Here is a 72089-nt window from a genome sequence, read left to right as displayed (position 1 = left end):
TTAAATTAGACAAAACTAGGATAGACCATAGACAAGACTAGATACTGTTAGATTAAACTAGACAAGAGTATGCTAGATTAGATTAGACTAGATTAAATCGTTGTGGGTGTGCGTGAGTGTGTTTGTGTGATTGTGATTGGTCGGTCCCGGGTTCCTCACGTTGACGGGGTAGAGGGCCATGAGCACGGCGAAGCTGCTGAGATGGGTGCAGCTGCAGACGGTGTGGGAGGCGTTGGAGGAGACCTGGGTGCAGCCGCGGGTGGACCAGGCCCCGCCCTCCTCCTCCTCCTTCCCCTGCAGCCCGCCTCCCGCAGCCTTCCAGTAGGCACAGGTGTAGCTCACCTCAGCGGACTGCTTCATCTCCTGACAATGGCACACACACACACACACACATACACAAACTAACACATACACTAATTTGCCTCTGAACTTTTAAAAACCGGCCTTTGAATAAATACATGCATTTGAGGAGATGTCTTGGTTGGTGCCTACCTCCAGATGTCGTAGGGTGAGAATGACGGGCTGGTCTAGGTGCTGTGTGTCAGGGTTGGAGACCAACGCCGACACCACCTTGGAGAACAGCTGGTAGCTGGGCTTCCTGTCGTTCTTTTCGGGTAAGGTTATCTGCTCAAAGGAATGGTTCAGCATAGTCTCCAGGTTCTTATAACTCACCAGAGCAGCGAGGGCAAAACCTGCGGACGCAGGGTGAAGAGATATGAACTCAAGTCACAGCAGGAGTGGAGGCTTTTGGCTGAGATGAGAGACTGAACAGAGGAGAGAGGAAGGGAGAGGAGAGGAAGAGAGGAGGAGAGAAAAGAGACAGAACAGAGTGTTAGCCGAGTCGTTTTTGTCTACCAGGGTAGTTTCTGTTCCCGATGGCCGTGCTCCAGTCCGCCTCCAGGCTGGCGTTGGTGTTGGTCAGGCGCACCGGCCCGCTCGGGGGAGTCGTCTTCTTCCACACCGTGATCTTCGTCTCTACAAACAAACAAATAGGACTCGTTGCTAAAGGACATACGCAGTGGCATGGCTCTGCACATCACATTGATTGAGTTTATTGTGAAGTGTCTCTCATTGAAGGGGAAGAGGATTAGGGGTTGTAAGCAATGATGAGGAGTACATAATCGTGGTGTCTGTGTGTGCGTGCAGTCACCTGTCTGGCTTGTGTTCAAGCTGGTTTGGTTCTCAGTGAGTTGGGGGCCGATGAGTTTGATGGAGTCCTCCACTGTGCTGAGCAGGCTGCTCACGGCCGCCACACTGTCGCCCGTATTGTTGCTGGACAGGACGTCCGCTGTCAGGTCGAAGAGGCTCTGCCATGTCGCAGCAGGACAGAGGGGACACGGGATTCAGGAGAGCAGCACCACTGTGTGTGTGTGTTCGTGTGTATGTGCGTATATGTTTATGTGTGTGTGCCTACCCATGCACTGCCTCTCTGTAGTTCTTACATTGAGGAGCACCGTGGGTCCAGTGGTCTTGTTCCCATACGGGTCCGGTCGGGCCAGCGCTAAACAGCTACTCTTCATTTGGGCCAAGATTTCTGCCAGACCTCCTTGGGGCTGGAGAGAACGAGAGACCCCCAGAGAGAAGGCTTTAGAAATACCCGCTTTAAAAATACTTCTAAAAATACTGTGCCAACAGAGTAATGACATAGTGATGCAGCTCTGGGTTGTGGCAAGACAACACTGAAAATGCACCCATACCACTTCAGTTAGCATGCAAATGCATTATGAGCACCCTCATAAAGCAAGCACGTTATAATCACCTGCGATGACGCTGCTACGGGACCCTCGAACTGGTCACATTTCAGCTCTAGAACAGAAAACACACGTGTCTAAAAGCAGAACATCCGGGACATGGCACCCACCTAAACACATGCCTGTGATCATGTGAGAGTGAGGTCATGAATTTATTTTAAAAATAAATGACCGACCTGACAACCCTGTTTCAACCGAGTTTTGTTATGAAACCGCAAAAAACAAAACTCAATAGAGTCTAAACAGAAGTCTTAACTTAAGTTTCCAACCGCAAGATTCAAGAGGTGTGTCTGGTGTGGAGTGTTTGGGCCCTATTTTAATGGTCTGAAACGCAAGTGATAAGCGCCAAGCGCAAGTAGCTTTGTGGGCGGTTCTATGGCGATGTCGCTAGTTTACCGGCGCAAAAATGACAAAAGAGTGAAAAAGAGTGAAAACTCTGAAAAGAGTTGGTCTGAAGTAGCCTAATTACCCGTAGGTGTGGTTTGGGCGTAACATGCAATAAACCAATGAGAGTGCCAGCTCCCATCCCCTTTAAGAGCGATGAGCGCATTTGAATCTGACGAGTTGATATTTTGACAGCGCGTCTGCAGTCTCCGATGAGACAGATGCACATGAATTTCAAACTTCAAATGGCTCAGTTTATGGTCAAATAATATGGCCTAATTCACACATGGAATAAGGTTTTCTTCCACAGCTTCAGAAATACTGTGTCCTCAAATAAATGTAATGATATACGCAATACATTGTAAACATTGTTTCTTATCAGTATTGTATGCATTATCGTTATTGACTTGTGTTCCTAATATGCATGTGTCCCCCCGTTGATTTACATTGCCATGGACTGTATTATGCGTTACGTGTTTAGTTTGCGTGTGTTTAAACAGATGGACGCACACACGCCGCCCGCATTCATTAATTATTTTACACATACACACACGCACACCCGCATTCATTCATTCTTTTTAACACTCACTCGCGGTAAAACAATGTTTTCTCAAGATCAAACTCTTCAATCCTAAAAGTTATGGGCATGTATACGATGTCTGTGTCAAGAAAATATGTGTTTGCTGTACGGTGTTTGCAGATGCATTGATTTAAAAGTACAACTTATTAACGCTGTATCAGCTGTTCTTTCCCAAATAATTTACCAAGAATGTGTGGCTAGGTAGATGAGAGAAGCAAAGTGTATGCGCGAGGTGCACAAGCAACATTTTGCATGCACCCTTAAAATAGCATCTGAACAACGCGCCACTGACTTTAAACCAGGTATTTCCTGGTTTGTGCCGCAAGTGGTTTCTGAAACTGCAAAATAGCACCAGGGAACGTTTGCGCCAGAACACGCCTCCTCCTTTCGCCGAACCGCCCCTTGGGGCGCAAGATCATTCCCTAATATACCGACGCGTGGCGCAGGAGGGAAAAGAACGCTCTGCGCCAGTTGCAAACTAGCAACGACACATGCGCCAGTGATTAAGTCAATTGCGCCGGATGTAAGATAGGGCCCTTTGCGCGCGTGTGTGTGTGTGTGTGTGTGTGTGTGTGTGTGTGTGTCCGTGTGTGTCCGTGTGTCCGTGTGTCCATTTCATCAAGCCAGCTTCTTTGTTAAGAAGAACTAATAACCAGGGAGATATCAGTGTGCAGATGGTAGTTCTGGGACTAAGAGACCGAAGAAACACCTCCTCAAACATTCACTTCAAACACTTCGAAACAAGTATACTGTCTTGATCTGATATCCATCTGAGCTATTGGTCAAAACACACACTCCATGAACAGTGTATTATGCACACATCATTACAACTATGTCTATAGCGACACTAAATGTTGTTGCACGAGACATATCAGCAAAGCTCTCAGCCCCAACTTTTTCTAAAAAAAATAATAAACCAAACATGTGGTTAATGTAGGTATTGCAACGTTTTCTACTGCAGCTATTTACTCCATGAAAATCATTCTGAACTAGAAAATTCCTCAAATATAATAATAATAAAACAAAAAAATCGCTTTAGTCTGGCCCACCTTCTCCCGCCACAGGCAACAATAGATGTTGCTATTGATAGCTAGAATTACAACTCAAGACAGAAGAGGCTGATAATGATATAATGTTCATACTGCTACTCTGTACAAAATGGTTTAAGGGCATTACCCGAACATGGAGTCCTTTCGTTGCCATAGTTAGTGAAGCCGGTTGGACACTCACACAAGAAGCTCCCTTTGGAATTTATACAAGTGCCGTTAATGCCACAAACGCCTTCATTTGGCTTTGCACCATCCTCACATTCGTCAATGTCTGGTAGGAAGAGGGTTGAAACACAGTGGAGAAAGACTAATTTTACTGGATATGGTTGAGAAACAGTTACAGTTGACAACAACATCCACACAAACAAATGTCTCACCAATGCACGTTTGACTCGTAGCATCCTGCTTCATATACCCTGAGTGACAGGTACAGGTGTAGTTTCCAATGGTGTTGTTGCAGTTGGCATTGAGACCACAGATGTTATTAGTGTCCAAGCACTCGTTGATGTCTGTCACACCATGGGGAGGGACCACACAAAAGGACATATAGGAATGTTATTGGCCCACACAAGATGGCAGTATATGCAAAACACACATAGGCAGACCTCCAGAGACTCTGGCTTGTAAGCACAGGGTCCTCAAGTTGGTCATTATTTGTCCTCACAAGATGCGAAAAAACACATCCTGCAACAAAGTGAACAGGAACGTACCCAAACACTGCCCGTCGTAGGTGAACTCGGGCCTATTTTTCGACTCCTTGTACCCGGGCATACACTTGCAGCAGAAACTCCCCAGAGTGTTGATGCACATGGCGTGGTTTCCACATATACCGACATTCTGTTCACACTCGTCTTCTTCTGTCACTGTGCACACATATTGAGTCATTAGGTTGGAGGTACTTTTCAAAATCATGACATCAATGGGCAGGTATCTTTCTAATGGATGCCTTCAGGGATATTGGGGATCAAACCCAGAGAATTGACATTACATTTTACATTTAGCAGACATTTATTTCCAAAGCAACTTACAACCATTCATACACACAGTCACACACCGATGGAGGAGTCATCCACACAAGGCGAGCTGTTAGGGTTAGGTGTAGACACATGTGTCTAAAAGCAGAACATCTTGGACATGATACCAACCTAAACACATGCCTGTGATCATGTGAGAGTGAGGTAAACCGCAAGATTCAAGAGCGCGAGTGTGTGGTCAAATCTTTGAGTAATCCAGTGAATACCAGTGAGCAGATGGATCCACCGAATGCCCAGCTGGCGCAATTTCGCAACCAAAAACAGTGGTTCCCATCGATATATTACTCATAGACAACTGTTCGATTTAAACGGCAAAGATAGAGACATGTTAGAAGTCAACAACAACATAATTTATTGCAGCAATTTAAAATTCTAAAAATACATGCGCAGCCGAAATGTACCGATCAAACGCCACGTCACAAGGCATATAATAAAATCAAATGATTCCATTGCTCTTGTGTGGGAGGTCGCTTTCGAGCTGCACTTGCTGTCTCCCTCTGATTTTAATTTAACCATCGTGGTTAAAATGTCCTCATATTGGCGTTTTTTGTTGCAATTGTTTGCATTAAGCACTGTAGGCGCTTCGGTGAGGCTGTGATGTAGTTCACTATTTATTGGACCGTGTATAGACAGTGACGAACATCCCTGACCATAGTTAATCGCGTTTGTAGTCTACACTCAGACGTGAACTCATTATTGCATGCGGGTGTCTTCATTCATAAAAAAATTAAAACATTCGGGAGTTTGCAATAATACAAATTATTCTAAAGAGGTCTAGACTCCGTGCGCAGCCCCGCCTTCTCCAGTGAACCAAAAAAAGCCATGACCACGGGCCCTGGACACAAACCAGCCATGGACCCCTACCAACACGCAAATACACGCTCTACCACACCGAATTTGGTCGCATATTATAACTCATGCAATCCACAATCACACACATTATAGTGCAGCGCGCAGCCAGGAGAGAGAGAGAGAGAGAGAGAGAGAGAGAGAGAGAGAGAGAGAGAGAGAGAGAGAGAGAGAGAGAGAGAGAGAGAGAGAGAGAGAGAGAGAGAGAGAGAGAGAGAGAGAGAGAGAGAGAGAGAGAGAGAGAGAGAATAGTGCCAGCTGCTCATCTTAACGGCAGAACATGGAATCTGTCAGGTTAATTTCATGACTTTAAAAGCACATACTGACTTCCTTTAACAAATTAACGAGTCAAAATGTTGAGATGGACGGTATTTGTTGTACCAGGGCAGTACTTTAGTGTCTTTTTCTTTCTTTTACGCTATGCCAACCCGCTTAGCTCACGTTTCTCCATTTTCACTGTGAAATCGACCGTTGACCAAGCACTACGACATTAACTTTCCGTCACGTAATTCTTTTTTTTTATAAATGTGATGTATTTATTTTGCAAATCAAAAACATTTAAATCCTTTTATGACCAAAGAATGAATTTTGAATTTCTTTAAATAAAAAAATAATACATATATATATATATCAAGGGCCCCCCCATTGGCCAGGGCCCTGGACATGTGCCCACTTTGCCCATGCGGTAATCCGTCATTGGCTATAACCTACATCATCCTGCCCAACAATATGGGCAGGATCTAGACCAAGCTCTCCTAATCGGGTCAGCAATAGCCGTGTGTCAATGCCTAGACTCTGCGTTTCAATGATAATGAATGAATGGAACGTTGCATTTTTAATGTTTACAAATATTCTAGACTAGAGAGTGCACGCCAATCAATGAAATCGGAATCTGATACAGTCGGCTCTCTTTGCTGCGCAAAGCATGTTTCAGAAATCAGCACATTAAGATAAATGTAGTCACACAAGATATTTTTGATTTTTGTATTATGGAATTATTTCAGGGGGGAAAATGCCGTGAAAAATGTACACACAGGGCATTCAGGATTAGGACTGATATCGGCCTAGGCCTAATCAATTGCGTTTTAATATCTTTAGCATTCATATTATTGCAGTCTATTCTTTTCATAGGCTATTCTGCTGTTGACCTTGATGGGGAGATATTTTAACTCTTTTCAACCCCATTTTCTGGCGACATTTCTGCATCTCCCTCTCCTACGGAGCCCATTTCAGCACCGTGTCAGTAGACAGTTACAATCCTACAAACGTTCTGAGTGCAGTGAACGCGTGTTCATGTTAAGAGGAGTTTCCCTAACCCTAACCCTTTACAACACTATTTACATGGTTTGGAGTCAACATATAAGATCGATCGGGCGGCGAATTGCATTGCGTATCCGACATGCCGACGGAGAACTTCGAATGCTCGAGGGGTCTACATAGTTACGGAGTCGGATTATGGATTAGGGAGTAGGGGTAGTATACTTTGGCCTTAAATGTTGTTGTACGAGACCAGATACCAGCAAAACTCTCAGCCCCAACTCAAGCCCCAAGTCAATGTAGTCAATTGCATTGTTTTCTACTGCAGCTATTTACTCCATGAAATATTTCTGAACTAGAAAATTCCTCAAGAACAAAACGACTCAATCCATCCAGGAAGTTTTCCACTATAAATCACTTTAGTCTGGTCCACTTTCTCCCTGCCACTGTGGAAAGATCTCAGGCAACAATAGCTTTTGCTATTGATAGCTAGAACTACAACTCAAGACAGAAGAGGCTGTTATTGATAAATGTTCATACTGCTACTTTTCACAAAATGGTGTAGGTGCATTACCCGAACATGGAGTCCTTTCGTTGCCATAGTTAGTGAAGCCGGTTGGACACTCACACCAGAAGCTCCCGTTGGTATTTCTACAAGTGCCGTTAATGCCACAAACACCTTCATTTGGCTTTGCACCATCCTCACATTCGTCAATGTCTAGTGGGAAGTTGAGAGGTTGAAACGCAGTGGAGGAAGACTCATTATACTGGATATGGTTGAGAAACATTTACAGTTGTGACAGAAAAAAACAGAAACAACTTCCACACAAACAAATGTCTCACCAATGCAGGTGCGACTTATAGAATTCTGCTTCGTATACCCTGAGCGACAGGTACAGGTGTAGCTTCCAATGGTGTTGTTGCAGTAGGCATTGGAACCGCAGATGTTGTCCCTGGAGCACTCATTGTTGTCTTTCACACCATGGGGAGGGACCACACACAAGGACATAGAGGAATGTTATTGGCCCACACAAGATGGCAGTATAGAGTGACTTAGTCATGCCCTTTCCGGTAGAGCCCATGGGACCTATGAGATCGTAAAATATGAATGGGTTTCAATGGAGAGAAAGTTTTCTGGTCCCAGTCTTGATATGCCCCGGATTACACATATGTTGTTTGTGGATTTAAATGATCATTTTTAATTTCAAGAATTTGACCATTTATTGGGTAATTGTTCAATTAAAGGCTGTAGAGAAAATACAATGAAAAAGACTACATGTCTCGTATGTGACGTCACGCTCCCTGCGACTGGCGTGGACAAGGCCGACAATCTCCCCATCGGCGTTGGGGAGTTCCAAGTGTGGGTGGTGACGTCTATCTTTCGCGTCAAGAGAAGCTACGAGCTGTAGTTCACAAAGCGGCCTCACACTAAACCTGACATTATCAAACTTCTTCGCGAAATTTTTTAGTTTTCTTTGCATGAAAAATGTTTTTCAATCATTTAAATCCACAAACAACATATGTGTAATCCAAGGCATATTAAGAAAAATGTATTATTAATTCAATGGAGAGTAAGTAATTATTTTCCGGTCCCAGTCTTAATATGCCCTGTATTAAACATGTTGTTTGTGGATTTACATGATAAATTTTCACGTCAAGAGTTTGACCATTTAGCTGTAGAGAAAACATAATAGGCGTGTTTCCGATCAAGCATGCGTTGCGTTGCCTCGCATAACATAATGCATTCTGGGATAAAATCGTCGGAAATGTGATAACTTCCCTATGCGACATGTCACATCAGCCCGCGGCATTGGCCGGTGTTGTGCCAATTTCTGCGGTGCCATGCCGTAAATTTCAACACGTCATTGTTCCGACATTTCAATGTTCCAAAATATTTCCCATTAGATCGACATACCACTATGCCGACGGTTCTATGTTACACAAACGGAACGCATTGGTCCGAAGTGATTCGACAGACTCTGATACTGTATTATAACTTCTTTTTTGGAGATTACAGGGGTACATTATGTGTATTTTAAACCAATACTACATTGCGGATCAATAGTGTTGTCATGAACATGCGCAGAATCACTAGCGAACAAGGAGATGTGATGTGAGTTGATTTGGCTGTTTCTATGTTGGCCACTAGAGAGCTCTACAGCCTCTCGTATGTGTAGTTCAAAGGTTTTGGACCTTTAGAGTCACGTGTTATGTCGTGCAGTACGTTGAGATGCAATGTCCACGTATGACTTTGAGCCGAATATTAAACAGTCAACTCAGTAGCATGATTCCGTGACTTAATGAACAACTAGTAAGGATTCATGACAGATACATTATAACTTACAATTATAAACATCAACTGATCAATTCTCGCTCATGTTCAGTCATCGCAAGCAGTTCTAATAACTGCTTCATCTGATTCAGAAAAAAAGCGCAAAGAGGTCCCCCCCGGCATCCATACTTGTAGTTGTTATCAAGTCTAGTCTCAAACTGTTTTTCCGGTTTTACGTCATAGCCTCCGAACTCCTTAACGCTCTTATTTCAGAAGAAGGGAAGGTTTACGTGAAAACATGTAAGAGCTTCCGAACCTCAGAGCGTTTTGAAGGCGGCAGGGAGCCAGTCGCTCCCTGCGACTGGCGTAATATATCCCCATCGGCATAACTGAAACTCTCCACATGCCCCGACTTATAATGGTTTTCACCTCTTTCAATGCTGTTATCCTCCCCTCGGAAAAAAGCGGTGAAGTGGAGCAGAGAGATTGTCATGTCTGTACCAGAGTTCCAAGTACGGATTGTTACGTATATCATTTGCGTCGAGAGCACCAAAGAGCTGTAGTTCACAAAGCGGCCTCACACAAAACCTAACCTTATCAATCTTCTTTGCGATAAATTGTCGTTATCTTGGCATGAAAAGTACCTTTAAGAACCACAAACAACTCATGTGAAATTCATGGCACAATTCAAACGGGACCAGAAAACAATTTTCTTGTCGCCATTGACATACATGCATCAGAAATTCATTATGAGGACCCATGTAGCCTACCGGAAATAGAAATACGCAACCCAGTCTCACGGAAATACGTGACACTGTCACGTCATTTAATCTATTCATTCGTGATCTGGGACACGTAATTTTTTTATTGTGCCCAAAGCACAAATTTCAAACTTGTTCTAAAAAGAAGAGATGAAGCAGCTACCTTTTTTTTTCCGTCGCGGTTTGCTTACAGAGCAGCGCACCTGCATTAAATTTATCTGTGAATTGTCACAATTTTTCAGAATCAAAGGTGAAATTAGAAACGGGTGGCCAAAAGCTGTCATATTGTTAGAAATTTGTACTTTTTGGCACGAAAAAATTAAAATTACGTGTCCCAGATCACGAATGAATAGATTAAATGACTTGACAGTGTCACGTATTTCCGTGAGACTGGGTTGAAATGCGGGACTACGCCACTCTATACACACACACATACCTCCGGAGAATCGGGCTTGTAAGCACTGGGTCCTCGCAATGGTCATAATTTGTTCTCACAAGAATGTACCCAAACAGGAACAGGAACGTACCCAAACACGGTTCGTTGATGTTCAACCAGTTGAACCCAGGCAGACACTTGCAGCAGAAACCCATCAGACTGGTGAAGCACTTTGCGTGGTGTCCACATATACCGAATGTGTTCTGTTCACACTCTTCTTTTGTCACTGTGCACACATATTGATTCATTAAGTTGGAGGTACTTTTCAGAATCATGACATCAATGGGCAGAGTAGACATTTATTTCCAAAGCGACTTACAACCATTCATAAACACATTCACACAGATGGAGGAGTCATCCACACAAGGCAAGCTGTTAGGGTTAGGTGTAAATCCCAGAACTATTTAGCTGGGAGTCGCACACCTATGCTACCCATTTAAAACAACAGAGGAGGATGACATAGTTACCGGGGGCATCAACTACTCGGCAGAAAGAATAGGAACCCTTGAGCATAAACAGTAACTCTGTGGAGGAGAGAGGGAGAGAGAGAGTTAATTTCAAAAACGTTCTGCTTCTATTCTATAAGTCAGGCAGCCATGACCCAAGCCAAAGAAACAATCTTCAGTGGTCTGACATTTGAGTTGGAGTCTCATTCTTTTACAAAAAAAAAAGGATGTTATTTACAGTCTAGAAACATCCATGCACCACTTCCCCCATCTCCCGTTTATCTTATCCCTCTGCAGGAAGCACACAACCTGCAGAGGGATGTTGTGTTATTTCTTTCTTTTTTGTGTCATTTGTCACCAGATTGTGTTCCTACTCAATGTCTTCCATATTTCCACTTGAATCATAAATACTGTTTGTACTCCATCCCAGCGTATTCTAGAACCCTCTCATGCATACCGCTGTCTACATTCACTGATAATACTGTTGCAGCTCAACAATACACTGAGTGAGTGGGCAGCAGACGCTGTATTTAACTGTGAGTCAGATTGGCTGTGATCACAACTCAATGGGCTACAGTGGGGTCTTGTTGCGGTGGGGCAGGGGTTTGTAGACGACCAGAGAAAACATCCATGGCTTTTACAGCGCTTGGCTGAGAGCTTTAATGTCTGGCCGTGTCGGTCAGCATTGCTCTCTCATAATCCCTGGCTGGTAACGCTTCATATTAAGGTCCTTGTATTAAGCCTTTGTTAATAGGTAATAAGACACTTATTATGTGCTTATCAACATTAATTAGTGTTAATAAGTGTTAATAATAACATAATAAACATGTTTATTGTGAGATTATACGACTTTTATAAGCATGTATAAGAAACTATTTATTGATTGCTTAATAACATTAATAATAGTCTTATGAGTTTCTTAGTTGTTAATAAAAGCATTACAAACCCATTCATTGAGTCTTACTAACTTACCTATTATGTCATTGTTAAGCCTTTACTAAGCATTTTTTATGCTTATTAAGGTTAATAAATCCTTTATTAAACTGCTAACTAAGCATTTTGCAGGTACGGGATCTAAAGCGGGAACAATGCTTATAAAGGTTAATAAGTTTGCACTTGTCGAGCGAGTTTGATCTGTTTTGCGCCTCATATAATAAATCCTTAAAAGGCTTTTATTTTGAAGGTAATTTTAAACAGGAAGTTCTGTTTATGCAAGTGGATGATGGCGTGACACATATGCTTGATGAGGTGTTTAACAACTATAAGAAACTCATAAGACCATTATTAATGTTATTAAGCAATCATTAAATAGTTAACAAGTTTCTTATAAGTGCTTCTAAAAGTTTTAGAAGCACTTGCCCCAACAAGTTTGTGCGGCGTGCTTGTTGTTTTGTTTCCGGTGTAGCTAGATCCGGTATGGTGTTGTCATTTTTCTAACGTGACTAGTTGTTGCTAGACAGCAGGTGAAAAAACTACAACGTTTGCCAAGCCAAAAGAGCGTTAATCGCGCGATAAAAAAATTAACGCTGTTAAAATTGGTTTGCGTTTACGCCGTTAACGTGTTAAACTGAAAGCACTAGTTATTATTAACACTTTTTGATAGTCTTATTAACACAAATTAATGTTAATAAGCATATATTAAGGTCTTATTAGATATTAACAAAGGCTTATTACAAGGACCTTAATATAAAGCTACCCACTGGCTCTCTCAATCTCTACGTCTACCCCGTCTCTAGGAGATCAGGACAGATTCGATGGCGATTGTGTGTGAGTTCTTGATTTCAAAACAGCCCTTATCTCAACCAGACCCCAAATACATAGAGGTGAACTGGACCAGAGTATATCGTGTATTTATTTTGTCATATTTGATTCATTTAAATATTGGATGCTAAATCATTTTGTAAACATTTTAGGAGCTGTAGATTTTTGAAACTCTGAATTTCCTCATTGCATTATAATTCAATGTATAATCGATATCTTTCCTTGCACATTGTCAAGCAAAGTGTTGTATTTTGGTACTGATAAAGAGTAACTTATTTTTAGGACACGCCGGCCAGCGAAATATTTGATTTAATATTAGAGCATGATCATGGGAAAGTACAGGCAGCAAAGTTACAAAAGATACATTCAGTGAGACAATGGGTGAACAAGATTCTTATTGGGAAACGTTTGCATTGCAGATAGGGAATACACAGGTAACAAAGGTAAGAAGGAATGACCATAGTGGAGAGATTAGGATTGGCGGGAGAGGCCAAGTTAACCGCAATGCACTATGGGATAAATTGACATGTCTGCAAGTCAGCAAGCAAGGCTGCAAGAAGTTTAAAGGAATCTACGTAACAAAGAAGTCAGTCGATCGGGCTAGTGGCTCCAATGCAAATGCAAATGTGAACTATATTAACCTCTCTCAGTTAGAGAGAGGAAGGGATGCAGGGAGAATGTATGCAATTCCTTTTAATGTTAATAGTAATTATATAAACAAGGTTAATATAATTTGTATATAATTGTATATTATAGTTATGATTGACATTTCCACGACAGGTACGTTCAGCCGAACGCTTCAAATCAGGTAGTGAAATACCCTCTACCCCCTATAACTTGCTCATACACAAGTGTGTATGCGTGTCGCTCACTCCCTCTCTCTCACCCTAATACACACACACACACACACACACACACACACACACACACACACCTAGACTCACCCAGTATTAGGAGGAGGATTTTCCCCGCCATTTTTAATTCTAAATAGTTGTGAATGAACTGAAGTTGTATTGTATTCCGTCTGTTACCGAACAGAATAGGCCCGTTGTCTTCAGTTCATCCGTAGTCAGACAACCCAGTAAAATCCAATCAACCGGTCGTAGAGCAAGTCAATAGAAAGATTGGATCTCCTTCAGAAAGTTCCTTTAAAAGGGAGATATCGTGTTAAAATGCATCTGCAAGACGATGGAGAAAGAAAAAGGAATGAGTGTGAACGTGGACCATTATCAAAAAAGTGCCATTAGAATACCTGAATGATGCCGTGAACTAGATTTTTTTATCTAGAGTGTGAAAGACTGCCATAACTTATACTAATTCACAATATACTGTAGCGGGCTCGTGGGTGTGGGGTTTCCACGTCACCAAGTTGAAAATTAAACCACACAACACAGAGAGCAGTTCAAAGTCCAGGTAATTTGTTTAACAGGTTTTTATACAACCAGGGTGGGAAAAGAGTCATCTACCTCCGCTCTCCCATTTAACCCCAAGCACTCCTGCTTGATGATCCTCAGGCTTGCATCGTTAAAGCGAGGAAGTCCATGTAAGGCTTGGGGTGGAGGCAGCAGGTCGCCAGATATACCACTCCCCTCACTCCTCCCTGCCGTCTGCCACAATATTCACAACAAAAACTATTCTTACCTGTTCTTAAAGATAAACCCCTATCAAACTGAAAGTACAAATCGCTAAACTCGTAACATGACATGGAAATATTCTGGGCAGGTGCAGGCGTGACGAAATTCAGGTTGATGCTGTGAAAGCCCTTTTCCCAAAAGACCTGTTGTTATTTAGCAATGAACCCCTTATTATTGGGAAAAGGTTTGCCGGTAAAATCCTTCCTTCGCACTCAAAAGGCTGTTGAAACAGGCCTCTAAATTAAACATTAAACAGCGATTCTAGGCCGAAACATAAATGATCAAATTCATCTTATCTTTCCTCACGATCCGCTAGCTTTCCACCTGATGAGCAGGCCGTCAAAAAAACGTGTCTCTGCAAGCAACCTATGCTCCGCGTGGGGAACCTCTGCCTCTACTGTGGTCAGATGGGACACCTCCTGTCCAAGTTATCAGTAAAAGCCCGGGCTCACCAGTGAGGGAGGAGGTCCTGGTGAGCCACACATCCAAAACCTCCTCCAACCTACGCCTCATGTGCCAAGCCCGACTACTGTTGCCTCAGGGCTCCCAGACTCTCGCCACACTGATAGACTCTGGTTCAGATGTGAACATTATCAACCACGATCTAGCTCGACAGCTGGGGGTCAATCGAGTTCTCCTGCCCTGTCCAGTTCCCGTCAAGGCTTTGGACGGCCTCGTTATGAAGACAGTTGCCCACCAGAGGGTGTCTATCCATATGCTCCTCTCTGGCAACCACCAGACTACAGAGACTACAGTTCCACATCCTGCAGTCTGCTCGCCATCCGCTCCTCCTGGGGTTCCCCTGGCTCCGTCATCATAACCCCCACCTCAACTGGACAACTGGGGCTATCCTAGGTTGGAGCTCATCCTGTCATCAGATCTGCCTGAAGCAAACCGCCGCACCCGAGCAGGCCACCAGTTCCAGCTCCGCCCCTGATGTGTTGGGGGTCCCCGCGGACCATACCTTGACTACAGGGATGTGTTCAGCATGGCCCGGCTATCTTGCAAACCCTGGTGAATGATGTGCTGTGAGATATGCTGAACAAGTTTGTGTTCGTCTACCTCAATGACGTCTTGATATTCTCCCTGTCTAGAGACGAACACGTCCACCAGGTCCTGGCGATCCTGCAGCGCCTATTAGAGAACTCCCTCTTCGTCAAAGCTGAGAAGTGCGAGTTCCACGTCTCATCTTTTTCTTCCTGATGGTCGTAGGGATGATGGACTCAGCCAGGGTCTCCACCGTCACTACCTGGTCCATCCCGGACTCCTGCAAACAACTTCAACGTTTCCTGGGTTTCGACAACTTCTACCGGAAGTTCATCAGAGGTTACAGCTCATACAGGAATTATGACATTGGCAACAGGGAGCTTCTCGCGATCAAGCTAGCCTTGGAGGAGTGGCAACACTGGCTCAAGGGGACGAAGCTGCCGTTTCTGGTATGGACAGATCAGAAGAACCTGAAATATATCCAGTCCGCCAGATGTCTAAACTCCCGGCAGGCTCGCTGGTCGCTCTTCCTCACCCGATTCAACTTCACCCTCTCGAATTGGCCGGGGTCCCGCAACGTCAAGCCCGATGCCCTGTCCCGGCAGTTCCCGGAGGAGGAGGGGGACTCTGCCGACCCTGATACCATCCTTCCACCCTCCCGTCTGGTTGCCACACTCACCTGGGAGGTGGAGGAGAGAGTTAGAGCCGCCATCCAGGACCAGCCCGGTCCCAGCTCCAATCGCCTGTTTGTGCCCCCTGACCTCCGGTCCAAGATTCTGCAGTGGGCCACAGCTCCCAATGCGCCTGCAACCCTGGATTCCAGGGAACCAAGGAGGTCGTTCTGGTGATCCTCCCTGGGAGAGGACACCAGAGGCTTTGTCAACGCCTGTCCTACCTGCAACCAACAGGGAATGCTGTGGCAAATGACGACAAGGATGTTGGGTACAGAGGCTCAGGGAAACTAAATGCATGAGATGTCTACCATAACCGCTGCTATATTTACAGAAACACATGAGGAGAAACAGGGGTTATAGAAATAAAGTGGTGCAAATAAAGGAAAAAAAACAAAAAAAAGCACATTAAGAAATAAAGACGCATGTTAGTCCTCAAAAGACATGTCATGAAGTATACAACAAGAATAAAGAAATAGCGTCAAATAGGTACATGATAGAATATACAAATAAATGACAGGACTAAAGTAGGTGCTGAAGAACATTAAACTGAGTTTTTGACAAGTTGAATTTTTGACGAATCGACACAAACACATCTACGTTCGCTACACTCGCATGTGATCTCTATTGATGGTCCGGCAAGCTACATAGAGGCCCCAGGCAGTGTGAAGAGCCAGCCCAGACAGCAGCCCCCATGCTAAGGCCGACTGCAACTACCACTACAGTTTGCCACATTAGGGTTTGTCTACAATATAAGAGGGAAATTAAAGACTCTTGTAAGGACACCTTAAAGTAATCCTCTTTTTTGTAGGATAGGCCTATCCATCGAAACACAAAGGCTGTCTAATAAAAGATTAACAAAGCCAGTCAAGCACTTTGTGTTGCACAGAGCAAATAGGAATTCCTCTGTAAAAGTAAGTTTATCGAGTGCAGGTCCGGGCATAATGCTGTCGGAGGGGAGGTTGTCAGCGCCAAATAGCACATTTTATCCCTGAGAGGGTGGTGTGTCAATAAATAAGACATTTACCACTTTCCTGTAACAATTAATTAGATATTGCTATTAATATCTTTACCTAATACATAGCATTTATATTTCTGTAGTTACTATTTTTGAACTTAAATATAGACATAATACAAAGCTGATGTGAAGGCCTAAAGAACACATTGGATCGGTCAAACATTATAAAACTCAATTCCATGGAAGTCAATGTGTGCAAAAGGTGAAAATATTATATTTAACCCAATAGCAAAGTAAAGCAAACAAATATTCACATGATAGGCCTAACAACCACAAGTAAAAAAATACAACAGAGATTGCATAGCTACATTCAAATAAATGTTGGTTGTCATAGTACTTAATTTTATAAAATAATAAAAGTGCATTAGTATTAGCAATGTGTGAAGACAGTTTGAGGCTTATGTTTATTTTACTCCAAACAACACCGTTCAATATTAATTAACTACTGTCCTGAACTAGCTTGTAATTCATGACAAAAAAGGGGAGACCACACAAGTTTAACTGAAGTATATTTATTTAGAAACAATAAAGATAAACCATGTACATCAGTATCGTCTGGAGTATCTGGAGTGATGTGTAGTATATCAGACCAATCTAAAGAACCAAAAGCCCTTCTGTCTGGGTAGGATGAGAGAGTGTGAGATGGTCTAGGCAGCCATCTTATGTAAGTGTTGATGAGCCTGATTGGAATTGAGATCAGGTGTGTTGCAGCTCCTGGTTCTACACCTGAGACATGCCTCCAAAATCCCCTGCACAACAATCTAGAGCAAGGTCATTTCACCTCCCCCCCATAAGAGCAGAGACCAAACAGGTACTCCGCTAAAAAAACATTTTACTAAAAAAGACAAACTTCAGAATTTGTACTGGCCATCTATTAAGTTGTTTACATGCCCTATACCAATCCCTCATGTTCCTCATCTCAACCCCTCAGCAACTTGGTACCTAGAAGCATTTAAGAGAGATCAGGACAAACAACCAGGACAGAGTAACATATACAGGTCATATTCAGAAAATTAGAATATCGTGCAAAAGTTCATTTATTTCAGTAATTCAACTTAAAATGCCATACTAATACATTATGTAGACTCATTACATGCAAAGTGAGATATTCCAAGCCTTTATTTGTTATAATTTTGAAGATTGCTTACAATTTATGAAAACCCCAAATTCAAAATCTCAGAAAATTAGAATATTATGAAAAGGTTCCATATTGTAGGCTCAAAGTTTCACATTCTAATCAGCTAATTAATCCAAAACACCTGAAAAGAGTTCCTGAGCCTTTAAATGGTCTCTCAGCCTGCTTCAGTAGGATTCACAATCATGGGGAAGACTGCTGACCTGACAGTTGTGCAGAAAACCATCATTGACACCCTCCACAAGGAGGGAAAGCCTCAGAAGGTAATTGTAAAATAAGTTGGATGTTCGCAAAGTGCTGTATCAAAGCACATTAATAGAAAGTTAAGTGGAAGGGCAAAGTGTGGAAGAAAAAGGTGCACAAGCAGCAGGGATGACCACAGCCTGGAGAGGATTGTGCGCCAAAGGCCTTTCAAAAGTGTTGGAGAGCTTCACAAGGACCGGACTGAGGCTGAGGTGAGTGCATCAAGAGCCACCACACACAGACAAATCTGTGAAATGGGCTTTAAATGTCGTATTCCTCTTGTCAAGCCACTCTTGAACAAAAAACAACGTCAGAAGCGTCTTACCTGGCCTAAAGAAAAAAATAACTGGTCTGTTGCTCAATGGTCCAAAGTCCTCTTTTCGGATGAGAGCAAATTTTGCATCTCATTTGGAAACCATGGTCCCAGAGCCTGGAGAAAGATTGGAGAGGCACAGAATGCAAGATGCTTGAAGTCCAGTGTGAAGTTTCCACAGTCTGTGTTGGTTCGGGGAGCCATGTCATCTGCTGGTGTTGGTCCAATGTGCTTTATTAAGACCAGAGTCAACGCAGCCGTCTACCAGGACATTTTAGAGCACTTCATGCTTTCTTCAGCGGACCATCTTTATGGGGATGCTGACTTCATTTTCCAGCAGGACTTGGCACCTGCCCACACTGCCAAAACTACAAAAACCTGGTTCAATGACCATGGGATTACTGTCCTTGATTGGCCAGCAAACTCGCCTGACCTGAACCCCATAGAGAATCTATGGGGCATTGCCAAGAAAAAGATGAAAGACGAGACTGAACAATGCCAAAGAGCTGAAGGCCGCTATTGAAGCATCCTGGTCATCCATAACACCTCAGCAGTGCTACAGGCTGATAGCATCCATGCCACGCCACATTAAGGCAGTAATTCATGCAAAAGGGGTCCAAACCAAGTACTGAGTACATATGCATGATTATACTTTTCATAGGGCCAACATTTCTTTATTTAAAATCCTTTTTTTATTGATTTCATGTAATATTCTAATTTTCTGAAATTTTGGGTTTTCATAAGCTGTAAACCATAATCTTCAAAATTATAACAAATAAAGGCTTGGAATATCTCACTTTGCATGTAATGAGTCTACATAATGTATTAGTATGACCTATTAAGTTGAATTACTGAAATAAATGAACTTTTGCACGATATTCTAATTTTCTGAGTATGACCTGTATAAGCGTGTACAGTAAAACTGAAGTAAGACGCGCAAGACAAAGCGTCAGCCATTATATCCTCAGAGCCTTTTATATGGCGAATATCCAGACTAAATGGCTGCAAGAACAACATCATCAAAGTCTCTTAGCAAGCAATAGTAGCTTATGGCTACCAATGTGATTGTAGATTTTAAAATATAAATATTTTAAATCAAAACACCAAGTTAAAACTCATCACCAAACCAACCAACCATATCACTAAACCAACCAACCCCATCACCATACATACCAACTCTTTTCCATAACAAGCAAGCATCTCTTCCATACCAACCAACCATTTTCCATACCAACCAACTCTTCAACCATACAAACCAAACAACTCTTCAACCACACAAACCAACCAACTCTTCAACTATACAAACCAACCAACTCTTCGATCATACAAACCTCTTCACGATACCTAGTGTCTAGGACACTCATTTTTCCAGTGCCTTGGTCTCTGGCAGTAATTACAATTCTTACTAGAATCCCTTCCGCCAACCACCGTATTCAGGTCTGGGGAAAGTGGACTCACCATGTGCCCCAAAATGTTTACCTGTACGTTTAGAAAATGTAGGCCTGACAATATCCGAGTTTCCAAACTTCTTTTTATGTGTGAGAACATACTCATCGGCCAACACTGCAGCAGCTTGGGGAGACTTAACTTTGCTTTCATTCATGTAAGTTGCAATGTGATCTGACACACAGATTTTAAATTGTTCAAGTGCTATCAACTCACACAATTCCTGAAAAGTCTCTACTTCCGAGGCCGTACACCATCGATTGACAAACTAACTAGCTCCACACTAGTCTTCAAGTGGTTACTTGCGAGTGGTTATTATACATCAAAATCAGAGGGTAGGAAAAGCCATTAGACAAACCAGCTACCCCCCGGAGCCACTGAGGTGTCCCTGAACTCTGGTTAGAGCTCTGCCCAATTTCACCACCACGCTAATGTTGAGAGCACAACGGATTCCCTAAACAGAACCCGCTGACTAAACCTACCAAGGGAACAGAACTCAAAAACAAGGCCAATCCAAATACCAGTACTGTTGCAAACCAATGTTGCAATTAACGAAGGACTGATGCACTCTCTTTACCCAACAGCAGAGGCCATTAGTGTGTATCCCCACAGTCCCATTGTCATCACTTCTAACAATGTCAAAAACAACTTTACTAGTTTGACGAGCCCCCACCTTGTCATGAACTAGCGTATAATTCATGACAAAAAAGGGGAGACCACAGAGAAGTTTAACTGAAGTACATTTATTTAGAAACAATAACCTCTATAAAGAGTTAAAGATAAACCATGTAGATCAGTATCATCAGTAGTGTCTGTAGTGTATGGGTGCGTGTGAGTAGTATAGTATATCAGACCCATCTAAAGAACCAAAATCCCTGCTCTCTTGGTAGGATGAGAGTGTGACATTGCCTAGGCAGCCATCTTATATAAGTGTCGATGAGCCTGATTGGAATTGAGATCAGGTGTCTTGCTTTTCCTGCTGCCACGCCTGAGACACGCCTCCAAAATCCCCTGAACAACAATCTAGAGCAAGGTCATCACACTACTCAGCTTAGATGGTCAGAGTGGATATCAATTAGGATTGTGAATCTACATTGGCTTCACCACTGAAGAGTGCTGTGACTTTCTTTCAGATGCATGTAGCAGCTAGACTGGGTAGCCCCGCCCATTCTGCCAGCGATTTGAGTTCGCCCTGCACAAGGGTCTGGAGAAGAGCAATACATTTCTTTCTGCTTCCGATATGTTTTTGCGGGAGCCAATCACCAAGCTGTCTTTTCCCCTTGGCGCGCTATTGGCTGGTATAACACAATGACGACAGGGTATCGACGGCAAGCAGCCAATTAAGTACAGAGCCACTTGAACTAGGCACGTTGATCACGCCTCTTGTGCTGAAGAAAATGGCAGCAGCTTCCCCAGACCAGCGTGCAATCTACAATTGAGCTTGGTCTGGCAATAGCAGACTATAAAGCAGCCCTACTTATGTAGTTTGTTCACCAAAGTAATAACAAAATGACATGACGAAGATCCTACATTTTCAAAAATAATACCCCAGACAGAGCAGGGGGAGGAGCCGTGTGTAAGAGGATTCTTCATATATTTGATTCGCTTGTGTTTGGACCGCTCCGGGACGCCTAGGGGGGTTCATAACACAGAGAAAGAGAGGGTTATTATTTTTAGACACACTCAAATTGTACCTTTCTTTTGCCAGTCCTGAGAGACACAGTCTAGTAAAGAGAGGGTGATCGAAGAAGTGTTTGCAGGGCTGAACCGGGAGTGATACCGTACAGCCCATGGACACGGTAGTGAACTCATTCTGACCTGCGGCCGACTGTATCGGATTTTACTGGTTTGTTGGCGGACACAGGACAATAATTTGGCATACTCTTCTCTCACCTGTAGGGGGAAGCAGAACACCATCAACAGATGCCATTGACACACACACACACCAAACACACACACACACACACACAAACACCTTGTCCTACCTGCTTTGACAGCAGACAGTTCAGGAGGAAGATCAGCGCCCCCTGTAGGCCGTTGAGGATGGTGAATATGTATGCAGCCGCCAGGGCCCCCTCATTAAACAGGAAGACCCCAGAGAGCCACATCAGGCCCAGCACACACAGCTGAGCTATAGCCCCGACAGTAAAGGCTCTGTCGAGAGAGAGAGAGAGAGAGAGAGAGAGAGAGAGAGAGAGAGAGAGAGAACAAACAAGTACATTGTAAGGGGAGTGAGAGATAAGATAGATAGGAAGATAGATAGAGAAGAAGGACATCACCCCAGATAGAAGATCAAACCAGTGATAAAATAGAATTGTGATGAATCTTCAAGGACTAATAAGAGTAAGAGGTGTGGCTTGGACTTGGATCTTTGTAAATACTTCATTGTCTGTTGAAAGGGAAGGAAAGAAGGAGGCGGTGTGATAGAAATAGAGAGACCCCATCCAGACTGAATCGCCTTTTTATCTCTCTTTTATCTCTCTCTCTCTCTCTCTCTCTCTCTCTCTCTCTCTCTCTCTCTCTCTCTCTCTCTCTCTCTCTCTCTCCCTCCCTCAGTCTAATGCCTTTAGTCATGTGCATCTGGCAGAGGGTTGTATTTATGACAGTATGTACAGCGGGGGGACAAATAACACAGGCTGGGGACACACAATTGAGTCTAAAGATTGTGTGTCGCATTGTGGTGCATCTGTGGCCTACTGGTTAAGGAGTTGGACCGGTAACCGGAGGGTGACCGGTAGGCAAAAATAAAATGTGGACGGGGGGAGTAGTTGTGCAGTACTCCCTACGCAGTACTCCACGGATGAGGTGCCCTTGAGCAAGGCACCTGAAACCCCCACCTGCTCCCCAGGCACTGCTGCACGGCGGCTGCCCACTGCTCCGTGTTCTGGTGTCCCATCCGGGAGCCGGTGAACACATGGGGCAAAAGCAGAGAAAAGAATTTCCCCCAAAAAGGGACAATAAAGGATAGCTTAACTTAACATTGTAGAAGAGCATGAGAAACAAAGAGCAGTATTCATACACACAATGTATGCACTCAAACACACAGATAGATAAATGAATCCATGTGGAGGCTGACCGTATTTTGTGCAGGTGGGTGAGGTCAACTTTGAGGCTGGAGAACTTCTGGGCCAGCTTCCACATGGTGATGCTGAAGAAGAAGACGTTGAGGCCAATGACGACACACACCGGCCCGATGAAGCTCCAGATGAGGCCCTGCTCCGTCGACAGCCAGCAGCTATGGGAGGGACACACACACACACACACACACACACACACACACACGGTCACATACAAACACAAACACACACTCACGGCCACACACATACACACACGCACGCCCCCACACACACACACACAAACACACATACCATGACACATACCAGGACATGCCTAAGGAGCAGGATATCACACACAGGCACTATCACACACACGCACATGCACGGGCATGTTTACAAAGATACGCAAGAGTGCATGGGAACAGTCACTTACTCAGACGGAAAGCACGGAGCTCCCCTTGTTTGTCTTGCTTAGATGGTCACATATTGTTAGTGGTGCACACAGACATGCACACACACACACACATAAACACACACACAGACAAACAACACACATTTACACACACACAGACCCACATATAGGAACATACAGAAAAACTCACACTCACACACACACACACACACAAACAAACATGTACATACTAGGGATGGGCACTTTAGCTGTAGCGGATTTTTTTAAATTTTCGCCTAAAGTTAATTAAATATATTAATAAGCTATATTAATTACATATGTTCATTAAACATATATACTAATGCCATTTAATACTTGGAATACTTGGCTTTACCGGCAACCTCCGTTCCAGCGGAGAGTCTTTTCCACGGAGGGCTTGATTGTAAATCGCCTCCGCACCCGCCTATCCCCCGAGCACGTAGATATGGTCATTTTTTGAACAAGAATGAGTGATGCAGTAGGTGGGCTTATGTGTTATGTTAACTGGAAATGTTTTAGACATACTGTATTTCCGTCTTACACATAATATATTGTTGTTGATGTCCTGTTATGTGCGCATCATGCGTAATGCGAGACAGGCCCATGCGCTGCAAGTGGAGTTCTGCTGATATCCAAGCCCACCAGTACTTATACTTTTTGCTGCTGTGCTTCAGTTACTTGAATCTATTCAGTTTGTGCCTTAAATTTACTTTAATCTAATTTCAGTTTGTGCCTTAAGTGTGCAATACTGTTCATTCATATTCTTGTCAAAAATTATGGTTTCGTTTCAACTCGTTTTGATTCAGCATACTGATTTTGAGTGTTTATTTCATTCTAAAATGCTCAATAAATTGAACAAATTGGATTTGATTTCCATATTTATTTGACTAATAGATGGAAAACGAATACATATGTTTAGTGAAGGCCAGATCACGGAAGAAATTCAGGCTACATTATGAGTGCGCTACACTTTTTCTTTTTTCTTTTTTTCATAGTTTTTTTTTATATTCGAATATTGATATGCCTTCAAATGCCCATCCCTAGTACATACACACACATACACACAGACAAACACACACACACAAAGATAAACACACACAAGCACACACACACAAAACACACACACACACACACACAAACAGATAAACCCATACACACACACACACACGCACGCACACACAAACACATACACAGATAAACACACCCACAGACCACCCAACACACACAGATACACACACGCCCACATGCAGGAACATACATACAAACACACACAGATGAACAAGTACACAGACACACACACGGACAATCACAAACACACACACCACACACACAACCACAGCCGCCCTTACATACTATTGGTCAGTGCCGTATCCCGTGGGTCTGCTGATGACCGAGATGATGACGATGACGAGGGGCGTCCCGTAGCCCACGGTGTATAGGTAGCGCGGTCGGATGGTGGTGTTGAACACCAGCACCAACATGCGGTAGAGCTGCACGCCCTCCAGCAGCATCCAGCTGAACGCCGCCAGGAAGAAGAAGTGGAGCAGGCCGGCCACCAACCGACATCCACCCTGGGGTGAAAGCAACGCGTCAGAGGAGAGTCTAAACCCATACAGTAGCTGTAGCGACAGCTCTCCAATAAAGGCCGCTACGAGGCTTACGTGGGCTCCATGCAGTTACGCGTCGTTCAAAACAAATCCAAGTCCAGAGGTGAGTATAGGGAGAAAGTTTACTTTAGGCAAGGCAAGGCAAGGCAACTTTATTTATCTAGCCCTTTTCATACTCGAGGCAGACTCATAGTGTCATACAATAAAATAAGTAAAAGAAAAAAATAGTAAAATAGATCAAATAAAGGCAAAGTTAAAAAAACATTTTAGAAAGTGCAATGTATTTAAGATCAGATCAACGGTATCTCTGGTACCCACGTCGGGACTCCAACCCGACCTAAAGGAACTTGGTCCTTTCTCTGGGACTCCAACCCAGATTCTGAGACTCCAAACCTGATTCTAGGTCTCTAACCCAGACAGAACTTGGGTCTCAAACCCTTCAAAGTTCATGTCTCTGGTACCCACGTCGTGACTCCAACCCGACCTAAAAGGAACTTGGTCCTTTCTTTGGGACTCCAACCCGACCTAAAGGAACTTGGTCCTTTCTCTTGGACTCCAACCTGGATTCTAGGAGTCTAACCCAGACAGAACTTGGGTCTCAAACCTTTATCCTTTCAACAGTCTCTCTGATATCAGCTCATGTATCCCTCTGGTAAAAATTTAAATTAAGTTAAAAAAGCATATTAGTAATGAAATAGAAAATAAAGGCTAAATTAAAAAAGCATTTTAGAAAGTGCAATGTATTTAATATTTAGCAGAAAGCTAAAGAAAACATAAAAGTCTTCAGAGTTGGGGCAAGTTTTAAATCCTCAGGGAGTTTATGCCAGCTATTTGTTGCAAAGTAACTAAATCCTGCTTTCGCATGTTTCGTGTTTACTCTGGGGATAATTAACAGATTGGCCTCAGAAGATCTTAGTGGTATATGGCATATGTAGTGGAAGCATATCAGCTAAATATTTTGGCCCTAAACCATGTAGGGATTTATAAGTAAGCAACATGTTTTTGAAATCAATTATCTGATCTACAGGAAGCCAATGTACCGATTTAAGAATTGGTGTAATATGTGCAAATTTGCTAGAACTATAGCAGCAGCATTCTGAACAAGCTGTAGTTTCCTTAGAGGTTTTTTTTGGGAGACCTGTAAGGAGACCATTGCAGTTTACTGAAAAGACAGACTAACAACTGATGAATCGAAACTTGTTGATGGTCATTAAATCAAATTAATCAGATATAATGCACGAGGATGTTAACCAGCCGACGACGACGGCGGTAAACAGAATATATCAGGAGCGCCATTAAGCCCCTTTGTCCATAACTCCCTGCCGATCCCAGTGCCCAGGTATATAGATTAAACCTCACCCATGTTTCAATCAAACGGAAGTGACATGAACGAAAAACAGTGTGAGTTTATCAAAATAAACCAATAAACAAAATGGACTAAATAAATACATTTTGGCCCCTACAGTATGTACTCAGTCTCTAAGTGTGGGTGGTTATGTCCTGTATGTGTACTGGGTTGAAACATGCGGCCCTATGACCTCAAAAAGACTTTCCTGGTGGAGGAGAGTGAATGACGATCTATCCGTCATTTCATTTTCCCAATAAAGGTGCACACCTGGGGTTGGGTCTTTGAGATGCCTGCGAGGAAGACGAGGTCGGCCAGGAAGAGGCAGATGCAGAGGTGGAGGTTGATGGTGTTGCGGGTGCCCTTGATGGAGCGGCAGAACATGAAGGTGAGGATGCACAGGACCAGACATAGCAGGGAGACGACCAGGCACAGCTTGGTCAACAGCATGAGGCCAAAGGTGTGCTGAGAGGGGAAGAGATCAGAGCCCATTAGACCAGATTAGATTAGACTAGACCCAATAAAATGAGATTGCATCAGATTGGATCCATTCGGATTAGCTCAGATTATAAAACCCTAGATTGGATTGGATTAGATTAGACAAAACTAGACTAGAACATAGAACATAGACTAAATCATATTAGATTAAACTAGACTAGAGGAAATAAGATTTGATTAAATTAGACAAAACTAGAATAGACCATAGACAAGACTAGATACTGTTAGATTAAACTAGACAAGAGTATGCTAGATTAGATTAGACTAGATTAAATCATTGTGGGTGTGCGTGAGTGTGTTTGTGTGATTGTGATTGGTCGGTCCCGGGTTCCTCACGTTGACGGGGTAGAGGGCCATGAGCACGGCGAAGCTGCTGAGATGGGTGCAGCTGCAGACGGTGTGGGAGGCGTTGGAGGAGACCTGGGTGCAGCCGCGGGTGGACCAGGCCCCGCCCTCCTCCTCCTCCTTCCCCTGCAGCCCGCCTCCCGCAGCCTTCCAGTAGGCACAGGTGTAGCTCACCTCAGCGGACTCATTCATTTCCTGACAATGGCACAGACACACACACACACACATACACAAACTAACACATGCACTAATTTGCCTCTGAACTTTTAAAAACCTTTGAATAAATACATGCATTTGAGGAGATGTCTTGGTTGGTGCCTACCTCCAGATGTCGTAGGGTGAGAATGACGGGCTGGTCTAGGTGCAGTGTATCAGGGTTGGAGACCAACGCCGACACCACCTTGGAGAACAGCTGGTAGCTGGGCTTCCTGTCGTTCTTTTTGGGTAAGGTTATCTGCTCAAAGGAATGGTTCAGCATAGTCTCCAGGTTCTTATAACTCACCAGAGCAGCGAGGGCAAAACCTGCGGACGCAGGGTGAAGAGATATGAACTCAAGTCACAGCAGGAATGGAGGCTTTTGGCTGAGATGAGAGACTGAACAGAGGAGAGAGGAAGGGAGAGGAGGGGAAGAGGGGAGGAGAGAAAAGAGACAGAACAGAGTGTTAGCCGAGTCATTTTTTTCTACCAGGGTAGTTTCTGTTCCCGATGGCCGTGCTCCAGTCAGTTTCCAGGCTGGCGTCGGTGTTGGTCAGACGCAACGGCCCGCTCGGGGGAGTCTTCTTCTTCCACACCGTGATCATCATCTCTACACAGAAACAAATAGGACTTAGGCAGTGGCAGGGCTCTTCGCATCACATTGATCGGGAAGTGTCTCTCATTGAAGGGGAAGAGGATTAGGGGTTGTAAGTGATATTGAAGAGGACATAATTGTGGTGTCTGTGTGTGCGTGCAGTCACCTGTCTGGCTTGTGTTCAAGCTGGTTTGGTCCTCAGTGAGTTGGGGGCCGATGAGTTTGATGGAGTCCTCCACTGTGCTGAGCAGGCTGCTCATGGCCGCCACACTGTCGCCCGTATTGTTGCTGGACAGGACATCCGCTGTCAGGTCGAAGAGGCTCTGCCATGTCGCAGACACGGGATTCAGGAGAGCAGCACCGCTGTGTGTGTGTGTGCGTGTGTATGTATGTTTGTGTGTGTGTGTGTGTGTATACGTGCTTTTGTATACGTGTATGTGTGTGTGAGCCCACATGCTGTGTGTGTCTGTTTGTGTGTGTATGTTTGCCGCATGCTGCATGAGAGTGTTTGTGTGAGTGCAGTGTGTGTGTCTGTAAGTGCCCATGCACTGCCTCTCTGTAGTTCTTACATTGAGGAGCACCGTGGGTCCAGTGGTCTTGTTCCCATACGGGTCCGGTCGGGCCAGCGCTAAACAGCTACTCTTCATTTGGGACAAGATTTCTGCCAGACCTCCATAAGGCTGGGGAGAACGAGAGACCCCCAGAGAGAGCAGGCTTTAGAAATACTTCTAAAATACTGTGCCAACTGAGTAATAAGATAGTGATGCAGCACTGGGATATTAGCAAGGCAAACCTTGTAATCCACCCATACCGCTTCAATTAGCATACATTAATGCATTATGAGCACCCTCATAAAGCAAGCACGTCACCATCACCTGCGTTGACGCTGCAACGGGACCCTCGAACTGGTCACATTTCAGCTCTAGAACAGAAAATACACACATGTCTAAAAGAAGAACATCCGGGATATGATACCAACCTAAACACATGCCTGTGATCATGTGAGAGTGATGTCAACCGCAAGATTCAAGAGCTTTGTGTGTGTGTGTGTGTGTGTGTGTGTGTGTGTGTGTGTGTGTGTGTGTGTGTGTTGTGTGTGTGTGTGTGTGTGTGTGTGTGTGTTTGTGTCCATTTCATCAAGCCAGCTTCTTTGTTGAGCAGAACTAATAACCAGGGAGATATCAGTGTGCGGATTGTAGTTCTGGGACTAAGAGACTGAAAAAACACCTCCTCAAAAATTCACCTCAAACACTTCGAACCAAGTATGCTGTCTTGATCTGATATCCATCTGAGCTATTGGTCAAAACACACACTCCATGAACAGTGTATTATGCACACATCATTACAACTATGTTTATAGCGACACTAAATGCTGTTGCAAGAGACATATCAGCAAAGCTCTCAGCCCCAACTATTTCTAAAAAAATAATAATAAACCAAATATGTGGTCAATGTAGGTATTGCAACGTTTTCTACTGCAGCTATTTACTCTATGAAATATTCCTGAACGAGAAAATTCCTCAAAAATATTAGCTAAAAAAATAATCGCTTTAGTCTGGCCCACTTTCTCCCGCCACAGGCAACAATAGATGTTGCTATTGATAGCTAGAATTACAAGACAGAAGAGGCTGCTAATGATATAATGTTCATACTGCTACTCTGTACAAAATGGTTTAAGGCCTTACCCGAACATGGAGTCCTTTCGTTGCTATAGTTAGTGAAGCCGGTTGGACACTCACACCAGAAGCTCCCGTTGGAATTTCTACAAGTGCCGTTAATGCCACAAACGCCTTCCTTTGGCTTTGCACCATCCTCACATTCGTCAATGTCTGGTAGGAAGGGGGTTAAAACACAGTGGAGAAAGACTCGTTTTACTGGACATGGTTGAAAAACAGTTACAGTTGACAGAAAAAAAAGAAACAACATACACACAAACAAATATCTCACCAATGCAAGTGGGACTCGTAGCATCCTGCTTCGCATATCCTGAGAGACAGGTACAGGTGTAGTTTCCAACGGTGTTGCTGCAGTAGGCATTGGGACCACAGATGTTCCCAATTTCAAAGCACTCGTTGATGTCTGTCACACACAATGATGTAACCCAGTTGAAATTCGGGTTCTGGTTATTTAAAATAATAAACAATATTATATAAGAGTTTATTATTTTTCATAATGTTTTGTTGACGTTTGTGTAATGGTTGCAAATTTTGTTAATGTCATTTGACGTATTGTAAATGTAGATATCCTTTGCTTAATTGAACTGTTATATGGCCATCCAACCAGAAGGGGGCGCAATGAGGTGTTTGCGGTAGAATGTGGAGAAGGCGGGAAAGGGGAGGAAAGGGAAGACGTGCTGGAGGTAGGAGAAAAAAGACGTTGGAGGACGGAGCACCTGTTTGCGATGGAGTAGTCTTGTTGAAGGCTGATGACATATCAGCAACCCATAAGATTCAAGATTGTGTCTGGTAAATGAAAGTAAAGTTCAACACGAACTTGAAAGCTCCACCGGACAGGTTCACATACGACCCGGTCAGTTAATTGAGAGAAGTAGCTGAACAGTGGCCTGCTAACTAACGCAGCTAGCGACGCTACTGCCACGGGGTTTCCGAGAGACCGCCGCACGAGATAGCGGGTGTGACCACGCGGGTTGGCTGACAGGGCTCGGGCGAAGGAAATCACGCGACAAGCAGTGAGGAGCGCCTGTGTCCTTTCCACGGACTTCCTCAGGACTTTCACCGACTTCCTAAGTACTCTCACGGACTTCCACGGACCTTCAAGGACGCCCATCGAGTTTTACCTGGACGTGTGAGTAGCCGACCGAGTTCTCTTGGCTTGTAGGAGTGAAGAGGACTATTCATCAACAGGCCTGCAACGGGGTTTTCTTTTGTAAAGGATTGTATTATTTTGTTTATTTTATGTGCCGGCTTAGTTAGTAATGTTAATTACTTAGCCTGTATGGTAATAAGATGTCCGATATGGGATCTGTGACCAGGGCCGCTGCTGGCCATTTCGGTGCCCTACGCGAGCGGGGGGGGGGAAGGGGAGCCTCTTTTTATATATTAGGTAAAAACATAATTGCCGAAATTGAGTGATAGGTTATGCAATTAAGAAAAAACAACGGTGGGCCTCTTCATAACTAATTTATATATTTTTTTAATTCAATAATGTAATAATTATTTTTATTTTTTAATTTTTTTTACAAACCATAATTTTTGGTGCCCCCCCCAGGTACTTGGTGCCCTACGCACTCTGCGTACTCTGCGTATAGGGAGCGGCGAGCCTGTCTGTGACATGCACTTATATTGTTCTCAAATAAGTAATCGTTTTAACTACTTACCCTTTTGTTGGTTGGCTTACTAAATACGTGTAGTGTGGATATTGTGTGTGTTTAGTGGTTAATATTTAATAAGGGTGCTGGTGTTATATGGTTAGCATAATATAGGAAATCAAAACTAATAATTTAGGATTGAGTGAAGAACCTAGGGCCCTGCCCTCTTTATTATAGGGGTAAAAGGGCTACAATGACATAGAGGAATAATATTGGCCCACACAAGATGGCAGTATATGCAAACACACATAGGCAGACCTCCAGAGACTCTTAGTGGGGTCGGATGCATGTGTAATTTTTCTCAGTCATTTCAAATTGGTGTTAAAGTTTGTTTTTCACTTCTAAATTTAAGTTTAGGGTCTATAGAAAAATTTGAGTCTGAGTGTCAAACACACAGATAAGAAATGGCCTCTAGGGGGCGCCGCAAAATATGTAAACTGCTACAACTTTTGATTAGATTAACCAAATTTAACAAATGAGGTATGTATGGATTCAGAATTAAAAGGAGAAACTGGTATGCTAAGCATTTGGTGACCAGATAAAAATAAATACACTTTTAGCCCAAAATATTACATGGACACAAGCGAAATTATGCTTTTTTAAAGATAAAGTCTGAAAATATTTTCACAGTTGCTAAGGAATTTTACTTTTTAATGTTATTTCACAAGTCAAGACTGTGTGGTGATTAAACTGAAATTAAAATGCTCCTCACTCTTCTATTCTATGCCCTAGGAGGCGCCGCAAAATGTAGTAACAGCCATGAACTTTCTATGTATTGATTTAGGATCAGGTGTCTCAACTTTTTTCAGTCAGTCAATCAATCAATCAAGCCAACAAGCCATCATTTTTATTCACAAGAAATTTTCACAAAAGAACTTTATATCTGGAAGAAAGTAAATCAATAACAATAATAAGATAAACAATAGTTTTTCTGGCATTCAAAAAATGAACAGAGGACCATAGGGCTAACATTTATTGAGAACTTCACTCTACAATGATAACTATAATTAACTTCTTTGATTTATTCTATGTCAGTCTTAGAAGTTCTGACATGTGCACTTGCACAGACGTGTGCACTTTAACTTCGCCTTCATGCACTTGCACCGAGAACTGGCAGGTCGACTTGTACAAGTACTTGTACAACCACACTTCACATCTAGTTGGAATACGTCTTTGGCAAGTGGTAGCGTAGTCCAAATGGGAAGAAGTTTGCTGTCCTCTTCTTTCCACCCATGGTCAGTGGGGTTGTTGTCAGGCATTATAGACCTAAATGAATGAAAACATAAATGCATGTTTTTTTTGTGATTATATAGTACTCAAATCCATACAGGTGCATACTTACATGTGGGCTGTTGTCCAGATGCTTGCTTGGAAGACACTCCTTTTGAGATGTAGATCCAAAGCATCCATTGTTGGGGGGATTCTTTCAACATCCCTCGTCTTCTGTGAGAATATTCTCATTCGAAGAAGATCAACATCATTTTCCTCATTTGATTCACTGGAGTACAGCCTACAGACAAAGTTTACTGCAACTTCTTTCAGCCTTGGAGAGGTTTGGAATGGAGTCTCAATGATGGTTGCGAACTCCTCTGTCAAGTGTGGAACTTCGTGCATCAATTTGCAGCAGGATCGCTTACCCCTGAACTTGAAAGAAGATGTGCTGTCTGATCCCGTGAATGCGTGGAAGAGAGCCATGGCTTTACATGTTTCTGTGCCCAGTTTTGTGGCGAGAGTGTTCAGGGAGATCATTCTTGATATCTTTCCAGTTTTGAAGCAGATCCAGATTTCTGCAGTTGCATTCAAAGCCTTGATATGATGGAAATTACTCAGCACGATTACGACAACATCTGTGTCTCCAGTATAGACCATCCCAACTGATGCTGTTTGGAGGGCATAGAGAAGATGCACTAGGACACGAGTGTCAGCTTCCTCGTGGTTGCAGCAATCCATTGGAGGACTGTTTCCAACATGGTGGACGCAATCATCTGCTGTTATGTAGACATCTTTGTCATCTGGGAACTGTCCATTTGTTACAAGCGCAGTTGACAGGAATGAAAACAGTTCTGTCTTATTATCCTCATTTGCCAGAAATGCCTGCCAATCTCTTGGGACTTTGGCAGTGCCAGAGATGCGTTGTTGGGTGCCTGATCCTCGCTTTTCTCTTGTTCCTCCTTTGATTGTCAAAGCACGATACTGGTCCCAGACGATGTCCACTCGTGTTGATCTTTTCAGGTCACGTTGAACTCATGGGCAGAACACCTTGTCGAAGTAGGACTCAAAGGTCTTCCCTTGGACAGTCGTGCCAGGCAGTGAATGGATAAGTGCTCCACCATCAATGACAATGAAATCATAAAGATCTGGTGCAACTATCTCCTCACTGTCAGATATTCCTCCACTCTTAGGATTCCCCAGGATGTAAAACAACAAATCTGATTTCGTACCGGAGTTGAGGGATCCTTTGCATGACAATGCAGGTGGGTATGGAGAAGACTCGTGGCAGAAAAAATCTTCCAAATTCCCACTCCGGCTTTCCAGCACAATGAAAGCTTTCCCATAAAGCTCTGCATGACGTTTGAAGTGCTGCATCCTCAGTTTAGCTGCTGTCTTCTTGCGTGTTTTCTTCTCATGGAACAACATCAAGTTGTTTCGCTTGATCGGAGCTGTCAGTGGTGTGTCATGTGAGTCCAGCACATTCTTTTTGAAGTTGTTGTACTGCTCTTGTCCCATTGACTCAACTTTAAGGACCGATGCTGCAGCGGCTGCAGACTCGCACACCTTGTTATCTAAAGTAACCAGGTCTTTACTGCTCTCCTCAAAGGGATTCCCATTGCTGAGCAACAGCTCCATCAGGTCTTTGGTGTGACGTTGAAAACGCTGCTGTGATACTGATCCTTCCTCGTGATGAGGACGCCTTTCGGAGTCATCACTGTCATTTACAGTGGTAAACTCTTCCAGGACACGGCTGATTTCCGGGCCTGTCACAATCCAGCGTTCCAACATGTCCGGGTTCTCTGTGAGGCCAATTATGCCACCCACTCCTTTCACCCTTTTGTTGGCTTGCTCGTGTGCTTGGTCAATCGGCATAGCTGAAAAGCGTCGATTGCTGCAAGTTACCGTCCAATGTCCCTTTTCGAACTCTGCCCGGATACTATCTGGGAGACAGTCCATGTCCTTTATAAAGACTGGAAGCCACCGGGCATAGTTATGATGGTCGAGAGCAAAGAACAGAGGAACAAGCTTCTGCAGGGTTGTGACCATGAGTTCGATCTTCCGTTCGCGATGTGCTCGTATGAACATGAAGATACTCTGTTGGTACTTGTACAAAAGCAGCCAGAAGGAGAATGTTGGGCTCTCATGGGCAACTCTCTCAACCCAGTCCTCAAGGACCATCTCAGTTCCACTGTCCTCATAGGCTCGCTGTAGAAGGCTGTGGGGTACCACAACAGTAACTTGATGGGCATATCTTGTTCTCATTACATTGGATGCCTTCAGAAATGATGTGGCTGCTGCCACTGAATTCACTAGCCCAGCTTCTTTCAGGGCTTCAGGCCATCCTGATCCACGCAGAAGATCTCCCATGGTACTCCACAAAGCCATTTCAATGTGGAGCCCACCTAACATCACCACAAACTTGTCTTCTCCGAAGATGTCAGGGAAGGTCCACTGCATTTTTTTTGCAAGGTCAAACAGGGGTTGGTCCACTACCATCACAGGGACTTGTTGTGGGTTGAGGTGCTCAGTGTTTTTCTTCACCAGGTTCATTCCATGGTGAATCATTTCTGGGGTTGCTGCTTTGTCATGAAAAAGTGGCAGGAGGGCCTCAATGCTTTTTTCCGGCTGTCCGACAACATCAGATCGAGCAGCATGGAATGAAGACCACATTGTTGGAGTGCCACTTTCTAAATCAGAATTGACATAGAGGATGTAATTTACTGCCTTCATCCATGCCTCCTCATGCTGTCTCTCTGCATCAAATGAACCTCTCACCACTGGCTGCACAACTTTAACTGGAGGTTGGGTAACAAGATTCCGGCCCACAGGTGGTACAGATGTATACGAATGAGGCAGGATGGGTCCTACTATGCTGCTTTCTCCTGATTTCTTTTATTTGATTTTCAGACATTCTTGGTGCAACCCAGGCTTCTCTGATGTAGGAAACTGAAATAGTGAAATCCCAGTTCCATGGAAGGATGAGCTTGCAGTGCGTGATGTGGGATTATGATCCAAGTTATCAAGGGCTGCAACTGTGAAAATTTGCCGACGCAAATTTGTAGGACAGACTATATCTGCATTCTTCCTGGTCTGTTGTGCAATGGCCTGTGCAAAGCAAACTTCCATGCTGAGGACCTTCTCATATGATACTGTGAGTTTATATTTGTGTAGCAGATTGACTAACTTCTTGCTTCTTGTTTCCGAATGCAAATCAAGGGCAAGGAACACTGCAAGTGGAGGCTCACATTTCAAGTTTGTTGAAAGAGAGGTCATATTTAGCATGGCCACCTGACTCACAGACAGAGTCTGTCTGGAATTATCTTGATCTGTTGAGGATTTGGGTCCTGTGAGGAGATGGCGGAAGAAATACTTCATTTTCTGGGGAACAGACGTCTCTTCACAACCACTGGGAAATGAGCCATCAAATTTAAATGGAGTTTCATGATTAAAAACTGCTTTTCTGAGGATTGAAGCTGCCATTAGTAATGTGTGCGCTTCTTCATCTGGTGTTTGTGATGTGTCTGATATGATCTTCCTAGCAGTTTTCGAACACATAATGAAAACTCTGTCCCTGATACCTTTCTCCTCTGTCAAATCAGGGAAGTTCTTGAGGACTGTTTCCTTTAGGCGTGTCCGGTTCACGATTTTCTGGATACCATATTGTTCCAGTCTCTCAGTCATCATCTCTGCTAGATCTTGCAAAGCAAAGACTCTACTACCCCCGCTAATTTCTTCTTTTATGAATTGTAGCAATTCATTTTCTGCTGTGATTTCAAGGTTTTCACTCACTGTGGTTTGTTTACAAATCACATTGTAACGGCGGTTAAACATTGTGTAGCATTTCAGATGATACTTTGCTTCAATAGCAACCAGATCTCCTTCTGCAAGGAGTGCCAGAATACGATCTTCTCCTAGTTTAACTGCCTTGTCATGTATCTCTTGGGTAAGTGAAAATTTCTGGAAAGAATGGTCTACTGCATCTGTTTCTTTAGCACAGAAGAGACATAGATTGCGGTTAACAGGTTCTCCAGTCCGACAAGATCTTCTATTTACACCAGGCAATCCCTCACGGGCAGTGCGTTTTTTTGCGTGTTCAAATGCTGAGGATCTGTAAAGCTGACGACATGATTTGTGCCAGGATGCACGATTCTGCTGCATCAATTCTTCATCTGGAAGATCTACATCTGGGTGGGGAGCCGCACCAATAGCTCTAAACTGACTCACAAGGTTGATGATTTCTTTGTAGGCTCCCACTCTATGACTGGCAACTGGATTCGCAAGAGGGCAAACAAGTTGTTCCTCAGTTTCTTTTTGGCACAGAATGCCCAATTCCCATTTTCTTGCCTCAGCCATCTCATAAAAACAGAATTCAAGCAGCCCATACCCTGCTTGTTGAACTCCTGTATTTTGTCAACAGGAAAGATAAAATATAATAGTTTTGTATTTACCTTTTTGTAACCAAATCAAACTTAAGTATGTTATGTATAATAAACAGCTAAAAACCTAAAATTTACACAAGTGCAAGACCCAGTAGACCTATTCATTCCATCCTGCTGCCAGCATTAAAGTTAGCTTTAACTGGTGCTAGCAAAATGACTAATGTTAATGCTAGCTACTGTTTGGATTTATTAGCTACTAGCTGTGGTTGATATTTCACAATTTATTACACATTATTTGTCGTACAAGTTCATTAAAAACATAACTTAGCATCCAAACATGTTCATTGTTGTTATCTTACCTTCAACATACCAATATTGCCAGAGAGAAATTAGCACAGATGCTTGATTGTCAAATGAAGGGAAATGTGTCTGCTAGTCTGCCCTCTTGTGGCAGTAGATGGCATAACTTTACTATAACCTTATTTTTCATGGATGAAAGCAGCAAAATAATTAAAAAGTGCAACAATAACAAAAGGCCTGCAAGTTGGGTGCTTCATATCACGTAGGCTATATGCAGCCATATTTGTGTACGGGTATCCTAGCTATGTTTGTGCTATAGGGATATTCTGAACACCAATCTTAAATCCAGTCGAGTCATTACACAGCCTTTATTTACAATAACTTTAAAAATCATGTTTCATAGCAACTTTGAGGACATTTCCAGACTTTATCTCCAAAAAAAGCATAATTTCGCTTGTGTCCATGTAATATTTTGGGATGAAAGTGTATTTATTTTTATCTGGTCACCAAATGCTTGGTATAGCTGTTTCTCCTTTTAATTCTGAATCCATACATACCTCATATGTTAAAATTGGATAATCTAATCAAAAGTTGTAGCAGTTTACATATAGGGGTACATTTACCCCTAGAGGCCATTTTTCATCTGTGTGTTTGACACTCGGACTCAAATTTTTCTGTATACCCTAAACTTCAACTTGGAAGTGAAAACCAAACTTAAACACAAATTTGAAATGACTGAGCCTTATACGACCCCACTATCTGGCTTGTAAGCACAGGGTCCTCAAATTGGTCATTATTTGTCCTCACAAGATGCGCCAAAACACATCCTGCAACAAAGTGAACAGGAACGTACCCAAACACTGCCCGCCGTAGGTGAAGTCAGGCCTATTTTTCAACTCCTTGTACCCGGGCATACACTTGCAGCAGAAACTCCCCAGAGTGTTGATGCACATGGCGTGGTTTCCACATATACCGACATTCTGTTCACACAGTGACATTCTGTCACTGTGCACACATATTGAGTCATTAAATTGGAGGTACTTTTCAAAACCATGACATCAATGGGCAGGTATCTTTCTAATGGATGCCTTCAGGGATATTGGGGATCAAACTAAGAAAATGTACATTACATTTTACATTGAGAAGACATTTATTTCCAAAGCAACTTACAACTATTCATACACACAGTAACACACCAATGGAGGAGTCATCCACACAAGGCGAGCTGTTAGGGTTAGGTGTAGACACGTGTGTCTAAAAGCATAACATCTTGGACATGATACCAACCTAAACACATGCCTGTGATCATGTGAGAGTGAGGTAAACCGCAAGATTCAAGAGCGCGAGTGTGTGGTCAAATCTTTGAGTAATCCAGTGAATACCAGTGAGCAGATGGAAGTTCTGGGATTAAGAGACAGAACAAACACCTCCTCAAACTTTCACTTCAAACATTCAAAAAACAGTCTTATGTATATTCCTGAATTGCTGCCATTCAGTGATTCAGGAAAGAAGAACATACACACTGGCAAAAACACTAATTAATTAGGTAATTTAAACATGTAGTTTCAATTAACTTAAAGTAGCTTCACGTGTAGTGAACTACTTTCTTCCTACATTTGACTTGGTGGTAGCTTCTGTGTAGTGAAGCTTCATTCGTGGCACATGAAAGGCCTCACATGAAAGAGTGAGGCCTCTTTGAAGGAGTATTGGACATAAAAGTCATACATTTTGCGACATATTGAAGTATTTGTTGCAAATAAAGTCCAGCACTTTAAGAAGGTTGTCTTCCAGCTTATTATATTTCTATGACTTGACTTGTGACTTGCTTGACCAAAGCTATGACTTGACTTGAGTCGGAGTAGTATACTTTGGCCTTCAATGTTGTTTCACGAGACATACCAGCAAAGCTCTCAGCCCCAGTCAATGTAGGCAATTGCAACGTTTTCTACTGCAGCTATTTACTCCATGAAATATTTCTGAACTAGATAATTCCTCAAGAACAAAACAACTCAATCCATTCTGGAGGTTTTCCACTATAAATCACTTTAGTCTGGTCCACTTTCTCCCTCCCACTGTGGGAAAATCTCAGGCAACAATAGCTGTAGACCCCCATGGGACCTATTCGATTGTAAAATATGAATGGGTTTCATGGGTTTCACGGATTACACATGTTTGTGGATTTAAATTATAAATTTTCATGTCAAGAGTTTGATCGTTTATTGTGCAATTCAGTTAAAGGCTATAGAGAAAGGGCCGGATCCTGCGGACGTTGTAAAGGGCAAATCTGCAGGATCGGGCCACCGCAGTGATGTTTGCGGTGCTACATAACTGATTGTCCAACACTACACCAAGGTTTTTGGCAATTGGAGAAGGAGATACAGTGATGTTCTCAACAGTGACCAGTAAGTCCATGTGTGGGCAATCTTTCCCTGGTATTAGGAGGAGCTCAGTCTTGTTGAGGTTAAGCCTCAGGTGATGGGCAGTTGTCCAGGTGCTGACTTCTGCCAGACATTCAGATATGCGTGTTGCAATCAGGGCCTTGTCAGATGAGGGAAAAGAGAGAAATAGCTGAGTGTCGTCAGCATAGCAGTGATAGGAAAAGCCGTGGGATGTAATTACAGAGCCCAGAGATCTGGTGTAGAGGGAGAACAGAATAGGCCCCAGTACAGAGCCTTGAGGGACACCTGTATCAAGCGTGCAAGGTTTGGACAAGGAGCCATTCCATGTTACTTGATAAGTGCGATTCATCAGGTAGGATGTGAACCAGGGAAGGGCAGATTCAGCTATGCCAAGTTCGGCGTGAGTGGCGAGGAGGATCTGGTGATTCACAGTGTCAAATGCTGCAGACAGGTCAAGGAGAATGAGAACCGATGAGAGGGACGAAGCTCTGGCCGCACGGAGGGACTCAATCACCGCGAGGAGAGCCGTCTCAGTGGAGTGTGCTTTTTTGAAGCCTGACTGGTGAGGGTCAAGTAGGTTGTTAGATGAGAGATGGAGGATGGATAGAGGACAGTTGGTTAGCGACGGCACGTTCCAATGTTTTAGAGAGGAATGAAAGAAGAGATACTGGTCTGTAATTCTGGATGTCAGTGGTATCAAGGGTTGGTTTTTTGAGGAGAGGCTTTATTCTGGCAGTCTTGAAAGACGTTGGAACAATGGCAGAAGTGAGGGAGGAGTTAATAAGTGCAGTGAGAAATAGCAGGATGTCGTTTGACACAGCCTGGAGGAGGGAGGAAGGGATAGTGTCCAGGGGGCAGGTGGTGGCATGGTTAGATGTTATAATTCTGTTGACCTCGTCTGAGGTGAGAGGGATGAATTGGGTAAAGGCAGAGGTGGGGGTGGGGGGAGGGAGGATGGTGGCAGTGATAAAAGAGGAGCTAATGTCCTTTACTTTCTGGGTAAAGTAGGTAACAAAGTCATCAGCAGTGAGGCAGGAAGGAGGAGGAGGGGAGGGAGGGTTGAGGAGGGAAGAGAACAAGGAAAACAGTTTCCTGGGGTTTGAGGCGGAGGAGTTAATTTTGGTCCGGTAGAAGGCAGATTTGGCTGTTGACACAGTGGAGGTGAAATCAGAGAGAAGAAAGAGATAGTGAGATAGATCATTAGGACAGTCTGATCTCTTCCATTTCCTCTCAGCTGCCCGCAACTCTGCTCTATGGGTCCACAGAGATTCAGACAGCCAAGGAGGGGGGAGTGAAGATCGCGCCGGTCTGGAGTGGAAGGGACAGAGGGAGTCCAAAGAGGAGGAGAGGGAGGATAGCAGAGTGTGAGTAACAGAGGATTCCTCTGTGGATAGTTGAGAGAATTGTTCAAAAGAAGGTAGTGAACAGTTGAGGCAAACGTAGAGGGAGAGAGAGTTTTGAGGTTGCGGTGGGTGGTGACAATGTGGGGACTAGAGAGGAGGGGGGAGAGGACTTTAAGGGGAGAGAAAACCAGTACCAACCAGTAGAATCATAACTAACACTTGAAAAAGCAATCAGCACGACTCGTCAGTTTGAACTAATTAAAGCGCAAAATGCCGGCGCCTACCCCATGGAACATGAAGTAGATGCAGTCACACGCAGGGTCCAAAACTAACACTCGCCACTCGCCAATTACGAGTAGATTTTGTCTCTGGCTGGTAAATTTTTAAGACCACTCGCCTCTCTGGCGAGTTATTATTTTTTTTACCGACGAAAATTTAATTTTTCGTTACTGGAGGAGAACGACGCTGGTATCTGCTAGTTTCCTGACAGAGTAACGTGTCTTTCCAGCAGAGTTCTCCAAGTACGTCTCGCTGCGGCCTGCGGGAAGGCGGGGCGTGACATCACGCCCCGCCCACATCACGGGCGAGTGCATTCTGGGATTGTTTGCGCCCGAATATATATATATATATATATATATATATATATATATATATATATATATATATATATATATATATATATATATATATATATATATATATATATAAAACGGGTGGCATAAATCAAGCGATCTGATTGGTTCCTAACTGTTGTATATTGAGCGTATAGTTGTCTGAACTGAGTGAAGTGAGTTGTCGTTCTGAGTTATCAATATTATGGCTTCGTTCGCTCGTTATCAAATGGAAACCATCCATCGTAACGTTACAACTTACTCCCTGTGATAAAATAATGTATAGACTGTGTGCTAGACCGATCACGGGGTAACGGGGTCATCCCTATGTTCCCCGCTTTGTATGTGACCGGTGTTTTTCGTAGGTGGAATCCGGAAGAATGAATATTAGGGTTACGGTTATGGTTAGGGTTAGGATGAGGGTTATGGTTAGGGTGAGGGTTACGGTTATGGTTATGGTTAGGGTTAGGAGTCAGCGTGTGAGTTTGCCTGACAGGCTGTCTGTCCAATCCTAGCGCTTGAGGCGGAACTTTTTCCGGATTCCACCTACGAAAAAACGCGACCGGGGAACATAGTTTACGCTCCCGATCTAACTCTAACTACTACCACAGGTAACTCTCTCGTTACCTGTGGAGAAATGTTGGGAACAGACCTCGCTATGAGTAGTCGGCTGAAGTCTCGCCTATTAACTCTAGCCAGCCATAAATCTCTCCTTCGCTGGCTCAAGTCCTCAGTTTTGTTTGTTTGACGCAATCCCAGAATGCACTCGCCCGTGATGTGGGCACGCCCCGCCTTCCCGCAGGCCGCAGCGAGATGCTTCTCGAGTTATCGGCAGAGACGATCTTGGTCACGTAAGTGCGTCGCGCCGTCATTACGGTCGTACGCATTTCAGTAGTAGAAGAAGACGAAGAAGAAAGCAAGGATGTGGAGATGCTGGCCGGATATAGTGGAGCCTCCCGCAAAAAAAGCAAAAAGAAAAGTAAAAGAGCATGCCGATTCCCGACACTCCGAAGACCCGCGGCCACGACCAAGAGACGGAGGATAATGCTGCCGCTGCTGTTGTTCCTGCTCCCGCTCCCGCTCAGTCTCAGCCGCCTAAACCTGCTAACGTTAGCCGGCATTTCCTCGAGAGATGGCGGGTCGCAAGGCCATGGCTAGTGCATTCAGCCCAAGAAAAAAAAATGTTTTGTCATGTCTGCAGTGCTCACGCAAAGGGAAAGCGGAGGGGAAATGCGTTTGTGGTTGGCTGCACCACCATGAAGCTAGAAACAATCGTATTCCACGAAAATTCTCAGTCCCACAAAGACTGCCTGATTGCTGAGGAAAAAGTGTCAGAGCCTCTTCAACAGGCACCCTGTGTTATCTCTCTGGTTAAATTACCGGAGGCAACTAAGGAGAAGATGGCAATACTGTTCCGCACCTCCCATGCGATTGCCAAGAATGCTCGGCCGTTTTCAGATTTTAAATGGATGTGCAAGTAAGTTGATCTAACCTCGTGTTAATGTTTTGTGTTTTTGTTACCCACCAAATATTATATTATATGTTAACTACATGTAACGGCTTACAGCTTAATCAATAACTAAGCTAAATAAGCGCCACTCTCTGACACACACACACACACACTATGTAACAAACGTGGTCAAGATAGAACATGATGGTTGTTGATATTTATATCAAAAGTAAAGTGTGTGGCCTAATGTTACTATTGGCTGTTGCCTCCAGCAATTTATTGATTTGGGAATGTTAATATTTCACAGCATAAGCATGAATGAAGTATGATGCACTATTATATGTAATTTCATTTATTATTTCATAGCAATTGAATATGTTTTTCTCTTTCCTTCTTTACAGCTTGGATGAGAAAAAAGGCCTGAAGGTTGGGAAAACCTACAGAAATGAAGTGGAGTGTAGGTTATTCACAAAATATATAGCAAAGGCGGAACAAATCAAACTCAGAGGAGTTGGAGGAGACCAAATTCTGCTCTATTTTATCAGATGGATCCACAGATACTGCCGTGAAGGAGGAGGAGTTAGTCTATGTACGTTTTTGTACAAAGGGGAATGTGAATGTGAAATTTATTGGCATTGAAGCTGTGGAGAAAGCTGATTCTGCTAACATTACTCAAGCCATCAAAGATCAAATGGATGCAGCTTGTAAAGGGTGGGAGGGGAAACTTGTAGCCTGTGTCACAGATGGGGCTGCTGTCATGTCAGGGGGGAAGAGTGGGGTTGTGACCAGACTGAAAGGGGACAAGACTTACGTTATTGGTGTTCATTGCATGGCTCACCGTCTGGAGCTCTCCTTCTCTGATGCCATCAAGGAATCTGCCATGTTCCGCGGAATGGATGAACTACTGGGTGGACTGTACTCTTTCTACCACAAAAGTCCCCTAAACAGGGCTAATCTAATAAAGAGCTACGCGACTCTCAAAGCAAAGCCCCTCATGCCAACAAGAATCGGCGGAACTCGTTGGGTGGGCCACCTTCTTCGAGCGCTGGACCACTACCTGAGGGGATACCCAGCCATTGTGCTGCATCTTGAACAGGTTATTGACACATTAATTAATAGTTTGCCTACACAAACACTTAATGTAATATGTAATATAAAGTACAGCAGCTTCATTGTCTTTTTTTTGTGTCTGTGTATATTCCAGATTCAATCCCCTGACACACAGGGGGTCCGTAGTGTGCCTCAAGCTAAAGCAAAGAAGTTCCATAGTTTGGCAAAGGAGAGTGCTCTGTTACAGTTCTGTGGGTTCCTTTTTGATGTGCTGAGCCACCTCAGCAGCCTCTCTGCCACTCTGCAGAAGCCTACTATCACCCTGGCAGAGGCACACGCCTCCCTGCTTGCCACCCAGGCTGTGCTGGATAAATATGAAACCAGGTTTGTCAGTGTGATTATTTAAATGATCATTAATATGCAGTGAGCAACTATAAACTATTCAATTAATTAATTGATAAAGGATATAAGAAAAGAAAAAATATTGTAGTAATGTGTTATGTGTATAATTTTCAACTTAAGGGCAGGGCCAATGATGAAGGCCACCAGTGGTCTGACATTTGAAGGAGTCAAGTTAAGTGTGGGAAAGAATGACGACAGAGCAGTCAAGACCGCAGGGCAGACTCTACTCTCAAGACTCAGGGACAGCTTGAATGACAGGTTTCAGGATGTTAGTGAGGGAGTCCTGCGTGCAACCATGTTGGCGAGTTTCAAGAACTGGACTGATAGAGAATCTGTAGAAACAGGTTGGTTCTTTGTGTCAGAACAGGTTCCAATAATAATACCGAAATACCGAATTTTAAACAGCAGAGCAGTTTCAGTTTCAAAATAGGTAGAATGCCATTTTCAAATCTGGCTCTTATACTGTATGTATTCTGCCATTTCCAGATTTTGGGGATAGAGAGATTGAGGCTCTATGCCAACATTTTGGACCAGTGCTGACCTCCGCTGGTGTCTGTGTTGAGAAAATACCAGATCAGTGGACTATATTGAAGAGCAGGATCTATGCACAAACACAGACGGTGCAGACGACGTCCTGGTCAAAAGTCAACCAACGTGACAGAGAACAGTGTCCTGATGTGCTTGACTTGATTGATTTGGTGCTAGCGGTCCCTGCCTCCACTGCTGACTGCGAACGGGGATTCAGTACAATGAAGCAGGTAAAGACTCAATCAAAATCCCTCCTTCGAGTGTGTCGAAGAGTATTCATGTGACATGTTTATCTCAATCAAGATAAACAATCAAGCAGTATTTTCTATTATCTACTGATGTTTTTTATTTTCATTTGATGTAACACAGGATTGACTTTCCTTTGTGTGCCAACAAGGTACATTTTCACTGACTCAATGTGTTATGCTTTTTTTCCTCAATATAGGTCAAGACTGACTGGAGGTCCAATCTCACATCCTCATCACTGTCAGATCTCATGACAATCCAGCTTTGCTCACCAGATGTCAATGATTTTGATCCCTCTACTGCCATTCACCTGTGGCACAGTGACACTGTCCGTTCCAGAAGACCAGATTATGTTCCAGAGGACCAGGAGGACCAAGATGGCTGTGTTTTGACTGGACTGTCCGATGAAGACTGAAGTCAGTGATACATGTTGTCATGTATGCAATATAGCTGGACAATATAACAATATTATACTCTGTATAGATATCATTTTAGATTGTGTATATGTTTATATGGTGATACAGCATAGGTGTTCCTTCCTGATTTCCTAGCTGTTTGTTATTTGCATTTTATCCACTTAGTCATAATTGCATTATTGATTATTCTTTTTGTATGTTATTTGTGTAAATATTTTGTTAAAGCACAGACAGTCATTCCTGCAATATTATCAAAATATCTGTATTTGGTCAAAACTATTCTTAATTGATTTATCTGTATTGCCCGGCAGCCACTTTTACATGAATTAAAAAAAAAGAACTTTCACTTAAGTCATGTCTTTGAATACTTTGTCCACCACTGGTCAGATATTCATGTTTATTTAGGGCTGTTGCAGTCTGGTTGAGCTAAAATCAGAAACAGTGATTCATATTTTAACATACATTGCTACTAGTATTAGTGCATATACTATTAAAATATTGATTGAGAATCGCATATTAGACCCAAATGACATGTTAAATAATACTGATAGCAATTCACAACACTTAAAAGCAATTTTTATTTGGTTGGCTGGTAAAATATCTGCCTGGCTGGTAAAAAATTTCACTTACCAGCCAGCCTGGCTGGTAAGTGAAAAAGTTAGTTTTGGACCCTGGTCACACGCAAACTCAAGCAGTTTAAGCTGTTTGAGAAGAGGCATGCAACAGGTGCAGGCTATCAACTGTTTAAAGGAGCACCGAGAGCAACGCGTGACAACAGCTACAACAGCCGCAAGTGTGATAGGATTGGCCACTTTGAAATAGTGTGCAAGATTAAGTTTATTCAGACGTTAAAGAACAATACCTGGTGAAGGTGAAGACGAGACCTTTAGGTGGTTCCTTGATTCGTCTGGGGGGAAGTTAAGGGGTTGAAACACAATAGAGAAGACTCATTATACTGGATATGGTTGAGTTTCAGTTACAGTTGTAACAGAAAAAAAAAAAAACTTCCACACAAACAAATGAGTCAGAAACTCGTCAAGTTCCCACAACGTCAAGTCGGACACAGGTGCACTTTTCATTTTTTGAACAAGCATAGTTTGGGAGAGGGCACGCCTCTTTGATAAGAGTTGTGTCATTTCTCACGTGGAAAATTCCACGTGGCAATTCCAACCAACCAGGGCAACATTTTGATATGTTGAGGGGAGTGTCTTGTGTCCACACTTATTCGAGAGCAAATGCCCAGAAAAGCAGACGGAAGTTGTTTACCTGAAACTGCCGCGAGTTTTGAAAGCCAGGTGACTCGTCGCATCTGAAGTTATCACAGGTATTTCTGACGCATGGCAAACGAAGCTGCATGCCTCATCAAAAACAAGCCTATTGACCTTGTTCTGCCAATTTCTGCTACCTATCAGATTCTGCTACCTAGGTGGTTCTGCGCATATGTATGACGACGCTATTGAGTATTGGTGTAAAATACACATTCGGTACCCCTGAAATCTCCAATGAAGACGTTATCATACAGCATCAAAATATGCTCCCCATATTCATGCAGAGTACATGGGGTGAGTAGTGGTGTAAAATAACGTGATTCTGTAGTGGGATCGTTTGATAGAGGCATGTGGTCTACAGATTAAATTCGCTACCAAACACATAAGGTATCACTTTTTGATAGGGTAGAATGATTCAATAGACTCTGATTCTGTATTATGACGTCTTTATTGGAGATTTCAGGGGTACATTATGTGTATTTTACCCCAATACTACATCGCGGATCAATAGTGTTGTCATGCGCAGAACCGCCAGGTAGCAAAATCTGACAAGGGAGCAGATATTGGCAGGAGACAGGCCTGGAGACAGTGTTTCTCTCATTATCGGATTGCAGCGAAAGTCAACCAAGAAGACGGCGATGAAGTAAACGCTCCATTGTATGCGATGGGAAAAAATGCAGAGCCGATATGTTTGGAGACGATGAGGATGATTACTACGATGAGGTAATTAACAAGTTCAACAAGCATTTTGTGCCGAGGCGGAGCACCATCCACGGACATGCGTGTTTCCACAGACGTTCCCAGCTACAGGGGGAGAGTGTAAAGATGTTTCATAAAGATGTTTGCGAGACATCTTTATGAACAGGCTGAATACTGTGACTTTGGAATAGCTAAGGATGAACACATAAGAGATTGCATCGTCATTGGCATACTGGATAGCGAAGTGTCGCAGAAGCTCCAATTAGAATCGGATCTAACACTTGAAAAAGCAATCAGCACGACTCGTCAGTTTGAACTGATTAAAGCGCAAAATGCTGGCGCCTACTCCATGGAACATGAAGTAGGTGCAGTCACACGCAAACTCAAGCAGTTTAAGCCGGTTGAGAAGAGGCATGCAACAGGTGCAGGCTATCAACCGTTTAAAGGAGCACAGAGACCAACGCGTGACAACAGCTGCTCTAGGTGTGTGAGGACGCATGAGCCCAGGGAATGTCCCGCAACAGGGAAACGCTGCCGTAAGTGTGAGAGGATTCGCCACTTTGAAATAGTGTGTAAGACTAAGGCTACGTTTACATGATGACGGTCTGAACAGAAGACGCAAAAGTGGCGTCGCGTCTTACCTTTTTATTCCGCCTTTAGACAAGCGTTTTCGGGAGGAAATCTGCGTGCATACGGTGACGCAAAAGTGTGTGGAATTCGATTGGGTATGCATGTCAGGCGGCTAAACATAATTACAGATCCTTCTCTGTTCAGTAATACTATCTGTACATATCCTGTACATTTCGTGGAAAGACTCCTGTAAGTTTATTAGAGCTGCCAGAGCAGCTTGACGGTCCGACGCATGGAAATAATACAACATGTTTGTTTATTTCCCTGCACTGGTGCTGTATGTGATGTAAACGCGTACGCGACGTGAGCAGATCTGAGCAGAGTTTTGCGCCTTGGCAGTGTAGACGGAAACGCTACGGCCGAGCGTATTCAAGTTTTCCACTCTGGAGGGTGGTTTCAGATTTTTGCGTTTTTAAGCCCCAAAAACACCATCACCGTTTAAACAAAAGGCACTTCCGATAAAATATGTTGTTGTTTTTACCCGCAAGCGTCCTTGTGTAAACGGGGCCTAAGTTTATTCAGACGTTAAAGAACAATACCTGGTGAAGGTGAAGACGAGAGCTTTACATGGTTCCTTGGTTCGTCTGGGGGGAAGTTGAGGGGTTGAAACATAGTAAAGAAGACTCATTATGCTGGATATGGTTGAGAAACATTTACAGTTGTGACAGAAAAAACAGAAACAACTTCCACACAAACAAATGTCTCACCAATGCAGTCGGAATTTATAGCATCCTGCTTCGTATACCATGAGCGACAGGTACAGGTGAAGCTTCCGATGGTGTTGTTGCAGTGGGCATTGGAACCGCAGATGTTTTCCCTGGAGCACTCGTTGATGTCTGTCACACCATCGGGAGGGACCACACACAAGGACATAGAGGAATGTTATTGGCCCACACAAGACGGCAGTATAGATTGCCGAAGTTCCGCCCCTTCCGGTAGACCCCCATAGGAACTATTCGATCGTAAAATATGAATGGGTTTCAATGCTGAGAAAGATAGGACTAGATTATTTTCTAGTCCTAGTCTTTATATGCCCCGGATTACACATATGTTGTTTGTGGATTTAAATGATAATTTTTCATGTCTGACCAAGAGTTTGACCGTTTATTGTGCAATTGTTCAGTTAAAGGCTATAGAGAAAACAGAATATGCGTGTTTCAGATCAAGCATGCGTTGCATTGCTTCGCATAACAATGCATTCTGGGATAAAAATGTTGGAAATGTGATAACTTCCCTATGCGACATGTCATATCAGCCCGCGGCATTGGCCGGTGTTCTGCCAATTCCTGCTACCTATCAGATTATGCTCCCTAGGTGGTTCTGCGCATGCGCATGACCGTTTGTTCGAAAGGAAGCCTTCTCATCTCTCCTTGACCCGATGACGTTTTCCACAAAGGAAAAGAGGGATAAAGGTTAGGAGATTTGACTATTCGTAGAGGGCTCATTTATGACTTCGAGCCAAATATCAAACAGTCAACTCAATAGCATGAGTTCATGAGTTAATGATGGACAACTAGTAAGGTTTCATGACAGATACATTATAGCTTACAATTATCAACATTACCTGATCGATTCTCGCTCATGGTCCAACATCGCAAGCAGTTCTAATAATTGATTCATCTGATTCAGAAAAGAAGCGCAAAGAGGTCCCTGCGGGCATCCATACTTGTAGTTGTTATCAAGTCCAGTCTCCCGAACTATGTTTTTCTGTTTTTTTTCAAGAACTTCTGAGGGGCTTTTCTGAACACTCTTTTTTCGGAAGAAGGGAAGGTTTACGTAAAGACACGTAAGAGCTTCCGAACCTCGAAGCGGTTTGAAGGCGGCATTACACCCAGTGCTTAATTTGTACAGTGGGAGGTCCCGGAACGCAGAGGGGGGGTGGATCCGGAGACGTGCGTTTTAGTATTCTCTGCAAACCGACTCGGACATCGGATGTGACGTCACGCCCACACTTCAAGTTTTTTATTATGTTTCGCTCGGTCGTTGGAGAAAAACATGGACGCCACCCGGAAAGCTGTTCTTGCGGTAGCATTGGCAGAGTACCAGGCGCTCCAAAATAAGTAGGCTATAGGCCAGGGGTCTCCAACCTTTTTTCCACTGAGAGCTACTTAAAAAGAATTGAGTGGCCAAGAGCTACTTGCATCATATCGCTTGTATTTATTTACATCATTTATGACTCAAGCTTCTGTTTGTACACATGTGAAATTGCAATGCCCAATGATTATCAAAAATAATTCCACATCAAAGGTCCAAGAAAACATTTAACTTTTTCATATACATCACTGACAATTCACATTAGGTCCAAGAAAACATTACTACTTTACACTTCTTGTGGGCCACATATACATTACTGAAAATTCAAATCAAGGTCCAAGGAAACATTACACTTTTTCATATAAATCACTGAAAATTCACATCAATGTCAAAGGAAACATTACCATTATACACCTCTTATTATAGGCCACAAAGTTCAATGTCCATTATCACCATCTTACAAGCATCTTATTGTAGACATGGGACATAAGTACACTAACTCCTAACTCTTTTTAAAAGTTAGTGAGATGGCTGGCACTGCATGGAGTCCGCCAAAGAGGTGTATGCTGGAGTGTATGCACTCAGGTTCACTCTAATAAAGTCATTTAAATGTTCATCTGTCAGTCTTGTTCTGAATTTAGATGTAATGACATTCATGTCAGAAAAAGCAGCTTCACAAAGGTATGTCGAACCAAATAAAGCAGAAATTTTAAGTGCTGCTTGGTGAATGTTCTTATAGTTTTCTGGGTCTACAAGGCTCCAGAAATGTTGTGAGTGTTGCTGAGACTTAAGCTGAACATGATTCTGGAGATTTATAACCTCCATCTCCATCTCCTCAGGATTGACAGTGAACAGTTCAGCCATCTTTTCTGAAATCTCTGTGATGTCTACCTCCATAAATGGGTTGGCAATGAATGCCACGCATGGCTCCAGCTTCTCAAAATCCTTGAACCTATCCTCAAACTCCTGGCCCAGCTTTGACATGAGGTCACAATATTTATTGACATCCAAAACAAAGTCAGTCCCCTGCATGGCTATCTAACATCTTAACTACTGTTGGGAAGTGTTGCAGTCTTTTGTTTTTCAGTTGCTGAAGGTAGAATGACAGCTTTGCTTTAAAAGCCTTAACAGCACTGATCATGTCAGAAATTGTTCAGTCTTTACCTTGTAACTGGGTGTTGAGCTGATTGAGTTTCTCTGTCATGTCTGTCAGGAACGCAAGATCAAGCAGCCACTCAGCATCAGACAAAAGTGTAGTGTCCTCCTCTCTTGACTCCATGAAAGCCTTGATTTCATTCAGCAATGAGCAGAAGCGATGCAGTATTTTTCCTCGGCTCAGCCACCTCACCTCAGTGTGGAGGAGAAGATCACCGTATTCAGCAGACAGTTCCTGGAGGAGCAGTTTGAAGCTTGTGTGCTACTTGGCCTTTGCACGAATGGAGTTGATGATCTTAATGACAGGTGTCATGACATGATCAAATCTCATGACTTTGGCGCATATAGCCTGCTGGTGAATGATGCAGTGGTGGTTCACTGTGCAACGCCGGGTCGGCCTTGCACAGTGCAATAAATCCTGAGTGGCGTCCTGTCATAGCTGGTGTGCTGTCTGTTGTAATAGACACCAGCTTTTCAATAGGCACGTTGTTTTCAACGAAGTACTTTTTCACAACGTTGTAAATATCGACTCCTCTGGTTGTGGTTTTTAGAGGAAGCAACATGAAAAAACTCCTCTCTGGTGGAAGCTTCTGGTGAACCTTCAAAAACCATCCGGACAAGCACAGCCATCTGAGCGGTATCAGCCGCATCCACAGACTCGTCACCCTGAATGGAAAACCATTTGCACCTTATCATGTCCCGCTCCAACTGACCCACTGCATCGGCAGAGAGCGCAGACACTCGCCGGGCCACCGTGTTAGCACCAAGCTGTATATCAGCGATAGCGGACATGATTTCAGTCTTACTTTTATGGTCCTTGAATAATGTGTCGGCCACCGCTGTCATTGCTTCCTTCACCATCCCGCCATCGGTGTATGGCTTCTTGTGCTTTGTCAAAATGTGTGCCACTTTGAATGATGCCTCCGTGGCTGCGTTGGCTTTCTTCGTCGGTCCGATGAATAAACATTGCTGTTTTTTAAGGGTTGCTTTAGGGTTCACTTTCTCAGTCCGTTGAGTGCTGCCTGCTGGAAAATCCTGTGCAATGTTACTGTGGACTTGAGTGTGGTGGCGCTCCACGTTACCTCTTTTGCTGACCGAAACACTGCTCCCACATATGAGACAAACACACTTGTCCTTCACGCTAGTAAAGAAGAACTCGCATTCCCACTCCACATGGAAATTGTATGTTTTCTGCTTTTTCTTGACTTGGCCACCTTGGTTTTCCATCTTTGTTGTCTGTCTAAAGTTCTAGCTAATACCACCAAACTCCTCACTTTAGCTTAGTGAGCATACAACGTCACTCAAGACACACTTTGGCTACATTTTCTTTTTATTCGCAGTTGATAGGCCTGTTATTTTTTGAATTGGAGGGGGGAGACCAATGTGACATATATGTGAATGTAAGTGAGATGAGGTGCTTTTACTGTTGTCGGAATATATATTTATTATATATATATATATTTTTTTTTAACAATTCACTCGGTCAACATATCAGGCGAGCTACTGAAAACCTGCCCGAGAGCTACCGGTAGCTCGCGATCGACGTGTTGGAGACCCCTGCTATAGGCCATAGGCAGAGATACGGACGCAGTAAGGTATTGCAGTAATACGAGTGATATTGCCATTTAAACCACCAAAGCGGTCCAAACACAATGAAAACAATTCATACTTCAAGTCACAGTGGGCGCAGCCATCTTGAATTCTTTCTCTGAATCCTTGCTCGGCCTCCTCTGAGTTCATCCGAGCAAGCAAGTTCGCCGTCCGAGGAAAAGAGGTGTGTTCATGCTTGTCGCTAGGCAACGTCCTTGGACCTCCGAGATGGATGGATAATACAACGCATTAGTTCGAGGGTTAGAGGTAATGGAACTAAAACAAAATACACTGCCTACTAGGGTTGTACCGATGGACGATGTCATCACGATGGAGGGCCACCATCGTGATGACACGCCCCCCCCACCCCCATCAGACACACACTAATCCTAGTCCCTTATATAGTTAACCTAAATACTTTGCAGGGATTGCTCTGTAAATTAAATTGAGAATATGACATGAAATTCTTGGGATTTGTTCTGTAAATTAATATATGCATATTATTATTTCATTTTAAACATGTTTTTATTTTTTATTTTTTTTATAAGAGGTACCGGATCTGCCCAAATAAGTACCGGAACACAGGGAGACCAAAATTAAGAGGTGCCGGATCTTGTTCCAGCAGGATCTGGCTCAAATTAACCACTGATAACACCACTCCCTGCGACTGGCGTAGACAAGACCAACAATCTCCCCATCGGCATAACAAACTCTCCACATGCCCCGACTTATAATTGCTTTCACCTCTTTTGATGCTGTTATCCTCCCCTTGGAAAAAAGCGGTGAAGTGGAGCAGAGAGATCGCCATGTCTGTACCAGAGTCCCAAGTACGGGTTGTTACGTATATCATTCGCGTTGAGAGCAGCGAAGAGCTGTAGTTCACAAAGCAGCCTCACACAAAACCTAACAATATCAAACTTCTTTGTGATAAATTGTAGTTTTCTTTGCATGAAAAGTATCTTTAACAACCACAAACAACGTATGTGAAATTCATGGCACAATTCAAACTGGACCAGAAAATAATTTTCATGTCGCAATTGAAATACATGCATCAGAAATTCATTTTGAGGACCCATGTACCCGATATAGAAAGGCAGGACTTCGCCACTCTTTACACAAACACACACACACACCTCCGGAGAATCGGGATTGTAAGCACTGGGTCCTCACGTTGGTCATAATTTGTCCTCACAAGAATGTACTCAAACAGGTACAGCAACGTACCCTTACACAGCTCGATGATTAAGGGGGCCAGATCGTTCAGCTCCATGAACACACACTTGCAGCAGAAACCAAACGTAACGTTGTAGCACTTGGCGTGGTTTCCACAACCCAATATATAGTCACACTCTTCTTTTGTCCCTGTGCACACATATTGAGTCATTAAGTTGGAGGTACTTTTCAGAATCATGACATCAATGGGCAGGTATCTTGCTAATATTTTTCACATTTTACATTTAGTGGGCATTTATTTCCAAAGCGACATACAACCATTCATACACACATTCACACAGTCACACACCGATGGAGGAGTCATCCACACAAGGCAAGCAGTTAGAGTTAGGTGTCTTGTTCAGACACGTATCGACAAGGGAGTCTAAATAGCAACCCTTCAGGTACAAGTCAACCCACTCTCCGTCCTGGGCTAGGCCAATCCCAGAACTATTAAGCTGGGAGTCGCACACCTATGCTACCCATTTAAAACAACAGAGGAAGATGACATAGTTACTGGGGGCATCAAAGGGTCCATGTCGGCAGAAAGAAGAGACACCCTTGAGAATAAACAGTAACTCTGTGGAGGAGAGAGAGAGAGAGAGATAGAGACAGAGAGAGAGAGAGTTAATTTCCAAAACGTTATGCTTCGATTCTATAAGTCAGGCAGCCATGACCCAAGCCACCGAAACAATCTTCAGTGGTCTGACATTTGAGTTGGAGTCTCATTCTTTTACAAAAAAAAAGGATGTTATTTACAGTTTAGAAACATCCATGCACCACTTCCCCCATCTCCCCGTTGATCTTATCCCTCTGCAGGAAGCACACAACCTGCAGAGGGATGGTTCTGTTATTTCTTTCTTTTTTGTGTCATTTGTCACCAGATTGTGTTCCTACTCGATGTCTTCCAGATTTCTACTTGACTTATAAACACTGTTTGTACTCCATCCCAGTGTATTCTAGAACCCTCTCATGCATACCACTGTCTACATTTACTGATAATACCTTTGTGCTCAACAAAACACTGAGTGAGTGGGCAGCAGACGCTGTTTTTAACTGAGTCAGATTGGCTGTGATCACAACTCAATGGGCTACAGTGAGGTCTTTGTTGGCAGTGGGGCAGGGGTTTGCAGACGACCAAACAAAACCTCCATGACTTTTTTGTGCTTCGCTGAGAGGTATAATGTCTGGCCGTGTGGGTCAGCATTGCTCTCTCATCATCTCTAGCTCTCTCAATCTCTACCTCTACCCCCTCTCTCTCTAGGAGATCGGGACAGATTAAAAACTGTACTTATCTCAACCAGACCTCTATGTACCAGAAGTACATAGAGGTGAACTAGAGACTAGAGTATATTGTGTATTTATTTTGTCATATTTGATTCATTTAAATATTGGATACTAAATCATTTTGTAAACATTTTAGGAGCTGTAGATTTTTGAAACTCTGATTTTCCTCATTGCATCATAATTCAATCTATAATCGATATCTTCTCTTGCACATTGTCAAGCAAAGTGTTGTATTTGGTTATGTTCTGCAGAACGCTTCAAATCAGGTAGTGAAATACCCTCTACCCCCTATCACTTGCTCATACACAAGTGTGTATGAGCAAGTGTGTATGACTGTCTCTCTCACTCCCTCTCTCTCTCACCCTTTCATGCTCTCAACACACACACACACACACACACACAAAAGTATGACGCATGTCTAGACTCACCCAGTATAAGGAGGATTTTCCTACAATTAGACGTCATTTTAACATCTAAATAGTTATGAATGAACTGTAGTCGTATTGTATTCCGTCTGTTACTGAATAGAATAGGCCTGTTGTCTTGAGTTCATCCGTAGTCAGACAACCCAGTAAAACCAGTAATCGCCAGTAATCGCCCGGGCATAGAGCAAGTCGAAAGAAAGCTTGAATCTCCTTCAAAAGGGAGATATTGTGTTAAAGTGCAACGCTTAATCCTCCCGGTCCGTCTCCAACAGTTTCCCTGTCACACACTCTCATTCTCAGCCAACCTCACTCAGTGCTCACGTACCCGCCCCTCTTTCGTTCTCCCCCTCTCTCTCTCTCCCCCTCTCTCTCCCACTCTCTCTATCTCTCTCTCTCTTCCTCTGTCTCGCTCTCCCTCTTCAAGTTCACTATTGAGGTGAACTTGAAACAAATACTCCTTGGCACAGAAGTATTGGTAATCTTCTGTGCCAAGCCTTGGCAATAAACAAGTGCAGCCAAAGGGCCTAGGACTAGGTCTGGAGCTGCATGCAGCTGTCTGACCTCCATCCAGGTGTTGTAATGGAAGAGGAAACAGCCCAGCTCGCCATTAGTGAGAGAGCGTCCATGGTAGGGGTCTTTGTAGGCGGGCAGTATCTGGACACCCATGGCCGCTATGTCACTGGTGTTCAGGGCCCTGCCACACGATGGAGAAGGAATGGAGTGTGAACGTGCACAATTATCATAAAAGTGCCATCCGAATGAAAGAATGAAAGAGAGTCATTACTTCTACTATTTCACAATATATTCATAACAAAAACTATTCTTACCTGTACTTGAAGTTAAACCCCTGTCAAACAAAGTACAAATCGCAACAAGTCACAACTCGAAACATGGTAACTAGAAATATTCTGGGTGGGTGCAGGCGTGATGAAATTCAAGTTTATGCTGTGGAAGCCCTTTTGCCACATTACTAAAAGACCTGAGGGGTATTCCATCAAAGTCGCCAACGAAGGCAGCGCTAAGTTGATTAAGACCAGTTAGAAATAAAGCCAACTCCCACTTGAGGCTGAAGCCACTCCATCAACGCAGTTCATCCGCTCCTTGCTCAGGTTAGTTCAAGCCAGGCTAATGTTATCGTGGATTACGCACGCTCATGAGATATGTAACCAGCCCAGAACCGTGAATGTCGAATTATGGATCAAATGTCCGAAAAGGACCGAACGGGATCTTTTCCATCAGCGAACAGAAGCTGCTTGTGGAGGTATATGAGGAGTACAAGCATATAATAATTTTAAAAAAGGGAACACCGTAACCATTAATACGGTCCCTGTATTTATTAACCATTAATAAATACAAGGAGGCCATTTGGCAAAAAATCGCCGATCTGTTGAATGCATAAGTAGTATTAAGCGTAACGTATTTTAATTGAATATTGACCATTGATCCAGAAACAGGGAGATAGTCTTGAGGTCACATGTCGGACTTGCACCCGGTCATTTGGGGTTCAATCCCCACGCAGTGAGTAATTTAGGCAGGATTACTGACATTTCATGCCATTTATTTTCGATTTCTTTGAATATTCTAATTGACTAACTAACAATAGTATTTATTCTAAAGAAGTGGTCTTGCCTGCCTGCCGAGAAACTCACCTGAATGGAATTTATGTGGCTGACAATTTTCCATGCAGCATTGTCTTTGTCATTATGACAAAGGCTTCACTATCAGTAACATTAATATTAACTTTAACCAGAGATGTGGACTCGAGTCACATGACTTGGACTCGAGTCATGATTTTGATGACTTCAGACTCGATTTGACAAAATTACGCATGACTTGCGACTCGACTTAGACTTGACTGCTATTGACTTGAGACTTGACTCTGACTTTGCCTCTTTGACTTGTAATGACTCGACATGTCTTGAGTCGAAAACATTTGTTTTAGATATCTAACCTATTTCCCGCCTAGAGGGCTAGACACCCAAGACGCATTCACTTCCGTGAAGATGAAAAAACAGCGAGAAAAGACAAATCCACACTTCAATAATATCAAAACAAATTTTCGATATCGTTTATACTTTATTCAGAATAACAGTTGTAGTTTCATATCGGCTGCATTTTGAGTTGGTCCCATTGAAGCGGTCTGGCGAGCCTCTGACACTTAAGACATCGTAACTAAATCATTGTTCAACCGTTTACCTTCGTTCAAAAAATGTAACAAATCTACACACTCGTATCTTCAATAATATCTAAACTGAATTTCGATATCATTTATGCTTTCTTCAGAATCACAGTTTAAGTTTCATATCGGCTTCGTTTCAGTTGGTCTCATTGATTTACGTTGACGCTGGAGGTGAGGACGTTCAGCAGTGTTGCCAGATTGGGCAGTTTTCCCACATTATTGGGCTACTTTTTACAACATAAGATTTCGGCGCATGCGCATATCATAACACATTTGAAGACAGAAACAATGAGCATGTCATATCTATATTGATAAGAAATTACTGTACTTCAGAGTGATATGTTGAAATTATGATCAATAGCCTAATCATGACATTAAGTGAAAATACATGGTGACTTGTTCAAGACTTGAAAAAGTTTGGAACTTGGACTTGGACTCGACTTGGCTTTGGTGTGACTTTGACTTGGACTCGACTCGGACTTGACTGCCAAGACTTGGGACTTACTTGGGACTTGCCAAACAGTGACTTTGTCCCAACTCTGACATTAACTTTACCATGGGTTTTATTTGGTTTCTAGGGATATTGTTACACATATTTATTATATAAAAAGTCAATTGTTGGGCCTAATTTCTCTGATATAAAGGAAAAAACAAAAATAAGCCAACGCCAAGAATTAAATTACGTACTCAGGACGCGAACTCCGGTTGCCCGTACTACAGGGCAAATGCTAAAGCACTCACACAACTGCTGGTTCGCAATTTTGATAGAAAATATCCACAATAACAATAGACAGCAATTAATTTAATTATTTTGTTTGCATCATTCAATCTTAGACCCTTTGTGAAAATATACACTGTTTGTACTTCATATATGTACATTTATGACAAAATCGTGAGTACTAGGCTTGGCGGAACCTTCTGATGGTACACTTGTTTCCGACAGATGGACTTCTCTGAAACACCACTCAAGTAAGCCTGAGGGCCATAGATATCTATAGAACACTAGGGGCCTCTACGAATTCTCTTTTTTGCACAAGAAATTTCCTTTCCTATGGAGATGACCCGGAAGTGCTTGGAGGAAAGGTGGTTCGAATTCTAAAAATGCTTAGGAAAGGAGCCTTGATGTTTCCTTTAACCCTCCTTTAGCATAGGTTACTCCTGAGCTTCCTTTGTGAAAGGGAAGGAGATAGTGGTATCCCATAATCCTTTATGGCGGCCATATTTCAAGCAACATGCCACCGACTAAGTTTACCGACTCTACGCGAAGACGCATGAAAGACGCGGTAAAGCAGAAGATTAGAAGAGAAGAAAATTCATACCCTCTCGATGTCTGAATTCATCTCCCTGTAATTCCAACAAGTACACAATTGATGTACTTGAGCAGATACATAAATGTATGATTGCTGCGCAAATTGTTCATGCTATCCTTATGTATTATGTTGGCCAACACTCTTACACTGATCGTCCTGTACAACAACCAAAGATAAAACAATTCCAATCTAGGATATAACATCTCCCCATCAACTATAGAAAAGGATGGGTTTACGTTTATTGTAACACAACACAAATACATGATTTCAAAATGTATAACCATGTCTACTCTTTATGAACACCTACCCCGGACATGGCTCCACGCATTCGCCAGCTTCTTTGAAAACAAATGCACATGGCTAGCGTAGAAGTGGGTGGGGAAGGGTCCTCAACGAGTTGTTACGACAGTCTTGTAAAATTTCTACTCCAACGTTGTAGGGGGAGCTGTGTAGAGAAAAGTGCACATCAATAAAACAGCGAAGAAATAGCCGATCCTGCCTAGTGGGCCATTAAGAAAGCCTACTGGGGGCAGTTCATTTCAACATCAACATAAGTTGAGCCTCTTTTTTTCAACATGTGAATTGGGATTCAAGGGGCCTAAAATATTCCTGTTGGCCAAGTCCAACCTAAGTGATTCTCACTGTTGGCAACAACCTGATTGAAATCAATACGACAAGAACGCATGGATCGGAAGAGCACCTGTTGTCTTACTTCAGAAAACTGTAGTTCCACGCTAGAGATGCTAGAGGTCAGCAATACTCGCCGTCGCGCAATGACGTCGGTTAGGAAAACTGGAGTCCAATTCATTTTCAACAGTGCTGTCTTTTCCTATGTTCGAAAAGAAAACACCTTTTCATCTCTCCTTGACCCGATGACGTTTTCAACAAAGGTTATGGAAAGGAGGCATAAAGGTTAGGAGATTTGACTATTCGCAGAGGCCCCTGGTTAGTTTGGTCGGATTGTTGCGTATTTTAAGCACATAAGCCGCCCCCACATAGCCACAAGGAAGCAGGATCGAATACACAAGCTTCATTAGCTCCGCATAGCTACAATGGGAGGCGTTTTTTGTTGCGATTATTTGCCATAAAGCACTGCAGGCGCTTCGGTGAGGCTGTGATGAAGTTATTTCTCTATTCCTTGGACCGTGTCTAGACAGTTACGAACATCCCTGACCTTAGTGGAGTGCACTTTCGCCAAGTTGAGTGTGGTTTCTGACGCGAACGTAGACTGCTGAGGGAAACTGTCCTGCGATGCGTGCCTGAACGCTGCCCGTTTTTCCTGGAAAATGGGTCCTGTTTGGTTTCCCTTGTCTTGTGATTCTGTGTCTCCGCCCCTCACCTGAGCCTCGTCTAGTATCCTCGTCGTTACCTTCTTTCCCTGCCCACCTGAGTCTTGTTATTTGTTTGTGGTTGATTGTTGTCTTGCCCAATGTTCTCCTGCCTCTCGTTCTACATTGTGTTGCATTCTTGAAGAAAGTAGTCTAATCCGGATCGCTTTTAACTCACTTTATTTGTTAAAGTATTTTGGTATGGTAACTATGAAGCAAAAGGAGGGGAATTGTATGGACACGCGTGTGAGCGACAAACAGTAGGCCTCTGTACCTAACTCGCTAGTATGGACTGCCGGATGTTTCTGATTTTGTTGGCTCCAGGCCCTGCTTTAATACCGAGTAGGCGTGTCCTATGTGTCGTATTGGCTCCGCCCTCCTCACCTGTCTAAAGGTGCTGCCATCTGTGGCTGGAATAGTTATTGCAGCTTATGTCGGGTCCTGCCCTCCTAGTGGCTATGTATAGTTATTACAGTTTATGTGTTTGATCCTACTTCCTAGTGGCTATGTATGGTAATTACAGCTTATGTGTTCGATCCTACTTCCTAGTGGCTATGTATGGTAATTACAGCTTATGTGTTCGATCCTACTTCCTAGTGGCTATGTATGGTAATTACGGCTTAGGTGTTCGATCCTACTTCCTAGTGGCTGTGTATGGTAGCCCATGTGCTTAAAATACGTAACAATTGTTCCCTGCCAACCTGTTAGTCATGTGTATTTAAGTCCTTGCCTTGGTTCAGCCCCTTGCTCGATGATTTTTTCTTTTGTTGCGTTGCACCTTGTGCCTCATATTTCATGTATCCAGAGTTTGTAAAAACTAACCCTAACCCAGAGTGAGTAAAAACCTGTAATTTGGAAAGAATCTTTGTGTCTTGCATTTGGGTCCTCAACCGTAGTAGCAGCCGTGACACCTGTTGTTATTTATCAATGAACCCGGCAATCATTGGAAAATGTTTGCCTTTAAATTCCTCCCCTCCCCCTGCAAGATTGTGTGTGAACATGGACCATTATCATAAAAGTGCCATTAGAATATCTAAATATCTGCCGTGAACTTGATTCTTTCATCTAGAGTGTGAAAGAGAGTGTCATAACTTTTACTATTTCATAATATATTCACAACAAAAATGATTCTTACCTGTTCTTAAAGTTAAACCCCTATCAAACAGTAAGTACAAATCGCTGAACTCGTATCATGACCTGGCAATATTCCGGGCAGGTGCAGGCATGATGAATTTCAGGTTTATGCTGTGGAAGCCCTTTTCCCAAAAGACCTGGGGCCGTATTCACAAAGGATCTTAGGGCTAAAAGTAGGTCCTAACTGGCGAATTTAGGAGTAACTCCTAAAAATAATGGGCGTGTCACTCTTAAATTTAAGACTCCTTACTTTTTTCACTAAGAGCAATTCACAAAGTATTTTAGGCCTAAAAGTAGCACCTAAGTCTAGGAGAGCTTTAAAGTCCTCAAGAGGACTCCTAACTCACTAAGACCTATTCACAAAGAATCGTAAAATGACTGCAAGCCAAAATGTTTTGGAGACAATGGAAGACTGCGTTAATGAAGAGATATAGGCTAAATCGTGAGGGTATTGAACTTTTTGTGGAGTTAGTGCGGGATGATATAACATCACTGACAGGAATAATCAGATTAGTCCCAAAATAAAATGTTTGGCAACACTACGTTATTTAGCAACAGGGAAAATGCAACTTTGCAATGCCAACGACTTAGGAATATGGCAACCATCAGTCAGCCGTGCCATAAACCAAACTATCAACGCGCTCTCTAGACCACATATCATCCAACAGTTTATCCAGTTTCCTTTGGACATTTAACAATTACACAGGATCAAAGCCAACTTCATGGCATTGCAGGTATGCCCGGTGTGGTCGGTGCTATTGACGGGACGCACATAAAAATAATTGCGCCATCAAAAGATGAGGACGTGTTCGTCAATAGGAAGAAAATGCATTCCATCAACACACAGGTTATTTTTTATGCAAATTTTAACATACTTGATGTTGTTGCAAAGTGGCCTGGAGCTACCCATGATTCGCACATTTTAATGGTGTTGCGTTCTTGAAGAAAGTAGTCTAATTCGTATCGCTTTTAACTCACTTTATTTGTTAAAGTATTTCGGGAACTATGAAGCAAAAGGAGGGGAATTGTATCGACACGCGTGTGAACGACAAACAGCAGGCCTCTGTACCTGACTGCCGGATGTTTCTGATCTCGTTGGCTTCAGGCCCTGCTTTAATACCGAGTAGGCGTTGTTGCGTTCTTGAAGAAAGTAGTCTAATCCGGATCGCTTTTAACTCACTTTATTTGTTAAAGTATTTCGGTATGGTAACTATGAAGCAAAAGGAGGGGAATTGTATGGACACGCGTGTGAGCGACAAACAGCAGGCCTCTCTGCCTAACTCCCTGGTATGGGCTGCCGGATGTTTCTGATCTCGTTGGCTTCAGGCCCTGCTTTAATACCGAGTAGGCGTGGCCTATATGACGTATTGGTTTCGCCCTCCTCACCTGTCTAAAGGTGCTGCCCTCTATGGCTGGAATAGTTATTGCAGCTTATATGTCGGGTCCTGCTTCCTAGTGGCTATGTGTGGTAATTACAGCTTATTTGTTCGATCCTACTTCCTAGTGGCTATGTATGGTAAGCTTATGGTAGCTTTATGTGTTTAAAATACGTAACAATGGAGAGCGGTCTGAGGCAGCTTTTTGAGAGGCACTATGTACCAGTTGGGTGTCACTTGCTGGGTGACAGTGGCTATCCCTGCAAGACGTGGCTCTTGACACCCTACCTCAATCCACAACCGGGAGCACAGTTAAAGTATAACATGTAAGTGATTACGCAGATTACGCTTAGTCCTATGTGTTAAACACATCGTATTGGCTCTTTGACGCCTTTTATTTGTTGAATCCATATTTATTATTGTTTACTGTTTTCCTCCACATATGTTTGAGCACACAAACATACACGAAATGTTGTGGAGAGAGGAATTGGGCAGATGAAACGACGGTTACATGTCCTCCACGGCGAAATACGCCTCACCCCAGAGAGGGCAAGCACAGTCATCACTGTATGTGCCATTCTACACAACCTCTGCAAGCGGAGGAACATTCCACAGCCAGACGATGATGATGATGATGATGATGACGACGATGAAGAGGACGATGACCATGATGATGATGATGATGGCGATCAACATGACAATGAATTTGGCCATATGGAACAGAGTGGACTGGCATTTAGGGATCACTTTGTGAATACACATTTTAGGTAAACACCTTGGCACAAATCAGTCAACACTATTTGTGTAGTTCATAATTTATTTTCTTTCAATTTTTCAATCTGAAGACTGTAATATTCTGTCTTCATTTTTATTAGCCACTCTTTCGCTTTGAGGACCTTTCTTTACCTTTTTAAAACCCTCATTTCCATCCTCAATTTCTTCTCCAACAGTGAACTGGCACCAGCAGCAGGAGGGAGAGGAGAGGCAGTGGGTGCACCAAGAGGGAGAGTTGGAAGAGGAAGAGCAGGGAGAGGAAGAGCTGTGAGAGGAGGTGCAGCTGGAAGAGGAAGAGCTGTGAGAGGAGGTGCAGCTGAAAGAGGAAGAGCTGGCAGAGGAAGGGCTAGGAGGGGGAGAAGAGGAAGAGCTGTGTGAGTACCTTCAGAAAGTGCTGTTTCTGGTGTCTGTAGCTTTAAATGCAAATGAGCTGCTGCGCATTGCATACAAATGAGCTGTCAGGGGGAACCGCAGCATGGAGGAGAAGTGATTGTTGCCGTTTGTGGACTCCCGGAGCACTATATTTATATAATATAATATAATATATTATATAATAATATTATATATAATATTATATTGAGTCAAGCATTTGTGTGCTCAACGTGAGAAATTGTCTTTTTCCATTTAATGCAATTTCCACGGTATAATATATAGGTATCTATATAATATAATATCTAATATCACGGCCCAAAGCTGTGTGCACCTCCGGATGATATTATGAATCATAAAGACTGTATCTGACGTCTCTGGTACTTCCACAACAAGTAAAGACTCGTAGTGGGGTTATCTCGGCCATGGTTGAGAAGAATTAAGGGAAAGGAACTTTGGCTATGACCCTCTGAAATCCAGATTGAACCGCGACATTAAGGAGAATGGGATTGTTCTCCCGGAGCTGAGCTGCCGGACTGCCGCCGGGGCCCCGGTGGTAGTCCGGCAGCTCCGGCGGGGGAGCTCCGGCGGCAGAGCTCCCGCCGGGATGGGTTAGTTTCAAAGTCAAATTCAATGGTTTTCCAATGAACTATTCAAACCGATTATTTGAAACACATTATATGTGACAATATCGATCTACAAATTGTCATGATCTCCCCTCTCAGTCATCTCATTCTTCCATCTCATTCATCTCATTTCACCTTAGCTCCCAGTGTTTTTCCACCGGCCCCACCTTCTCCTCACCTGCCTGCCTGCCACTCTCAACTCTCCTCACCTGTTTGCGCTCAGCTGCCTCTGATCACTAATCAAGCCAGTATATAGACTCCCTTCTCAGTTCACTCAGTGCCAGATTGCCCAATGTCTTCAGTACTAGCCTCTCCGGTGTTTTCCGGATTGATTCCCCGTTATAAACCCTGCCTGTCCCCGACCTGCCTGCTCTGTCTCTGTCCCAGTAATCGACTCTGCCTTCCGCCCCCGACAACGGATCCTGCCTGAAAAACATGGGCTTGAAGAATGTCACTTCAGGAATTCAGACGGTGATGAATCAAACAGACACAGGCACATGACCGTACCACAATAAAGAGAGGAAAAACGTGCAAAATAAAACGTATGAGAGACATGTGTACGTTCGATGTATGTCTGTGTTTTACAATGGCTTGATTTGAAAGACACACATTAAAACATTGTCATATAACTGAGGGATCTATCAGGTTACCCGAGGTAATCACATGTAAAGAAATGTCTTTTGGTAAGAACATTTTATAATATGAAACGGAAGAAAAACAAACAAGCCCCCTTTACCCCCTCGGTGAAACCGAGGGGTGAAAATCCCCCATTCGTCACAGTGCTGGCTTTCTTGGTTCTCTGGAGAAGGCAGGGCTACGCATGGAGTCTAGACCTCTTTAGAATAATTTGCATACTCCTGAATGTTTTTATTTTTTTATGAACGAAGACACCCGCATGCAAGAATTAGTTCACATCTGAGTGTAGGCTACAATGCGATTAACTATTTACAAGTGCCAAAACGCCAACATATTCTTCATTTTGCTGACCTTTTTTTTTTTATCCCGACAAAAGCTTCCTAAGGAACGTTCCTTTGCGTCTTTCTCGTAGATCGCTCCAACGTCTTCGTTAAATGCGACTGCATCACCTACTCTCCCATGATGGTCAGCAGCTCGCAGATTTCCCCGTCTCTCAAGTTAGAACTAGGCTACTCATGTTGATATCGCTGCGTTTTCTCTGTTGTAGAGACAGCGCAGCAACACCTCTACCCAAGCCCCCCAGCAAACCCGTATCACCTAGCCTGGTCCAACCAGACTCTCGTACTTCATTTAATTTGTACAGTCTGGTCCTACTCAAGTGACAAACGTTAACTCACTTGAAGGTGGTTGTCTGTTGAAGTTTAAAACTATTGGATCTGCCCAGTGCCACTCTGGATCTGCCATAACCAATCGCTAACGTTTGGCCAGGAATCACGTTGCGTGCAGGCTGTAAACAAACCAATCACCGTGCGTGAAGATGTCCGTCAACGAGAGCTGACTTTAACGTCATTGATCTCAGCCACTCCCTCTTCGCTGATTGGATGCAGAAAATGTAGACGGAGAAAACCCACTAACATACCGCAGACCCAGACCTAGGGCCTCTAGGAATTCTCTTTTTTGCATAGGAAATTTCCTTTCCTATGGAGATGAACCGGAAGTGCTTGGAGGAAAGGTGGTTTGAATTCTAAAAATGCTTAGGAAAGGAGCCTCGATGCTTCCTTTAACCCTCCTTTAGCATAGGTTACTCCTGAGCTTGCTTTGGGAAAGGAAAGGAGATAGTGGTATCCCATAATCCTTTACGGCGGCGATATTTAAAGCAACATGCCACCGACAAAGTTTACCGACTCTACGCGAAGACGCATGAGAGACGCGGTAAAGCAGAAGAATAGAAAAGAAGAAAATACAATTGATAATAATGGATACCAATTACAGAAATATAATTATTTGAATACAATTGAATGAATTTATTGCTGGTTAGTAAGCACATAAAATACACCATAAGAAAAGAAAATGCCAACTTCACATTTAAGAAAGACTACTGGGGGCAGTTAATTTCAACATCAACATAAGTTTAGCCTCTTTTTTTTAACATCAAGTGGCCTATTCCCGTTGGCCAAGTCTGACCGAAGTGATTCTCACTGTTGGCGATAACCTGATTGAAATCAATACGATAAGAACGCATGGATCAAAGAGCGCTTGTTGTAGTCAATCTTCAGAAAATTGTAATTTCACACTAGAGACGCTAGAGGTCGGCAATACCCGCCGTTGCGCAATGACATCGGTTAGGAAAAGTGGAGTCCAATTAATTTTAAAAAGTGCTGTCTTAGTGCCTTGGTGCTTCCTTTTCATAGTGCCTTTTCATCTCGTGCTTCATTTTCATAATACCTTTTAATCTCTCCTTGACCCGATGACGTTTTCCACAAAGGTTAAGCAAAGGAGGCATAAAGGTTAGGAGATTTGACTATTTGTAGAGGCCCCTGGTACTGAAGGGAAATTCAAATTGGGCGGAAGTACTTAGGCGGGTGGAGCCAGGCTACGTATCACCCTGGCTTCCCTAAAACATCTGTTACCAACGTATTTTCACAATCACTATGTTGGCCCATGGGATCATATCCCGGGGGTGACGGAGGGAATGAGTCCAAAAACAACTTCTGAAAAGCCTGACGTTGTTCCCCCCTCAAATTTAAATTATTTCTAAATAAATAATGTAATTGAAAATATCCTGCTCAGTGGTCTGAGCCAATAGTAACGGCAGATCCTTTCATATACTTTGGTGTTATTATTGACGTCCCCTCCAGAAAATAATTATGAGGTCTGCGCCCTTGGTTGTGCGTAGACGCGCATGACAAAAAAACAAAAAAACATAAGATCTCCCACCAACCAATTACATTTTTATTAAAGGTGCCTAATAAATACATTTGATTTGATTTGATTAGCATTTTACAGACCCATTAATGGATAGGGCGTTTAGTACGGTACCGTTGCTTCTTTAACCATAAAAAACTAGTCAGTGTTAAATTACGCTGATTTACCTTTGAGCTTTTCCTATTATAGGCTACTGTGTAAAATGCTGTTTAGAATTAATGTTGGTATCAAGAAAAGAAAGACCCACTGGTGGGGGGAGATCTTATGTTTTATTTATGTTTTTGCTATAATGCACACGTGCATGTTGCAGAAAATGTGCAACAGCGCCCCCTGGGGTCACACTTTTCGGTGGGTCGCAGAATTCGGTGTAACACCGGTTCAGCCTCTTCACTGCTTTGTTGTCCGCAAGCTATCTCGCCATGGTTAGCGGCAGGCGGGCTCACGCTAAACCCTCTTCAGCAGAATCGGCGCAACCCTGCCATGTTCACCAACGATATTGGATACGGATAACGGATGTTTCTGTGACGCCAGGGGGAGACCGTTGCCATGGTTTGATCACCAAGAGCGGTATTGCAAAGGATGTTTGTTACAGAGGCTCAGGGAAAACTAAATGCATGAGATGTCTAATATAACCGCTTCTATAATTACAGAAACACATGAGGAGTAACAGGGAATATAGAAATAAAGCAGCGCGAATAATGGTGAATATTTGCAAAAAAAGAAGGCAAATTAAGGAATAAAGACGCATGCTGGCAACTGGTCAGTCATGAAGTATACAACAAGAATAAAGAAATAGCGTCAAATAGGTACACGATAGAATATACAAATAAACATTAAACAGAACATTAAACTGAGTTTTTGACAAGTCGAATTTTTGACGAATCGACACAAAAACGTGTTCGTTCACTACACTCACATGTGATCTCTATTGATGGTCCGGCAAGCGACATAGAGGAACCGGCCGGGCCGACCCCACACTGTAATAAAAAAAAAAAGTTGTTTCAACTAACAAAAGTTAGTGTCCGGGCTGCCTTAAAATGTTAAGTTAGCTGAACTTGTGAAGATTAGTTGAGACAATTGTGTAATGATTCAAAACAAATAAACTTTTCTAGTCAAATAAACTGAACCTTTAGTTTACATAACTTAATCAAAATTCAGTTCCTATAGAATTGTTTAGTTGAGTCAACACAATCTTCATGTATTTCAACTGGAATTCCAAAGCTGAAAAGAATTAATCTACATTTCAGTCTACCTACACTGTCTTGTTTACCTAACTTATTATGTTATGTCAACTTCATTATACATTTCTATTTGAGTCAACTTTCATTATTTAGTTCTTCTTAAGATTAAATTTATACTACATATTTGGCAATTCTCTTTCAACTTTATTTTACATTATGCTTAAAGATCTTATCTTTGTAGGTTATTGGTTGTTCCAAATAAACCAAATCAATTCCAGTTCTTCAAAGCTTTAATAAACCAGATGGGCGAGGTAAACACAGCAACACATCCCATCAAGTACAAAACGTCCCCAAAAACAGCACAAGCTTATGGGTAAAACATCTCCTCTTTAGAATAACACAAATGAGTACTCATTACGTCCATTCAGTACCAGCAAGAGAAGGATCCCTACTGACAGGCAATGACAAGATGAAGTGAGGGGAAGTGAGGCAGGAGGGAGAGAAATATTTAAACAAAGATGGTGTGTGTGTGTGTGTCACTGTGTTTTATTAAAGAGAAAATAAAACCTTAATTAGCAATATGGGAGATGAGACCAGAGGAAGCAGATATGGGATGTAGTACAAAAAAAATTAGAGAGAGAAGCGAGAGAGAGCCGTGTGTGTGTGTGTCTATTTAGAATATTACAATAACACAAACAATAACACATTTAGAATAACAAATGAGTTATCTACTCATTACGTCTGTCATAACATGAGAAAAATATAAAATAAAATGATGCAGACCCAAACAGGTCAAAAAGACTTTCCAGGAAAGACCTCAAACCCGGTCTACTTCTGTCAACTCTGTCAACTCTTACAACTGAGTGTCAGTGACCATTACAATAGTAATTAACTAGTAACAGATAGTAGTAACAGAATAGTAGTAACGGAACTCAAAAGAAAACTCTCAGTCTCAGTGTAGTGTCTACAGTTTTACGAAAAAGTCTATTCCTCAGTCCATGAACCCTGGCAGAGCAGTTCTCACTGCCGATGTTCATGAGAACCTTCTGAATGACTTCGAAGGTATATTGCAGCTCCTTCGGGTAGTCAATGTTCAGTGCATATAGCAGACCCATTAACATAGCTACTGCATGCGAGCAGTCCTTGATGCCATGCAGAATGATCTGTTCCTCTAGGACCACCGATATGTCAAGAAGATCCTCTCCTTGTTTGACTAGGACAATGCCGACATTCATTCCCCTAATCATGCTGTCCTCCATGTCTGTGGACTTCACAAAGAAAGGAAGAAATATTTTAGTATTACTTTTGTATTCTTTAGTATTTGTCTAACTGTCTATGAGAAACAAGAACAGGTTTCGGCATTATGGCATGCAATTTAGGAAATTAAATATATATGGCATGAATGTTTGAATATATTGAATAAAAACTGAAATCATGAAGGCACTGGTACCATCTTTCGTATGGGCAGCTTCTACCTGAAGTGTTATTTCGACCAACATCTCTCCTTCAAGAATGATGCATAATGTTCTTTCAGCAATGTTTTGTTAGGGTTAGGGTTAGCGAACATGATTACTCATAAGATGGTGTCACGGCTGGGGGCTTCGCAGCCTGGTGCGGCGGCTGTGCTGTCCTCGGGCACGGAGCTCTGCAGAGAGTGATCGGGGACGGGTCGTCGGGAGTGGGCTGCCGGCCGTTCGGGACCTGTACAGCCAGTGTTGCGGGGGGAGGGCACGGCGTGTCCTCTCTGGCTCAGGCCATCCCAGCCGCAGTCTGTTCACGCTCCAGCCGTCAGGCAGGTGGGTCAGGAGCATCCGAACCATCTGAACCAGGACCAGCAGGTTCAGCGACAGCTTCTACCCGCACGCCATCAGACTACTGACCTGCCTCAACCACCGCTGCGAAGCTCCCAGCCAGGAGATCCTCTTATGAGTAATCATGTTCAACAAAACATTGCTGAAAGAACATTATGCATCATTCTTGAAGGAGAGATGTTGGTTGAAATAACACTTCAGGTAGAAGCTGATAGGCCCATACGAAAGATGGCACCAGTGAGTCAGTTTTCATTCAATATATTCAAACATTCATTCAATATATTCAAAGTAAATTTCCTAAACGGCATGCCATATATTGTAACCAAAATGATAGGGTGAATAAAACGGGGACAGTTTTCCACAGGCATTGGCATTAAAACATTTACAGCCAGCAACAGAGTTTCATCAATTCATTCAGTAACAATAACTAAGCTTACCTCTGCAGTCCTAAGGAACTTTGAAGGATCTTCACGGAGGAAATACGGCAGGCCCCTCAGAATGACAGCCCCTTTTGTTTGGTTGGAATTCTGTTAAGAGACAGAATACACAATTAAAGCAACTAGCCACTCAAGTAGATGTAGCCATGAGGACACCTCACTTCAATAACAATCTATGGATCAATTAAGTTACTTTCATTTAACAAGCAACAGTTTGTTCACTCTCTCAAAATGGTGCTCTGAATGAAAGTATATGAATGAGTGACAGTGAGACAATGAGGGAGATAAATCGCCTACCCTAGCTTTAATATTCGAACCTGTTATGGGCAGGCCAAGAGGGAGAGACGTCGGAGAACCCGACGCAGTCTAGTCTATTCATAATATTGTAATGACCACGGAAGAGGCAGAGAATGAAACTTGATTAGACAGCGATTTATCAGAAACAGGTGATTAAGGGCTATACAAATACAATTTAATTGAATTTAATATTTCTCTTTTCTCTGAATAACGTAAAAGCACAACAGAGAAAGTGCTGTGCGCCGCTCTGTCTGTGTGCATGCATGGCTCTTTTTCGCGCCGTGACATTATCAGTTATGAATGTGTTTTAGTTTTTGTGAGTCTTTGTGAGAAATTGGACGTGAGACCTAGAGTCTCATGGTCA

General features: G+C 43.1%; 2 protein-coding genes across 6 annotated transcripts in view; both read right to left on the bottom strand.

Moving 5' to 3' along the window:
- Positions 1-13555, bottom strand: part of LOC307071120 (adhesion G protein-coupled receptor E5-like) — a gene marked incomplete at its 5' end in the record, with an annotated part of 18807 nt that extends 5252 nt beyond the window's left edge. The window contains 14 exons of the mRNA XM_079730022.1: positions 160-363; positions 493-692; positions 856-975; positions 1151-1307; positions 1443-1553; positions 1760-1806; positions 3892-4035; positions 4142-4273; positions 4475-4627; positions 7479-7622; positions 7748-7876; positions 10465-10599; positions 10841-10897; positions 13525-13555. Coding sequence (XP_079586148.1) covers positions 160-363; positions 493-692; positions 856-975; positions 1151-1307; positions 1443-1553; positions 1760-1806; positions 3892-4035; positions 4142-4273; positions 4475-4627; positions 7479-7622; positions 7748-7876; positions 10465-10599; positions 10841-10897; positions 13525-13555 — 1764 coding nt within the window. The remainder of the gene's footprint in view (positions 1-159; positions 364-492; positions 693-855; positions 976-1150; positions 1308-1442; positions 1554-1759; positions 1807-3891; positions 4036-4141; positions 4274-4474; positions 4628-7478; positions 7623-7747; positions 7877-10464; positions 10600-10840; positions 10898-13524) is intronic.
- A 3856-nt stretch (positions 13556-17411) lies between these two features.
- LOC307070770 (adhesion G protein-coupled receptor E5-like) lies at positions 17412-56333 on the bottom strand. 5 transcript variants are annotated; one of them, XM_079729409.1, is made up of 20 exons: positions 56066-56333; positions 54868-54930; positions 54363-54500; positions 49067-49195; positions 48899-48943; positions 46625-46669; positions 30046-30177; positions 29784-29927; positions 28974-29020; positions 28668-28778; positions 28265-28421; positions 27994-28113; positions 27631-27830; positions 27300-27503; positions 26736-26930; positions 24867-25084; positions 23104-23262; positions 22013-22181; positions 21846-21920; positions 17412-21658 (listed from the first exon to the last, which is right to left on the bottom strand). In XM_079729409.1, exons 1-20 carry the CDS (start codon positions 56100-56102, stop codon positions 21617-21619), a joined length of 2430 nt encoding a protein of 809 aa, XP_079585535.1. In that variant the 5' UTR covers positions 56103-56333; the 3' UTR covers positions 17412-21616. The 5 variants fall into 5 exon arrangements, with proteins under 5 accessions (XP_079585535.1, XP_079585538.1, XP_079585536.1 ...); XM_079729412.1 differs by lacking the exons at positions 17412-21658; positions 21846-21920 and adding an exon at positions 22865-22911 and having other exon boundaries at positions 22023-22181; XM_079729410.1 differs by lacking the exons at positions 17412-21658; positions 21846-21920 and having other exon boundaries at positions 22023-22181; positions 22865-23262.
- Positions 56334-72089: the final 15756 nt, after the last annotated feature.

This window comes from Pollachius pollachius (genome assembly GCF_949987615.1).
Source record: "Pollachius pollachius genome assembly, chromosome: 2".
NCBI lineage: Eukaryota > Metazoa > Chordata > Actinopteri > Gadiformes > Gadidae > Pollachius > Pollachius pollachius.
Note: the sequence above shows the minus strand (reverse complement) of the source record. Positions and strands in the feature narration are given on the sequence as shown.

Coding starts and splice junctions, on each gene's coding strand:
- LOC307070770 (XM_079729408.1), bottom strand. CDS start 56,102: ATGACGTCTAATTGTAGGAAAATCCTCCTTATACTGG. Junction 49,196..54,362: donor AATCATCGAGCTGTGTAAGG/GTACGTTGCTGT, acceptor ATGGTGTGACAG/ACATCAACGAGTGCTCCAGG. Junction 28,114..28,264: donor CTTGAACACAAGCCAGACAG/GTGACTGCACGC, acceptor GTTTCTGTGTAG/AGATGATGATCACGGTGTGG.